The sequence below is a fragment of the Calliphora vicina genome, chromosome 2 (genome assembly GCF_958450345.1).
Source record: "Calliphora vicina chromosome 2, idCalVici1.1, whole genome shotgun sequence".
NCBI lineage: Eukaryota > Metazoa > Arthropoda > Insecta > Diptera > Calliphoridae > Calliphora > Calliphora vicina.
In genome coordinates, this window is record NC_088781.1 from 139,886,429 (window position 1) to 139,958,517 (window position 72,089).

The 72,089-nt window shown below is 27.5% G+C and overlaps 1 protein-coding gene across 1 annotated transcript; it reads right to left on the reverse strand.

The window, feature by feature from the left end:
- Positions 1–14,878: 14,878 nt before the first annotated feature.
- numb (NUMB endocytic adaptor protein) lies at positions 14,879–49,450 on the reverse strand. The gene is made up of 4 exons (XM_065502233.1): positions 48,708–49,450; positions 21,602–22,456; positions 21,177–21,425; positions 14,879–17,512 (listed from the first exon to the last, which is right to left on the reverse strand). Exons 2-4 carry the CDS (start codon positions 21,680–21,682, stop codon positions 16,118–16,120), a joined length of 1,725 nt encoding a protein of 574 aa, XP_065358305.1. The 5' UTR covers positions 21,683–22,456; positions 48,708–49,450; the 3' UTR covers positions 14,879–16,117.
- Positions 49,451–72,089: the final 22,639 nt, after the last annotated feature.

Genomic DNA, 72,089 nt, shown 5'->3' on the forward strand with positions numbered 1-72,089 from the left:
TGTGGACCGATTTTCAAGATTTTAAATAGCAAACTTCTCGAAAGCATGTCTGACAGAATTATTGAAGATTTGGATCCCGAAGATATCAGGGGTCTTCAGAAAATTGATTTCAACAGAAAGACGGACAGACAGACAGACAGACGGACATGGCTTAATCGACTCCGCTATTTATAAGGATCCAGAATATATATACTTTATAGGGTCGCAAATGAAAAATGTAAAAATTACAAACGGAATGAAAAAGTACATTTTTAAAAAAGTACATTTTTAAAAAAAGTACCGTTTTAAAAAATAAATATCTTTTAAAAAAAGTACCTTTTTAAAAAAAAGTACATTTTTAAAAAAAATACCTATTAAAAAAAAGTACCTTCTTAAAAAAAGTACCTTTTTAAAAAAAGTACCTTTTAAAAAAGTACCCTTCAAAAAAAAGTAACTTTTAAAAAAAAGTACCTTTTTAAAAAACAGTACTTTTTAAAAAAAATTTACTTTTTTAAAAAAAAGTACCTTTTTAAAAAAAAGTATCTTTTTAAAAAAGTACCTTTTCAAAAAAAGTACCTTTTTAAAAAAAAGTACCTTTTCAAAACAAGTACCTTTTTAAAAAAAGTACCTTTTAAAAAAAAGTACCCTTTTAAAAAAGTACTCTTTTAAAAAAAGTACCTTTTTAAAAAAAGTACCTTTTTAAAAAAAGTACCTTTTTAAAAAAAGTACCTTTTTAAAAAAAGTACCTTTTTAAAAAAAGTACCTTTTAAAAAAGTACCTTTTAAAAAAAGTACCTTTTTAAAAAAGTACTCTTTTAAAAAAAGTACCTTTTAAAAAAAGTACCCTTTTAAAAAATGTACCTATTTAAAAAAAGTACCTTTTTAAAAAAGTACCCTTTTAAAAAAAGTACATTTTCAAAAAAAGTACCTTTTTAAAAAAAGTACATTTTCAAAAAAAGTAACTTTTTGAACAAAAGTACCTTAATAAAAATTATTTTTATATTGGGTGTATGCTTTACAAAATTCTGATTTTTTTCAAATTGTTTGCAATTTAAATTTATTGGCCAGTGTTACCTATGACCTATTCCCATCTTACTGGCAACATATGGATTCTGAGGCAAAAGAACTGCTCATGTTTTGAGGCCAAGAACGAATCAAGCCAATATCGGATACTCTGTGTCAAAGTGAAGCATATTCCAGAGAGAGATTTCTGAATCGATCGAAACAAATAGTAGTCGGATGGGCCATAGACTGGATTATAAAGCGGGTGAGGCAAAACTTCCCAACCACTTCTTTCTAAATAGTTTTTAACAGCTATTGCAACACATGACCTAGCGTTGTCATGATGGAATATTACGGTTTCATGTCTGGCCGGAAATTCTGGATGTTTTTCGGCCAATGCTCGCCAATATTCTAAATAAAAAGTAAATTTTTAAAGAAAATTGCATTTAAATAAATTTCTTACCTATTTCATCATTTCTTTTTATTAATATTAAGCCGGTCTATTGTATTTCCGGCGCAATTTATACAAACAAGATTTAATAATTTTTGTTTGTACATTTTACAAGTTAACACAAGTTTATATTGTCTTAATAACAACCAAGGAAAAAAACACTAAAAGTTAAACAAATAATATAAAAAAAACTGAAGCAAAAATTGCAATTACAAAAAAACATTAAAGTAAATATTTATAAAATTCCTTAGAGTAACCTCTACAACAACCGGCAAATGATTGTCAATAAAAATTCAAAATCATAACTAACTCTTTATTTAAGCCAGAGTTCACAGGAAGGTTTGACAATAAAAATATACGTATATGTGAGTGAGTGACTGAGTGATTATTGTAACAATTTGTAGAGAGGAAATTACAGGCCAAACAGGGCCAGCAAACAGCACAGTTGGCTAAAAGCCAAATCCCTCCCCCCTCCACACAGTCCAACTAAATACATTTAGAGTCAGTTTTTTTTCACAACCCTATAAAATAGAGAAAAGGTAAACTGAAAAGTAAGTATGTCTTGGGGAATTATAACAATTGTTGGGTAAATTTCCGTTGGCAGCAGCATCAACAACATCATACTCTTTATACTCAGTTTGCAAGCAGTTATAGTCATCACATCACTGGGAACACAACCTACTACAACCTACAAGGCATCACATCACATGTCGTTTACTAATTTAATACAATTCATAGTGTCTGCTGCCTGCCAGCCCAGCCAAGTCCGCCTGGCTTGATGTGACAGCAATAATTTAACAAATAAATAAACGGAAATGAATTCAATCAGTGTTATGGCAGGCTCTAGGTTGGCCTCTTACCAAAATAAGGCAACCAGTAGAAAAGAAACAAGAACCATAAAAACTTTAACACACATAAACAGGGGCACCAGCTCATTTAAAGGCAGTTTTAAGAAAAAATACATCGAAATGTTTAACAATTTACTCCAGTTTAAGCAAACCCCCTAGCAAACTGTTTGACGTATGAGTGATTTTTATTATAATTATATCACTCATACATTATTAAGAAGTTGTAGTTATTTCTTTATAAATGTATTTATATTTCATATCATTTGTAATAAATCTAATTATTACCATTATTATTTATCTTGCTGACATCATTATTTAATATTCAAAATTCAAAACAATTTTGAATAGCAAACTTTTTGTTTAATCTCTCCAGCATTTAAGTTTGCAAACACCACAGCCACCACTAACTATTAGCTAAATGACCTTTTGCCAACAACACTTTCAAAGATATTTCATGATGATTTCTAATAACTTTGGCCAAGTTAAAAGTTTAAAATAAATGTCTAGTTTTTATTCTTAAGTGGAGATAAAACTGTAATAAAATATTTATTTTATGATGATAAGTATTTTATAAAGAAAATTAGATTTTATTTACAGTATCTTTTGTTGTTTGTTTGTCTTTAATTTAAGATGATTTAATTGTAGAAATTTAATAGTTTAAAGAGAATTATTAAGAAATTTTTAGTTTGATTTGATTTGATGGAGCATAATAAATGATAGTATTTATAAAACATTTAAACTAAAGGGTATTTCAAAATTTAAATTTTTCGTCATTTGTGTAGTAAAGTGTAAAGCCAACAAAAAAAAAAAAATTTTTGACAGCTGACACTTTATGATTAGTAAAAAAGTTCTGGGAGATTGGATCAATTCGTGATGCTAAACACACTGGAGGTCCATGTGTCTTCCAACCAATAGCCAATGACGGGACTAAGAGAGAGGAAGAAAAAGAGGAAAATCTTTCCAATCTCCTATTTCATAAACAAAATCAAACCCTTCACCAAATTATACTTTACAATAAAAATTTTAAATATTTTTAGTAAACAAAATTATTTTTTTTTTTTTAATTTTCCTGTCCTTATTTTTTCCTTATATCTCAGCCATTTCTAGGCCGATTTTCTCGATATAAAATAGCAATCGAACCAGGACTATAGCGGCTATATTGACGTATGAATCATTAGGGTGGCATTTAATAAACGAAAGTTGGATTTTGGCCATTCTCACCCCCCAGTTTGGTGAACATTAGTAAAAAAAATCGTCATGAAAAAATTTTAGGTAAATCGGTCTGATGTTTTGAGATGCATTTACAAGGGGAAAAAATGCATTTTTTTTTCCAGTTTTTGTAAAAATTTTGCCATTAAAAAATTACTTTAGCAATTTAATTTAAAAGAATACAAATGTGTACGTAATTGTCGTTCTAATGAGACATAAAAACAGAAATTGGTCAAAAAATGTTAAAGTTATTAAAAATTCGCCAGGCCATTAACGTGTCTCAGGCAACTAGAACAAGAAATGTAGGAATAAAATTAACATATTTTGATAAATATTAAAATAAAAACTCATTTTTACTTAAAAGATATCCATTTGTCTTCGTAGGATACCATTAACATATTCGCAGGTATGACCAAAAAAATAAAATTTGTTAAAGGCTTTTCCAAATCTCCATTTTCAAATTTTTAAAAATTTTGTTAAACAAATTTCAGAATTTTTTGATCATCACATGGGGATTTATTTACAACATAACAGGGAATAAAAATGTGAAAAAATTATGTGAATACCTCCTATAGTTTTTCCGTACCAGCGATATAAATTTTTCGATTTTCGAGAAAAACTAATTTTTTAGGCATTTTTCGGCAAATTAGCTCTATTTCCTTACTGTTATGAATTTTAAGTAAAACCTATTCAGAATATTATATTCCAGATAATTCTAAATATACTCTGAAAGTTTTACTAAAATTGGAAAACGTTAAACCTTAAATCGTGTAGGTCAAATGTCAAATTTTTCAATATTTGGAATTTCTAAATTAAAGATATAGAAATGTTATTTATTTTTGGGCCGATTTTGATGAAACTTAAGAAAAATATACCATAAGCTCTAGGGTTTTTAATACCAACACACGAATGGAAATTAACCCTGAATGGCACTTGGGGTTAAAATTACCATAAACTTTTAAAATCATAATTTTTTTATGGTTTTAGAATTTTGGTGTCTTTTTAACCCCAAGTGCTATATAGGGTTAATTTTAATGTGTCTGTTGTTTTTCTTTCTTTCGCTTATAATGCGAGTATTCACGTGAATTAAATATGGGGAACCGTAGAAGAATTTCATTGAAAGAAAAAGTAAAAAATTTAGATGAATGAATGAAATATGGAATTACAAAATTCTCAACATTTTGAAGAAAATAAAAACAAACATTTTATCGTTTCCTGTAAATAATCTTCACAGAAATTAAGTGGAATCTAGAATCTTCAAAATTTGTTTTTTTTTTAAAGTTTATCCCTGAGTTTAATTTTCTACAAGTTGAATCATTTTCAGAATCGAAATCCCTTACAATGAAGGCTTTATTAATCGTGGATAATGCACCAAGCCAGCCTCCAGAACAACAATTAGTAAAAAATACTAAAGATATACAAATTTGGACGATATTCATTCCTCCTAATGTCACACAGCTCGTCCAACCTAGGGATCAAAACGCCATACGTTTAGTTAAATTCCAATACAGAAAAAGTGGTCCAAAATTAAAAAAAAAAAAAATCTCGATATTACGAATTTTTGAGTTTAACGAATGGGCCTGACAACATATCGTTCGTTATACCGGGATTTGCCTGTACTAGGCTTTGTGTTATATTTTATCAAATTACTACTTTTTGGGGATTTCAGATAAACTATGTAAAATAATAATTAGAATATTTTGGAGATACTCGTTATAATGAGCCAAGTTAAATATGTGTTGTTTGGTCCACACCAATATTGTAAAGAAATATTATTTTTAAGAAAAATATTCAATAATAATTTTACACATTTTGGACAGCAGCTAAAAAAAAGGTCCACGAGAAAAATTAATTCATAAACTTCGAAAAAGACACTTCTTAGATGCAGTAGTATAAGGAAATAAACGAAGAAATTATTTCAACAAAACACACACAAAACCGCTTTCAAATGGGAACTCAGCAAACAAAAATCATGCATCTTATTTTGAAACAATAACCCATTTATTTTCCATTTCCTTAAATTATTTCACTTTTCTCAGAATCCTTTTTATATCCTCAAACACTTAAATACTGTTCTAAAAAAAGTCATGTTCAACAACCACTAAATTAGTTCTAAAAATTTAAAGGTTTATGTCTAAGCTAAACAAGTATTCCCATAAGAACAGTTGGATTCCATTTCGCGGGAATTTTCCAACAGCTTCCAATAAATTTCCATAAATTGGAATATTCCAATTAGAAATTGTGTGGCTAAAGACTCAGACAACAAAGGCACATGTGTATGCCACATGTTGTTAATGCAGATTGCTTTAATTTCTACCAATAATTGTTTACATAATTTTCTAATAATTTTCATATTAAACTATAGGCAAAAAGCATGAAATCATATTTTGTTAATATTTAACAGATTTAGTTGCTTAATTTAATAAAGTAATAATAGTTCAATATTACAAATTTTGCACTTTTCTTTTAATTTAACACAACTTTATTTAACAATTTAAATCAGCAGTCGGTAATAATGTGTTCTCAAAAACTGCCTTAGCTAGATAACAAGGTTTGTGTACTCACTAACCAGTATTGCCAGTAGTAAAATATATGTGTTAAACAATATTGCCAGTAGAGAAAAATGTCGTTAACTTGAAACTAGTAATACCAAATGCATAAATTAGTTATGCATATATTTATGGTTTATATATGTACATATATTTGACAAAATATTGTAATAAATTATATTTAATGACATATTAAAGCCATTACTTAACAGATTTCTGATTTTTATTCAGAATATATTGAAAACTTCTAAACATTTATCTGCAAAAATGATGAGAGAAATCAGAAAATGCTTAAAAAAGGTCAAGCTCACTACAATGCTGTGGAAAAAATATTACAAAACAATTAGATTCAGCTAATTTCCTGTAAATCCTGTATTATGTATCCCTTGATGGATTAACGAAAAAGAATTGGTAGTCATGAAAGTGCAGAAAATTGTGTCTACTTTTCAAACATTTTTAATGATTAAAAAAAATCATTGAATTCTAATCGAAATTGAATGAAAATGTTATTTCTTAATTTGATTGTGTTTTGTTATACCCTTCATCATGAGTGGCTAGGGTATATATAAGGTTGTCATTCCGTTTTTAATTTCTACATTTTTCATTTGCGACCCGAAATTTGTATATTCTGGATCGATATAGATAGCGGATTCGATATACGCATGTCCGTCTGTATGTTGAAATCAACTTTCCGTAGCCCCCAAATATTTAAATTTTTTTAAAAAATTTTGGGAAATTGATTTTTTCTGGAAGATTTCAACCCAAATATTATAAAAATACCAAAATATAAATTTGTAAAAAAATCGAAAAAGTACCCTTTATTCTGCGGCTCCTCATAACTTATATACAGGATTTGAAATCGTGGAAATCGGCCCACAAATGGTTGAGATATAAATTAAAAAACAGGACAATCTCAATTTTTTATCTAGTAATCCAGATACTAAGTCATTAATATAGGCAATATGAATATCCAATAATAGATATTTCGAAGAGCTTTCTAACGACTTATATAATGCGATTGTTGGACCTATAATGGGTCAAAATCGGGAAAAATATTTTTAACCCGAATTTTTTTCACCAAACAAATTTAAAAAAAAATTTTGTCCAATAAAATTGTTTTCAATAATAAATTAAAAACAAAATTTTAAAAATTAAAAAAAAATAAAATTTTTTTTACCTAAAAATATTTAAAATTTTTGTAAGTATCATTTGGTGAAGGGTATGTAATATTAGGCACATCCGATTATAGCTCTGCTCTCTCTGACTTTATTGTTTCTAATCTAAGCCTGTTTAAATTAAAGACAAATTGAATTTTTCAAAATTGATTCGAATTTAGAATTCTCAAAGGAATGAATTCAATACGATACGAACAACAATTTAATTTGGTTTTCAAATTTAATTAAATTTAATTTTTTATGAAAAAAACGCTCAAAACTTATTTGTTTCAAATAGGTGAAGTACAATCAAACCACTTTTTATTTTCAAAATGGTATTGAATTTATATTTTCGTGTTTTTATCAAACTTTAAATAAATTTCTTTATCAAAAATAAAGAAATTATGAAAAACATTGGCAAAATAAAACCGAATTTACAAATTTAAACTGAATCTGAAGAATATGAATCATTGGCATTTAATAAATTAATTAAAAAATATCATTACGAAAACTAGATTTTTGTTTTAAACAAATTTAAGGGAATTTTAAGAAAATAAAATAAAAACCATCGGAATACTAACTATGGAATTGAACCCATTCCAAATGGGTGACTGGAATGTACGTTTCAATTTCTGTACGTTTCAAAATGTAACTGGCCAAAGTACATTTTTTGAACGCTGTTCCGAATATGGAGAAAGTCCTTTTTAGTGCATTTCTGATCAGGATAATAATTTGGTCATAAAATAAAACAACTTTTATTTATAATTTCAATTTAAATAAATTAATTTATTTATTTTTCTTTAATATATTTTATTTAATTAGATTAGTTTTCATTAAATATTTCTTGTTTTTATATATAATTATAGTTTTTAACTCATAATTTCAATTATAGACAATAGAAAATCATTGCAATGATTTTTCTGATAGTCTGAGGAAACAAACCTTCGTTTTTTTTTATTTTCATTTGAAATAAAATTTATTTAAAATACATAAAATATGTTTGTTTGTTGAAAATATGAAATGATATATTGTTGTTTTTGTTTTTGTTTGCATTTAATTATTTATTAAATGTTTGTTATATTTCTTTACTAATCACAGAATTTTATTAACTAATACATAAGCACAGATCAATGTTGTTTAAATGTGTAGGTGAGTGAATGAGTAAATGTATGTAGGTATTCATTATATTGATGTATAATTTAAATTGATTGATGTAGACTTGTTTTGATTCATTTATATAATATAATATAATTAAAAGTTAATTTAATTAGTTTATTTCTTTTTTTGGTTTATAACTATAAATAATATATGTAAGTGTTTATTTGTATGAATATGAATATATGTATGGCCATATAAGTAACAGTTTTATTAATTTTAAATTTTTTCATTAAACTGTTATTTTTATTTGCTTTTCTTTGTTGTTGGTTGTTGTTTTAAGTAATTTGTTGTTTAAATTTCAATAAGTTTAATTAATTAATTTCTTAGATTGTACATTGTGCATTTATATATTAATTAATGTAAGTATTTATGTATATTTATATATGTATATTTCTTTTCTTTTTTCTTTTATTTAATAAAACATTTATCCAGTGCATTGTATAAGTAGAATAATTTAATATTTGTTTTTTTAATTTTTAATATTTAATATTTATATCATAAAAATTGTTTTCCAAAAAAAAAGTTATTTAATATATATAATTTGTTTTCATAAATTTTATATTTTATAAAGTAGTGAATACAGTTTTAGTAAAGTTATTTTGTTGTTCAGTGTAAATATTTATTATGTTGATGTAAATAGTTTATAAAATGTTTATTAATCGATTAATATGTATGTATTGCAATTTCAAGTAAACGAAACCATGAATATCAAAAAATCATAACAAAATTCATTGATTTAATGTTAAAATATATAGATAATTCACAAGATATTGTAATTCAAAATAATTTTTTCTGTAAGTTATGAAATCGAATGGATTTTATTGTATAAAATGATTCTATTTAAATGAATATTGAATGATTTTTATAAAATCAGTTGTGATTATAATAATGGCCTTTTTTTATAGTAATAAAACGACAAAAGTTTGCAACTGATTGTCCAGAAAACTAGTATTATTCATACAGAATTATTATATTTCAAAACGTTTCGTTTTATATAATGAGCCCATAAGTTGCTATGAATTTAAATGGAAGCAATTTATCTTTAGTTTAGAAAGACATACAAAATTAAATCTGAACATAAATGCGCAAAAGAAATCCTTATATTGGATTACTAACGATTAAAGTCCCTGGCCTAACAATACTTCAATAATCTATAATAATAATCTACTGCTACAATAGAAATATTAGATAGAGGATCTTTGTAACCTAAAAGTATACAACTGTTTTTTATATAACTTTTTCGTTTGCTATATTGTCTTACAGTCGCAAAGCAGATATGGGTTGATTAGTAATTGTCGCGTCATTGTCAATATTTCTCAAGGGCAATCAGGATATTTTTTATACCCTTCACCTTCGTGAGAAGGGTATATATAAGTTTGTCATTCCGTTTGTAATTTCTACATTTTTCATTTCCGACCCTATAAAGTATATATATTCTGGATCCTTATAGATAGCGGAGTCGATTAAGCCATGTCCGTCTGTCTGTCTGTTGAAATCAATTTTCTGAAGACCCCAAATATCTTCGGGATCCAAATCTACAATAATTCTGTCAGACATGCTTTCGAGAAGAATAACGGAGATATGAGCAAAAAACCGGGACAACCTCGATTTTTGACCTATTTTTGATCTATATCTGGATTACTAAGTCATTAATATAGACAATATGGATATCTAATGATAGATATTTCAAAGTCCATTGCAACGATGTAGATACGATCGGCTATAGTAAGTTGGACCTACAATGGGTCAAAATCGGGAAAAATATTTTTTAACCCGAATTTTTTTTTTCTTCAAAAAATTTTATTTGTCATACATTTTTTTTCAAAAAAAAAAATTAAAAAATAATTAAAAAAAAATTTTTTAAAAAATTTGGAAAAAGCTTTTTTTAAAAAAAAATTTTGAAAAACAATTACAAAAAAAATTAAATTTTGTTTACCTAAAAATATTTAAAAAAATTTATTTTAAAGTATAATTTTGGTGAAGGGTATATAAGATTCGGCACAGCCGAATATAGCTCTCTTACTTGTTTTCATTATTTTTTTGCCGTCGAAAATTTTGCATAACGTAATTGGGAGATCATTAAAAGGCATTGATACTGGATGAGTACCATTTATTAAGAGCTTCAGCTTCCTATATGAATCTACGTGGGATAACATGGTAATTTGTGAGTCATTATACCAATGAACTTTAAGTACCTGGAGCCATATGTTCTCAAGTCTGGAAACAAATAGTAATCGATAAATGCCAAAAACTTAAAACTATTTAAATAAGACAATATTTAATATAAGACAATAATATACTGAATGTCATCAGTTGTCCCACTTAACTTTCAATCGTTCTCAGTTCTCTCACGATATAAGTATACAGTTAACGGAATTTGTATTTTTCCTAGAAAACAACGGGCTTGCTGCCACACCGATCAATGAAATGTGATGGGCTAGATCTTCTTTAAACACAAACTGCGAAGAATCACAGAATCATAGACGGGAATCGAACCCGCAGTATTCTGACTGATTGTCCAGAAAACTATCATCAGCACATCGATAGACTAGACGATTCACTAAGCTATTGAAAAGAGTTCTAGATCCAACATACTTATGACAGTTGTTATTATTGTTTTCATAGCATAAGCCTTATAATTTTCTAATCCGGGGATTATGCATCGTGCTATTACTATTAAGTTACTACATAAATCAATTAGACGAAGTTAAGTAAGGCTGACTGGATAGTTGATAGGAAGTCATGAGTAATCAGGGTACTCATGACACGCTTTCAACTGCTTTCAAGCTTTGCATATATTGGGGAATACACGGTCGGTACGGGAATAGTAGCCATCGCTCCATAGCGATCTCAGTTGCACCACAGCTACTTTTGTTTTCCGCTACAGTATTCTCTGTGTCTTTTATAGGCGGTGGAATACATTCATATGACATATAATGGCATTCAGGCGGTCTCATGCCTTATAAATGGCGGTCGATACCTCAGATTTATCTTTCAGCATATCGCTACCTTAATATAGAAACCTAACTCAATTTTTTCCAAAATTTGGTTTTTGCATACTTCGATAGATAATCCTGTAATACTACATCATTAATAAAATAAAATGTCACAACATTAAATTGGTTGAAGACCTTCATAAAAACCAGTGATAAAAAAAATCGAAACTACAGAACTTTAAGTTTTATTACGTTGTTTCTTTCTCCTGTAAAGTAAGGACAATGTTAGTTAGGGCCTTTCTATATTAAGGAAGCGATATGTTCCTTCAGAAATATATGTCTTAAAAAAATTGAAACTGCATGTTAATTTCTGCGGTACCGGCATTTGCGAAAGTATGTTTTGAAATAAATAGTGCACAAAGATTTAGCTTTTTATGGTCCCTAACGGTATTGCGACAGATACTGCTCATGAGACATTGAATGACCAACTTGTCTACAACAATTTTTTGTTTTGCATATAGATTCTAGAAATCCAAATCCCATTAACAGCCAATTTGAAATTAAATGGTAGCAATTTAACAACTACTCTATAGAAAACACACATGAATGATTTGAAACTACTGAGTTATAATTATTGGGTGTATGACTTAAAAATGCGGAATTTTTTAAAATTTTTAGCTTTTATTTTGAACCATTTGTACGCTATAAATTTATTCAAAGTATTTGCCACTGTTTGGATTCTGAGCCAAAAGAGCTGCTCATATTCTGAGTCCAAGATCGAATCAAGTCAATATTGGATACTTAATTTCAAAGTGAAGCGTATCCCAGAGATAGCCTTCTGCATCGATCGAAACAAAGAGTACTCGGAGGTATTGCAACATGTGACCCAACGTTATCATGATGGAATGTTACGGTTTCATGTCTAGTCGCATATTCTTTTTTTTTTCGTCCAAAGCTCGCTTCAAACGAATCAATTGCATTCGATACAGGTTGCTTGTGATGGGCTGGCCAAATTTCAGCAGCTCATATAGATGGGACCCTTTTACTCTCACCAAATACAGAGCATCACCTTATCGCCATGGATATTTGACTTTGCCGTCTGTTCGGCTGATAGACCGGGCTTCACACACGATCTCTTACGCTTCTGTTTATCGGAATGGATCCATTTTTCATCGTAATCATAATTATTCGGTGCATAACTGATTTTTTTTTATAGTGTTCAAGCATAATTTCAGACATGCAAAATCAAGGTCTCTCTTTAATTCGTATGGTATCCATTTTCACTGCTTTTGGATGAATTTTGCTGCTCGCAAACGTTTTGAAATTGCTGCGTGATTAACTTCATGAAATAATGCCGCCAATTTTTGGTCTTCAAACTTTTTTTGCTGGCCTGGCCGATCTTTGTCTTCCGTGTCAAAATCAAGACTTCTGAACCTACCACTCGCACGTTGAAAACGATGGAACACAATCACCATAAGCTTCGGTGGGCTTCAGTGGCACTTTTTTGAAATTAAAGAAGTAAAGCAAAACTTCTAGCATATGATGATTTTTTGGCACAAAACTCTATAATTTAGAGGCCAAAAAAATCTTTGTTGTTTACAATATAATGTTCAATAACTAAGTAAGAATAATTGATAGATATGTACCCTTCAAAACGACTTATAAGTTATTAAAACCCAAAGACCATATTCAAACGATACACCATCTATTGTAAATACCGAATTTTTAAGCCATACATCCAATATATACAACTTTAGCTTTCTCTTAATAATCTATTTATATATATAAAAATTAAATGGTCCATGTATGTAATGGCATCATTGGCTGATTTTTTTTTTATTCGATTCGAAATTTTCAGGAAATGGTTTGTAAAGAAAAAAAAATCAAAAATTCCGGGTAAAACTCTGATTTTTTTGAGTCCAGTCAACTGTAATAAATAAGCTCCCTAAAGTATGCAATACAAATTAAGATATTTTATTTGCAATGAAATAAGAACAGTCAGGTGTATGTGGGTTGGAGAAACTTGAAAAACTAACATTAGTAAATGCTACCGGGAGAAGCTGGGACGGTAAACTAGTGTTATATAAATATTAAGAACAAATACTGAACTGAATTTATAAAACTTAAGTGAAGTCATCAAAATATGTTGATTCATAAATAATAATAAGTGTTACTGCCATAGATAAGTACACATAGGTCGGAAAGTCTTCTGTCAAATACCTAACTCTGTTGTCATAAACCTAAATAAAGGGAATGTGTTAATTAAAAAAAAAAACGCTGGAATAACAAAAACAATACTCGTATGTGTGATGAATTTGAGTAATTTTTTTGTTTGAGTAGAGCTTATATAAATACACGTAGATGTGATACTCTCCTGTCAAAGACCTAACTCTGTTGTGAAAAACCTAAGTGGTTGGAATTTGTTAGTACTAGAAACTATCCCAGCAGTTAAGCAAGTAGTCAATGTATCCCTTAAAGACAGTAATTGTCACAAATGTCTTATCACTTGGCTGACTCCAATTTATATATTTTGATTATTTGACAATTGGTTACTTTATACATCCCAAGTAATCTAGCGTGAAGACAATTGGCACTTAAGTGTCTCTAAGTAATCTGAAGTGTTGTCACTTTAAACGTTTGGTGAGTAATTCGTACAAACTGGTTTTTTACAAATTGTGTTAATATAATTCTCATACAGTTTATTTTTATTTTTGCTTAAGTATACTGATATTGCATGTAACATAGCATGAAGTCAATAGTCACTTTAGTGTCTCTTAGTAACCTATGGTGAAGTCACTTCAAACTTTTTTTTGTACTGCAGTTTATTTTACCCACCAGAAGCGTTGACTACCTTCGATCAGCTATCCGATAGTCACATTTTAATCAAAAGGGTCAATTGACCCCCTGCTTAGGACATGCACGTGTTAAAATAACTAGTCAAGTAGCTGATCAAGTAACCAGTTACAAAGCTAGCAAGGTAACTGACGCTATGTAACCAGTTTGTGAATCCAATGCGTTGCCTACTTTGGACCAGCTATTAGACAGTCCCATTGTAATCAAAAAGATACAATTGACCCCCTGCCTAGGACATCTTTCTTGACTAGTCACGTGGCTATTGAAGAAACTAGCTCCCACCCTAAATGATGGGTAAAATCACTAGGTACTGTCTCCTATAACTCCTATAAAAATTTTGACAAGATGAAAGTTGTAAGCAAACTCGTTTGAGTTTTTTTATAGTTTCGCTCTAAATAAAATATTTTCAAATAACACCCAAATTCATCAAGATAATCTAATTCATAAAGGTAAACTACATTCACTAGATCTAAAATCAAATAAAAATTTTGAATTTTCAAAACGATTTAAGGAGTAGAAAAAATTCAATTTGTTTTAAAATAAAATCAATAAAATTTGGTTTTAAATTTTTATAATATTTTTAATAAATTTTCATAACTTTATAACCTATATATTCAAAAAGCAACTTTCGAAACATAAAAAAGCCTTAATTTTAATAGTGCACTGAGTTCAAATCTTCTTCAGGTGATTTAAAAAATCAAAATCGTTAAATTAAAATAAAATCACTGTACCCAATTAAGTTTCTTTATCAATAATTTGTTTTATTTTATTTATTTATTTTATAATATAATAATAAATTTCTTAAATTTCATTTGTTTGTTTTTTTGCAATGTAATTAATTTAACATAATAAAAGTCTAAATAAAAAAAAAAACAAAAAAAAAATATATAGATGTATAAGTAATTAAAAGTAAATAATTAAATTTATAAAATTAATTTAATATAATACATTTTGTACAAATTAATCAATTGATAGATTGTTAAATACAGACACAATTATTTATTTTATTTTATTTAATTTAATTTATTTAATTATTAAGTTAAAAATTAAAGAAGGCGTTTGTTTGTTGGCTAAATTTGAAATTAATCAAGACTTGAGAGATTGAGAGTTCAATTGAGTGTTTTAAAACTATAATTATTTTATATGTTTTAATGAATTAAGCAATTAATACATATAGATATGAATGAATGTTGAATATATAGATAAAAACACATAGATCGGTAACTCTGCTGTTAAAGACCTAACTCAATTGTCAAAAATCTAAGTGGATTTAGTAAGAGATGATTCTGAGTAATTTTTTTTGTTTGAGTTTTTTTCTAGCTTCCACTCTATGTGTATTTCTCTATGGTTGTATACATTTAATAATAATTCTTGCTGTTGCTGCTTAGCTTAAGTGGGGTCTGTTCTAAAACAAATTTCTTATAGAAATTTGCATGTCTTTCCTTTACGATCAAATCTCTTTTTAATTTCTAACAAATTTAGGATTTTAGTTGAATTTTATTTGAGTTTTTTTTTATATTTTAAATATTTTTATTAAAGATTAATTTAAAAATTAAATAATAGATATTTAAAAGAAAATGTAAAAGTAAAACAGTTTCTTTTATGTATTTGTTTGTAATTGTAAATGTATATGTAGAAATGTTTTTTCTTTTTTGTTGTTTTTTAAATGTGTATATGTAAGTAACATCAATTTAGCGATTAATTAAGTAACAAGATTGCCAGCCATTATTGTAATGTTGTTATCGTTTCTTTAAGCGGCTTTTCAGTTTTTTTTTTTTGTTTTTTAGTATAACAACTCCCACAACTTTTGCAAGGTGGTGGTGGCAGTTATAATTTTTCAATTCTTTCAACGCTTAACAAAAATTTAGTTTTTAAAGTGGCCGTGTCCAACACTTCACTTCACTTCCCCCATCAGCATGCTTCCCATTAGTCTAGTCTACTTTAGTGTCTAATTAAATATTTTGTGTGCGCGCTCCTTCTTAGAGCTGCACTTGGAATGATTGCGCTGGGGCTTTAGGTGGCGATATAAAGGGATTAGTACTGTGTAGCGGTGCTGTTGTGTTGCCTACGGCTGCCGTTGGAGTGGTAACACCAGCCACTGCAGCTCCTGTTGGCACTGGCAACTCGGGTGACAAGGGTTTCGTGACACCAGCCACCCATTCGGCATCGAAGGGATCATTGGTGCCGGGCACAGAGCTCATCGATTGTGTGCGTCCAGAGTTGACCAGTTGAGGAGCTCGCTTGAGGGCCGCCGGTGAGGTGCTTTTCACCACCTGACCCAACCATTGATCGGCTTTCGGCAGTGTGGCTTCCTTGAGTGTTAGCTTTTCGTTACTCGTTGGAAGTGTTGGTGTATTACTAGGTGTCTGAGGAGGTGTTTTGAGTATTGCCGGCGACACAGTGGCAATACGTGGCGTGACTTGGGCCGTGGGTGTCACCACACCATAACTACTGATGCTGGTGGGTGAGGAGATTACTTTCTGATAGTGCTTTTCCGCAGCTATAATATTCTGATTAATGCTCAAGTTATTATTGAAATTGAGATCATCGGTGGCACCATTTTCAGAGGCCGCCAGCATTGCATCGGTTTGCGACAGCAAGGTCAGGCCCTGACTGAGCTCTTGACACAGCTGACTGACAGTTTCGGCCGTGGCCAAGCCACCATTCTCCATCTCCATGCCAGCTCTAGCGGGCGACACTTCGGGTATGGGTGACACACTGCGATTGGGTGTGTTCAAAGCCAAAGCATTGCCGGAGGCAGCGGCCATGAAGGCCTTTTGACGCTCAGCATTGGACGGAAGATCATTAATGCGCAACGACATCTGGCGCTTAAAAGGTGACTGACTACCAATTGTGCTAAAGGCCCGGAAGGAGCCCTGGCGCTCCAGCATGGAAGCTGTAGCATGAGGCCGTTCAATGGCGAAGGGGTTAAAGGGTTTCGGCTGGGGCGTAATGGCAGCCGAGGGCGTATCAATGCCCCGCTCGTTGTTGGCAAAACGTTCGGTCATTGTCTGCTGGCGGAAGGAGCCCGTGCGTGTGAATGTATTATTCTTGGTATCGAAAGTCATAGTCACACCGCACTCCTTGTCACGCCTTTGTTTGCGCTCCAAACACACCGCAAAGGCACAACCCACCGCATGCGACAAACGCTCTCCCGAATCTTTGCAAGCCAAAAATCCATGACACATCCAGCGACGTGTAGTGCCATCGCGACAAATGTAACTAAAACCACGTTCATGATTACGATCTGGCGCACAGAAGCTGACCTTTTCTATGGTCTGATCCACAATCAGGCCCTTAGTCTCATCATCTACCACGCGTAAACCATCACCGCTAACATGTAGCAGACCACGCACCGGACGACGACGAGAGTTCTACAAAGAGAAAACAAAAAAAGAATAAATTATAAGAATTACATAAAATAGTTTTAAATAAAAAAAAAGAAATTATTAAAATGGTTGTTGTTGCTTGAACTCAAGGTTAAAATTCTTAATGAGTGAGTGTTTAATTGAACCACAGCATAGTAGTTTTCTGTTTAATAAATATAATTAATTAAGAATCTCTTACAAATTAATAACCAGTTGCAAATTTCTGTTGATTTTCAACAATTAATAAAACTTAGGGAACACAACAAGCAGCCAGAAGAAATGATAAATAATACAGTAACACACAAAAGAATGTTTTTGGAATGAAAACCAAATAAAAACTAAAGCAATATTTTCGTAGTAGTGTAGTGAGGATCACTACAGCAAAGACACAAACCAATCGGCCCAAAAACCGTCTGACGCTAAGCCAGCGTTCCACTGTAAGTTTACAATAGCGGAGTTCAGTATTAAGTGCGAATGGTCTAGCATCATTGCAAATGCAAAATTGTAAAGGTTTTTGTGTGTATTTTGTTATTGGATTACGGTAAAATTTTGCATTTGCAATGATGCTAGACCATTCGCACTTAATACTGAACTCCGCTAATATAAAAAAACAACTGTATTTGAATAAACATGAGGCATATTTATATATTTATATTTATTTATGAAATTTTTAAAACATTTTTTCTTGTTCAACTCACTGTTCTCGACCATATGTGTAAAAAAACAATTATTAAAGTTCCATTAGCACAAAAATAATCTACAAATACTCGTATTACGATAATATTTTTTTTTTAAGATGCTGAGACAACGCCCCCAATTTCATACATTGTATTTGAAATGGCCTTTTTGGTGTCAGTAAATAATTAGTACTTTGGTACTTAATTTACATACAAAAAAAGTCTAGGCGTTTGCAAAACATCAAATGTAAAGTAAATCTAAAAAAAATTAAGCAGATTTTAGCAGATTATTTGATATTAAATTATGAAAGCAGACATGTTAATTCGAAATTGAAATACAATCAATAACTTTTCAGTTTTAATAATAAGAGAATAGCAATAATCAATTACACTGTGCTACAAATTGCAGTCTGATTCAATGAACGATCAAAGGAAGTTATAAAGTTGATTTCAATTAAATCTTTGTGGTCTTTTATAGCTTTATGGTTGAGTAAGAAGCTTTTATGAAACATTTTATTTTTGCACATTTTTTAAGTTGTTTTATTAAAAAATGCTTTTGGTATGTTTTTTAATGAAAGTTTTATTAATAAGTAAATTAAAATAGGGCAACGTTTTAACCTTTTCAAAACGTTGGTTTATTTCCTTTAAATAAACCGGATACTTTTGATTGCAAATAAAAGCCGTTTAGTAGTTTGAAAATTGTAACAACTCTTTATTTATTTAAAATGTATAACAACAGAATTAAATAGTTACTCAATGTTTTTTATACACGTTTATAAATTCCCAGAAATACAGACACACTTTATAATGTACACGAATTCACTTGAAAAACACAGCACTCTTTAAGGCACTCAGTTGATGTTTATTCAAATAACGTCTCTGATAAACTCACTAACAACTGCAACCATCTGCATTCTAGATTGCTCTTTAACTGTCTAGAGCTTTCTAATACATACGCCATCTGTGGTGTACTTTCTACAATGTTCTTTAACTGAATATTCGAATTCGAATATACGGTCGCAGCAAACAGCGTTGCCAACTTACGATCAATGGTCAACTGAAAGCTTTTATTCAATGTTAATAATGCCCACAGATATGTTACAGTTTGCTATTACAGCACTGATATTTGAAAGCATTCTGCTACTTTTAAATCAGCCGTTAAAATCGTTACATTTGAATTCAAGTACAATTTCGTAACAATATTTTTTCTTTGAAAAACGTTTTTTTTGATGAAAACTTTTTGAAAAAAAATTAAGTGGACATTTACTGAGGACAAAAAATTAGTTTGTCAAATATTTTTTCAGGAACTTCTAATAAAAGCTTTTTGTAAAATATCTTCAAATTAAATGTTTTTGGGGAAAAGATTTTTTACAAAAATTTTATTTAAAATTTTTTTTTTCCAAAATAAACTTTTTATGAAAAATAAGGTTCTTTGAAAAAACACTTCTTTAAACAAAGTTACACAAAAGTTATATCTGTGAAAAAAGCTTTTTTAAAGAAGTCTCTTAAATTTATTTTTTGGACCAAAAATGGGTTTTTTCATTAAAAGCTATTTTTTTGTAACGATTCAGTTTTATAGTAAAGATTTAAAAAGTAATTTTTTATAAGAAAAAATTATTTTTGAAAAATAAAAATTTTTGTTAAAAAAAATTTTATATACAAATTTTCTGTTGGAATAGAATCTTTTTCTCATTTTTATAAAAAAGTTAGAAATAAGTTGTGTTGGTGAAAATTTTTTGGAGAAAAGCTTTTTAGAAATTATTTGTTAAAAAAGCATTTTTGATGTAAAAAGCATAGGGAAACAATTCAAGAAGCTGCCTTAAAAAAATGTTATTTCTCGAAAAAAGCTTTTTATATAAGAAATTTTGAACAAATATGTTAAAAGCTTTTATAAGAAATTAAAAAAAAGCTTTTTATACAAAGTTTTTATAAATCTTCATGGGCGAAAAGCTTTCATAGAAAATATTTGTTAAAATATCGTTTTTGCTGTAAAATGCTTTAGCAAATAAACTGTTTCTTTAATGATGAAAAATGCATGAAACTGTTTCTATAAAAAAAGCTTTTTAGAAAGAAGTTTATAAAAAATATTTTAAAAGAATAATAAAAAAAAGCTTTTTATATGATGTTTTTATAAATCTTTATGGGGAAAAGCTTTTTTTAGAAAATATTTATTAAACGAAAATTTTTAATGGAAAAACCTGTAAAAAAGCTTTTTATATAAGAAGTTTTAAAAAAAAGCTTTTTATATCAGATGTTTAAAAAAAGCTTTTTATATAATAAGTTTTAAAAAAAAGCTTTTTATATAAGAAGTTTTTAAAAAAAACGTTTTTTAAACGGAGTTTTTGTAAATCTTTATGGGGGAAAAGCAAATATTTCTTAAAAACCATTTTTAAGGTAAAAAGCTTTGAGAAATAAACTCCTGAACAAAGTTATTTCTGTAAAAAGCTTTATATGTATATATGTATTTGGTTTTGGTGGCAAAGCTTTTATAGAAAATATTTGTTAAAAAAAAATGTTTAATTCAAAAAGCTTTGAGAAAAAAACTTTTTTTTAAAGAATAAAAAATTTTGGAAGAATATAAACTTGATTTTAATAAGTTTTTAAAAAAAATCTTTTTATGCTTCCTGGGGCAAAAGCTTTTATAGAAAATAATTGTTAAATGGGCAATTTTGATGTAATAAGCTTTTTTGAATTGAATTTTTTTTTAAATATTTTGTTTTATAAAAAATTTCTATAAAAAATGCTAATCAGAAAAAAAGCTTTCTATTGGAAATATAAGCTTTTAGTAAAAAAATAATTTTTATGAAAAATCTTTATCTTTTATGTTGAAATACAATTGATTTTTTATAAACAAAAAACTTTGTGAAAAGTTTTTTAAAAAAGTGGTTTTAATTTGAAATAAGCTGTTGTATCAAAAATTTTTTTTTTGTAATTAACCCTTCAGACAAAACAAACAACAAATTTTATAAGTACTGCACATTTATCAAACTTACCCGCAAAACTTTGAGGGCCTCCTCGCAAACTTGCATACCACGCGATTCGAAAACCTCGACGCAACCTAAATACTTAACCCCAAACGAACATGTAGCGGTGCGTACAGCCTCTTCATCTGCCTGCCATTGATGAGGTTTCGATGATTCGGGTACACGATCCTTTCGGCGTCTAAACGAATCACGAAAGGATCGTCGCAAACGATCCATTTTCTTGGGAGACTTTTTACTAAAACGGAATGAAGCGGATTTCTAAAGAAGAACATTTAAGAGAGAAAATAATAAAGGATTAATAAGGGATTTTTATTATAAATGGATTTATTAAATAAAAGAGTTTATTTTTTGGTTTAAAGAGAAACAAGTGTTATATTGCGTTTTAAATATAATTGTAAACAAATAATCAAACAAAGACAAAGAATAAAACCTACCCCATTTTTAACATCACCAAATTTTCCTCGTGTGAAGCCCCTTTCCAAAGGTTCATGCGTGTGTGACGATGTGTTTCCCATTATTTACTAACTAATAGCTGTTGTTTGAGTATAAATAATTCTTTGATCTGGTTGGTTTGATGAAATGTTCTCTACTCGTTTATGATCGAAACTATTATTTGTTTTGCTCTCGTTATAGTTTAAACGGTGGATGTGTAAATGTGTAAGTATTTCCGTGGTTATTTTTAAGGGTTTTTTGTCTGGTTACCTTTTAACAAAGGTACTTTACTCGTCGTGAGAGAATTGTTTTAAGCAACCGTTACAATTTAAATTAAATTGAATTTAAAACAAAACAAAATTTGCAATCATCCGTATAAAAACATATGGCTTGAATTTGTTTCAAAATTTAAGCTGTTTTATGGGCCTTGATGTGTATTATTAAACTATCTATTACTACTTAGTGTAATATTGTATTTTTATTTGTTTATTATTTTTATTATTACTATTTAATATCACAATTTGCTTGTAGTTTAATTGATTTATTGTTAAATTTGCATTGATTTTGTTTTATCGTATTTTATATTGTGTGTAATTAACAATTTAGACAACAGTTTGATTGATTTTTATTGCTTGATTTGATAGTAATTCCATTAACAAACCAAATGTACATTATTAGTATTTCAGCAATCTATATAAACGTCTTTTAAATGATTGTTGACAAAATATTTCAAAGTTCTGCGATACTCATTTCAGATCACTCATCCAATGACGTTGTACTTGTGTTTGTCAAGAAAAAAAAATACTTGAAATACTTTAGTGTTTTGCTATTTGTAATATGTAGTTGGTGGTTGTAAGCTGTAAAAATTTCAAAATTTTTTTTAAATTAAAAACAGTTATTTGTTTAATATGTTTGTGTATCTTATTCTTTGCACAAATGAATGTATTTAAACCAGCACGATTTACCAGTATCGTAATTAAATTAGTATATTTTTATTAAATCTACAAGAAAAACAAAACAAAATGACTCATATTTCTAACACCTTAGAATCGTTATACAGATTTTCAGTGATTTTTGCTTTTGTTTTATACAAAATACTTTGTTAATTTTATGCATTATTTATGTTTGAAATGTGACTCATTGTGGTCACGTTCAAAACCTCAAAACAATAATTTCTTGTGAAAAAAATCTATATTTGTGGGAGCGTTTAATTGATAGTCAGCCTATTTTTGTTTCCCTGTGTTTACAAATCTATTGGTTTTTTTGCTTCTAATTCTATTGCAATTGTTGTTTTTGCATTTAGTAATAATAAGCTTACTTGCTTTTTATTTGAGTTCAATTGTGTTTTTGCTTTTGTTAAATTCATAGTCATCGATCATTTAGTTTTTTTTTTTTAAATTTTCTTGCAGAAATGCCGCAATCTTTATTTACAAATATTCCTCAATATTGTAGTTGTTTTTTAATAAACATATCAGCAATTATTTAAATCAATAAAAGACAATATTTGTTCATATAATTTATTAGAGTTTTGTCAAAAAAAAATAATAAAATAGAAACTGGTAAGCAAAAGGGGGAATATAAAGACACTAAATTCTTTTAAAGTGTGAAAAAAGCTTTTTAGAAACTTTTCAAACAATAAAGCTTTTTCATCAGAACATAATTTGTACACAAATTTTTAAAAGCTTGTTATAAAAATAAATAGATTTTTTCACAGAAAATCCATTTTTTGGAAAAAAGCTTTTTTCACAAAAAATATTTCTTCTCAATGAAGCTTTTTATTACCAAATGCTTTATTTTTTAACAATTATATTTTATTAAAAAAAATTTTTATTAGAAAATTACTACCTCAAAATATTAAAAGATATTTATAAAAAGAAATTGCTTTTTTCTGACCAAAGCCAAGCTTTTTAAAACCAAAACCATATCTTCATAACAAAGCATTTTATCACAAAAAAAAATACTTTTTCAACTCAAAACTTTCAAATAGTAAAAAATCACAATAAAGTTTTTAGTACCAAAAAAATATTTTTTTTTACTAAAAAAGCATTTCCAAAAAATAATATCAAAGCAAATCAGAAAAGTACAAAATAAAAAAAAAATATTTTAAAAGCTTTTTTTACCAGAAAATAATTTTTACACAAAATTTTAAAAACTATTTATTTATATTAAGAAAGCAAATTTTTCTGAAAAAAAGCTTTTTATTATGAAAAATAATTCTTTCCAAAAATAAGCTTTTATAACAAATAATTTTAATATTCAAAATCACTTTCCAAAAACTTATAAAAATAACATCAAGAAAAGCAATTTTCAGAACATGAAGATTTGTGCACAAAAAAAGCTTTTACGAAAAAAATCTTTGAAAAGCTTTTTTACCAGAAAATAATTTTTGCAAAAAATGTTAAAAACTTAATTTTTAGTTATATAAAGAACTAAAATTTTTCAAAAAATTAAAAATTTTAATAAAAAAGCATTTTATTATAAAAAATGTTCATAAAAAAAGCTTTTTATTATTAAAATATTTTATTCAGAAAAAATTTAATTTTACAACAAATAAAAGTTTTCTTAAAAAAGCTTTTTATGCATTCTAAAAAATATTTTTTTAATAAAAAAGCTTTTTGTTTTTAAAAAAAGCTTTTTATTTAAAAAAAAGCTTCTTGTACAGAAAATTATAAAAATAATATCAAAAAAGCCATCTAAAACTTACAAAAGCTTTTACATCTGAAACTAATTTTCAGATGAAGTAACATTTTTCAGAAAAAATTTAAGTTTTCATAAAAAAGCTTTTTTATAAAAAATATTTCTTCACAAAAAAATCCTTTAAAATACCTTTCCACAAACCTAATAGAAAAAATATTTTCAGAAAAATTGAGATTTTTGTACAAATAATTTATAATCACAAAAAAGCTTTTTCCAAAAAATCTCACAAAAGCTTTTCATCTGCAATGTAAAATTAAATTAATTTTCTTAGAAAAAATACAATTTTATAAAAACAAGTATTTCAACTAAAAAAGCTTTCTATCACAAAATAATTTTCTGCAAGATTTTCAGAGAAAATCAATTTAGGAAAAACAAGTTTTTAAAAATGTCCAACTATTTTAAAGCTTTTGCCACAAAAACTGAATCTAAGTTCACAAAAAATGCTTTTAAAGGAGAAAAGTAGTAAATATTTTTATGAAAATATTGATTTTTATCAATAAAAACTGCTTTTGTCTAAGCTCTTCCAATTCATGATCTCACTTTTGAGGTTTGCCTGCATATTGGTCACCAAATGATTATAATACCAATTATGCTTAAAGAAATGTATGTCATTCAAAATTTATATAAAAATAATCACGTTTTTTAAAAAGAAAAAATTAAAGGGGACTTTTGCCGAAATATTTGTATAGATTTCAACAAAAAATAGCTATGAATCATACTTTACATAATTTTGTTGAAAAATACAAAACGTATCTAAAATATTTTGTAATTCTAGCAAGCTGCTGTTAAGTAATACTCAAGTTTAACTGAGCATTAAATCATTAACATGCCAGTTTAAAAAACAAGTTTAATTTGAAAGCTAGACACAAAATCTGAGAAACTGTAACTGAACTGAACTGAGCAGGTATTTGCTCTGCCTCATGTGAGTTAAACAAATAATGACAATTGAGCCATTTTAAAATTCTCAATAAATAATAAATAATACTTCATAATTATTAACAAAACAAAGTTGATAATTTTAAAAGTAAACATAGAAATGCATGACATATATGTATACTGACATAAATCACAAATATTTATAATTGTGTTATAGAAAAAAAAGAAAGAAAAAAATTATATGATAAACATCTATACCACAAACTTAGTATTAACAAATTCTGGGAATTTAAACCACAAAATAAAAAAAAAGTAATAAGTAAATAAGTGCTCAATTTCAAATACATACAGATTATTATAAGTAAGTTATTTAAAAAAGAAAAGGAAAAACCGAATTATTATGAAAATATCTAAACTTATTAAAATCTATAAGTTATTTGTGAAATTTTTATTTAAACATTTTTTTAAATTCTCTTTATTTTTATACAATCTTGTATAGATTTAATTAGCAACAATTTTTGTTTTTTTTTATTTAATACTGCATAAAGCATGTGATGTTAGCCTTTAAACATGTCACTCACTCACTTGTATTTATTTATTTATTTTAATTTTTTTTTGTATTTTTTATCTAAATAAAAGTAATCACTGACTGATAAGTAAGTTTAACTAAAATAAATATATAAATTATTTTCTTTTATACTTATATAAATAAGTTTATACATCATATATTAAAAAAATAATATGTAACTTTGCTTTTATATAATTAAAACAATAACAAAATTTCTAGCACTTAAAGAAATATTTTTAGTTTTAAGGGAAAATAAACTTTTTTCTCAACAATAGGGGAAATAAATTTAATTAGAAAAAGTACTTCTAAAGCTTTTGCTTTTCATAGTTTGTTGACCTTATTTGATCCTATAAAACTTTAGCTATTCGTCAATGTTTAGGAGAATTAAACTGAATTAAATTGGTACTTTTTAGTTCAGTAATATTTATTGAAAAATTTTGCTAGATTTTTTATTTAATATTAAGATTATAGAACTTATGCTGTTACTAGTTTTGGTACTTTTTTATATTCATTCAAAAAAACGGTATTTAATTGAGTTTTTGAAACATTTACTTTTATTTTTTAAAATGGTACCTTTTTTTGGTACTTTTTTCATAATCCTAAAAGAACTTTAAAACTATTTCAGAAATTTAAAATTTTTTTTGATTAATTGGTACTTTTATACTGGGATTTTCAAAGTACTTTTGTGACTTTTTTAAAAGGGGAATTTTTATGTACTTTTAAAAACTAATTTTAATATATTTATAAGGTTTTCAACACGTTCTACTTTTTTAATGTACTTTTTAAAACAAATTTTAATATATTGTGAGATTTAAAAGGTTTTCAACACGTTTCGTTTCAGTGGTATATTTTACGACATTTTTAAAAATAGTACCAAGAAGATACCCAAACACAATTTTGCTGCCAAATTTAGAAATATGAAATAATATTTCTTAATTTGGGTTATTTAATAAGATGTGCCTGTAAATAGTCCGAATTTCTTAATTTACTGTACTTTCGGTACTTTTTTAAAAATGTTTAAATGGTTTTTTAATAATTATAATAAGAATTACTAATACAAATTTCTAAAACAAATTAAAAATTTCTGTATTTACAAAGTACTTTTCACTTTGGTACCAGGATTTAGAAAGTAGTTTAGTACATTTTTACTTAATGTTATTAGGTAACTTTTTTAAAAAATGTTGTTTAGTTATATTATCGCCCCGGCTTCGCTCGGTAGCATTTACTAATGTTAGTTCTTTAAGATTCTCCAACCCACGCACACCAGCCTGTTCTTATTTATTTGCAAATAAAATATATAAATTTGTACTGCATACTTTAGGGCGCTTTTTTATTACAGTTGACTGGACTCACAATAAGAAATTTCCGAGTTTTACCCGGAATTTTGGAATTTTTTTCTTTACAAATCGAATCGAATAAAAAAAAATCAGCCAAATCGCTCCAGCCGTTCTCACGTTATGACATTACATACGTGGACTATTTCATTTTTATATATATAGAAGATTTGAAATTGATATTTGAATAGAAACTGCCACATTCTAGATTTCCTATTGACATGGTACTTTTTTACTTTGGCCCTAAATTGTTAAAGTACTTTAATTTGGTACTTATTTAAAAGTGTTTAAAAATTATTTTATAGTATTTTTAATAAGAACTACTACCAGCAACTCTTAAAAAAATCAAACATTTATTTAAAGGGTACTTTTTACTTTGGTACCAGGATTTTGTAAGTAATTTAGTACTTTATTACAAAATGTTTTTTTTTTGTAAACAACTTTGTCAAGAAAACTTTAAGAATTATCTATTAAAAACATTCTAGGCTTCCTATTTACATGGTACTTTTTCAGTTTGGCAAAAAAATTGTTAAAGTACTTTTTTGGTACTTTTTTTAAAAATGTTTAAGATGTGGTATTTTAACCAAATATTGTATTGTTTATAAAAATACGACTAAAATTTATTTTGTAAAAAGTACCATTAATAACTTCTAATTTGGTACAATTATTTTTAAGTAACATTTTTAGTACTTTTTTGAAAAATATTGTCAAGTAATTAAAAATGTATATTTTAATAGCAAACAAATGTTTTCTACTTTAAATGGTTTAAATTTTAAAGTACTTTTTAAAAAAATGTTTAGGATCAAATCAAATATTGTTTTATTTATAAAAAAAATATGACTAAAAGATATTAAAATTAATTTTGTAAAAAGTACCACTAATAATTTCATCTTTGGTACTATTATTTTTAAGTACCATTTTTAGTACTTTTTTAAAAATGTTGTTTAGTTATTAAAAATTTATCTTTTAATAGAAAATATATTTTCTTTTTACTTTAAATATTGAAAGTAGTTTTTTTGGTACTTTTTTAAAAAATATTTTTTTGGTAATAAAAAAATAATTTTATAAAAAAGGCAATACTAATAGTTGTTAAAAACCTTCGAAGGTTCACTATTTACAAGGTTTTTTTTACTATTGTATGGTGATTTTTATGTACCTTTTTGCGTACTTTTTAAAGATAATTAAAAATATCACTAATAATTGTCAATAAAACTTAAAGTAAAGAAATACTTTATTAAGTACTTTAATGCCAGAAAAAGTACTTTTGGTATTAAAAATCTCAATTTGCCCTACCTGTAATTGTCATTTACACTTTGCTAACTGTAAAAACAGTAGCAGCAGCAGTTAAAACAATAACAAAACGAATGTAATAAAGCAAATTTTAAAACAGAATTAAAATTGAAAAGTTTTAATAAACGCCAGACAAGATAGACTGTGATTTAAGACACATTCTCTTAAACACACACATTCTCTCTCACAAACACAAACACTCACTCACTCATTATTGTAAACAAAACAAAATGAAACCTGTTTCCGCCAGCTTTTTCTACACGTGCATGTGATTGTATATCTGTGTCTGTATTAAAATTAAATTTAAGGTGAATTCAAGGAAAATACCTTTTATAGAAACGTTATGGAATGTAACTGAGATTTAAATACAGACACTTCAATAAAAAAGGGCGTGGGCTTTTTAAAGTGCCAAGATTGTGTCCACTATTCTAAAATTTTCTCAACACTTTCTTTATTTTCTAAACGTTAAACTTTAACCACCTTTTTAATAACAATTATTTGCTTAAATCTTATGATTTAACTTTAATGGTGAATGAAGACAGTAAAAATATTTTTGATTGTTTGTAATAAAACTTAACGTAAATTACAGCTTTAGCTTTGATTACATTGTTTTATATTTACATACATATAACGACATTTAAATTACTAACTCTTCTACAGTAGATTTAATTGTATTTGAATTCAATTCATGGTTTGCTAGAGTGGACAGTTTGACAATTTGATTTTGAGCGAGTGTTTGATTACATTTTATGGGTTTTTCTTACAAAACTCAAACTCACCCCGGGTCATTCAACCCAATAGCCAACAGAAAGAGTTAAAATTATTCTGTAAATAAATAAAGAATAACTAATAATGAAATATATTACATTTTCAAAAGGTACTGGTCAGTTTTAATTTCATTATTGTTTTAAAATTAAATCATTTTAAATTTATTTCCTGGATTTATTTATTTTCTCACACTATCTGCATGTATTGTAACTGAATTACTTTACACAATTTGTTAGTTTCATTTGTGTGATTTGTTCACAATAAACGAAAAACCTATAGAAAAATCATTAATTGCCTACACGAATGTTGATAATAAATAAACTATGAGTAGAACAGTAAATAAAACTCACTATTCAATTAACCCTCATAATTTGTTTGTAGATACAATGAAATTTAGAAATTCACGCCTGTTGTAATTAAAGTTGGATTGTCGCTGTTACTGATGATGATGATGATGATCGACAACATCATGATGACAGTGGGAAATATTATCAAACATTAAATGAAGCATTGAAAATGTGTTAGCTAATGATTATTGGAAAAAAATATTGAACTAAAAATTCTTCTTACAGAAATTGAGGGGGAAAATTAAATTTAGAAATGACAAAAAAAAACAGACATAAAGAAATGATCTTTATGATACAAATTTGTTAGAATTTTATATCAGAAAAAGGAGCTTAATTCAAAAAAAGTTTATATCTACTTTTGTGGGTCTATAACTAATATTTCGATGAGTTACAAAAAGACAGAATTTTTTTTGATAGAAATATTATTCTCAGTAAAATAATTCTAATATTTTATTATGAAAATTAATTGAAAAAATATGAGATGAGTATTTTATTAGTGAAAAAACTGAGAGGTGAACTATTTCCTTAGTGAAAAATGTAAGGTGAATATTTTTTATTGAAAACAAATGAAAGATGAAAGCCAGCAAATGCAAAAATGTGAGATAAATTTTTTTTTTGTAAAAAAAATCTGAGGTGAATATTTTCTCGGTATAAAAAGTGTGAGGTGAATATAAGCTTAGTGGAAAAATTAAGATTCGAATATTTTTTACAATAAACAATGTGAGGTGAATATTTTCATGGCGAAAAAACTATGAGATGAATAATTTCTCACCGAAATAAAAGTGTGGTGAATATGGTCTTAGTAAAAAATTTCAATATTTTCTTAATTTTTTGGATTTTAATATATTTTTGGTAAAAAGTGAATTAGGTGAAAATTTTTAAGTGAAAAAAATTTGAGGTGAATATTTTCCCAGTGAAAAAAGTGTGAGGTGAATATTTGCTTAATGAAAAAAATAAGATTCGAATATTTTTTTACAATAAAAAATATGAAGTGAATAACTTCTCATTGAAATAAAATTGTGGTGAATATTTATTATGTGAATTAAAGGCGTGGTGAATATGTTCTTAGTAAAAAAATTAAATATGTTCTCAATTTTCTTGATTTTAATATTAATTTTTTGCAAAAAGAGGTTAATATATTATAAGTGAAGTAAAGGTATGGTGAATATTTTCTCAATGTAATAAAATTATGGTGAATATTTTCTCAGTGCAAAAAACAATGCGAGGTGAACATTTTCTCACTGAAATAAAATTGTGGTGAATATTTAATATGTGAAATAATGGGGTGAAATATGGTCTTATTTTTTTATTTCTTATTTCAATATTTTCTTAAATTTCTTTATTTTAATATTTTTTGTAAAAACTGAATATTTTCTTACTGAAATAAAAATGTGGTGAATATTTTCCTAGTGAAATAAAGGCGTAGTGGATATTTTCTCAGTGAAAAAAAAGTGTGGTAAAAATCTTCTTAGTTAAAAAAATATGTGAGATGAGTCATTTTTTACTCAATGAAATAAAGGCGTGTTGAATATTTTCCTAGCAAAAAAAGGAGATGGTGAAATAATGATGTGGAGAATATTTTAACATTGAAATAAATCTGTGATGCATAATAATTGTGGTGAATAGTTTTCAGTGAAATAAATATGTGGTGAATATTTTATAAGTGAAATAAAGGTTTGGTGAATATTTTCTCAGTCTAATAAAATTGTGGTGAATATTTTCTCACGCAAATATAGGTGTAGTGAATATTTTCTAAGTGAAATAAATAACTCTGTGAATCTTTTCCTAATGAAAAAATGTGTGGTGAATATTTTTAAGTGAAATAAATATGTGGTGAATACTTTCTCACGCAAATAAACGTGTGGTGAATATCTTCTAAGAGAAATAAGGGTGAGGTGAATATGTTCTCAGTAAAATAAAGGTGTGGTGAAAATGTTTTATGTCAAAATTAGGGTGATGTGAATTAAATTATTAAAATAGCTTTCAAACTTCAACTTTCATTTTAAAATTAACGTTATTTTTATAAGCAAGATTTAAAAATCCAAAACTAAAAAATTAAACAAGAATTAAAAAATTCTCACGTTTCTTTACAAGCCTTGACAGTTTGTTCAAAACTCCCCCCAACATGTTCAAAACCAAGTAACAAAAAAAACATGAACAAACGACATTTAAACAAACCACCACTATTTAAAAAATTAAAAGAAAAAGAAATTATATTCATATATAGAAATAAAAAACTTATAAATTTAAAACGCTTATGAAGGATAATGAATAATTTCAAACACAGACAAACCTCACACACACTCATATAAAACAGTTTGGTTCACACACCTATAAGTTCAGTTTTGTAGTGGTCGGTTTGAAAAGTTTGAAAGTAATTTTTTTTATTGAAATATTAAAATACTGTGGTGGTGTTGGTAGTTTAGTTTGTAGTTGTTAAGGATGTAAAGGAATTTTTAATTTGCCTGGTAGTTATAAAGTATTAAATGTTTGAATTTAGCAGCTACAACATTATGAACCCACAAACGAAAAAAAAAGTGTGGGAATAAAACTAAAACTTGACATCCTGTAAGGTAAGGTTTTTTTGTTTTGTTTATGAATTATTTCTATAGTGGGAATTATAACTTATTTAGCAGCTAAAGCCAAGTATAGAAAGTAAAATGACTAAAAAAGCAGGTAATTTATGGATTAAAATATAAAAAAAACTTATAAATAAAACTTGTAAATTATTAAGTAAAATATAAGGGACAATTAAAAATGTAGTTCTTTGCAAACTAATTCTTGATATTATTTTGATATTTTCCTTTTTTTGCAAAATCTTTTGCAAAAATTGTTAAGGGTTAGTTTTACTCATTTATTTATTTCATAATACTCTCATCTTTATAAAAGAAAATCTTCTTTTCTAAATCCTTTTTTTTATTCTCATCATAGAAATCTTTGCAATGTTTAAGATTTCTTAAAGAATCCTTTTTATTATTAAATAACAGTAGCAGCAGTAAATAAGTTAGGTAAGTTTTTATAAAATAATTCACACGCTTTTTTTCCTAGCACAGCAGCAGCAGCATTCATAAAGAAGAGCACCCTAAGAATTTGCTTTCCGTGCTGCAACACCTTTTGAATACTAATTGTTGTTACTATGAATATGTGTGTTTGGATTCTATTGTCATAGACCAGGGTGCATTTTTCATGTCCTTGTGCTTGCATTCTGTTGGTATTTAGGGTGTTATTTGAATTATTTGTGCATAATTTTAATTATGGGGTTTCTTTCATTCATTCATTCATTCATTCTAAGCTGTTGGAATTTATAATTATTAGCTTTAGCTTAGAATCCTAGTTAAGGCGACAGAGTGCAAGAGAAATTTTTCACATTTTATGGGAATTTTGCAAATGATGATGCTGTTACTAGGACATCAGCTTGAATATTTATTAGAGGGCAGCTGTTGATAAGAAATCAAATAACTTTAATGATATGTGTCTTAAAGAAAATGTATGGGAAAGCAAAGAAACTAGGTCAATATTAAAATTGTTATTCTTACATCATGTTTAAAAATATGGTGACAAGGATGAACACAAATTGTATACTTTTGTAAGTAATTTTCAAAGTATTTGCTTATGACTTAAGATGGTTTCTCATTATCTATATGTCGTTTGAAATAGCTATTTAACTTTAAGATTATATTAAATATATCAAAAAAATACAATAAAAGGAAATAAATAAATCTGAAAAACTTCTATGGAAAGTTCAAATTTCATAATTTTCAATAATTCCTATTTTTCCTAATATTATAGTGAAATATTTTGTATTATAACAAAATAAGTAAATTTTAACTTTTGACCAAAATTGGAAAAAATTTTATGAAAAGGTCAAAGTTCAAAATTTTCAATATTTGATATTTTATATAGTGTTACATTTTTTATTATAACAAAATAAATAAATTCCTAACTTTTAACCAAAATCGCACAAATTTGTATGGAAAGGTCAAAGTTCAAAATTTTCAATATTTGCAATTTTTTACCATATTATATTGAAATATTTTTTATTACAATAAAATAAATAAATTCCTAACTTTTGACCAAAATCGCACAAATTTTTATCCAAAGGTCAAAGTTCAAAATTTTCAATATTTTATATATTTCCCAAAATAATTGTGAAATATTTTATATTTTTCCCGAAATTATAGTGAACTATTCTATATTATAACATAATAAATTCCTAACTTTTGGCCAAAATTGGACAAATTTTTATCCAAAGGTCAAAGTTGAAAATTTTCAATATTTTATATTTTTCCAGAAATTATAGTTAAATATTTTGTATTATACCAAAATAAATAAATTCCTACCTTTTCATCAAAATCGGTTAAATTTCTATGAAAGGTCAAAGTTCAAAATTTTAAATATTTGAAATTTTCCCGAAATTATACTAAAATATTTTTTTATTATGACAATATAAATAATCCTACCTTCTGATCAAAATTGGACGAATTTCTATGGAAAGGCCAAGTTCAAAATTTTCAATATTTGAGATTTTGCCCAAAATTATAGTGAAATAATTTGTATTATAAAAAAATAAGTAAATTCTAACTATGGATCAAAATTGGACAAGTTTTTATGAATAGGTCAAAGTTCGAAATTTCCAATATTTGTCATTTTTTTACTATAATAAAATAAGTAAATACTAACTTTTGACCAAAATCGAAAAAATTTTTAAGGAAAGGTCAAAGGTAGAATTTTTTAATATTTTTTAGTTTTTCCTGAAATTATAGTTAAATATTTTGTATTATACCAAAATAAATAAATTCCTACCTTTTCATTAAATCGATTAAATTTTTATGGAAAGGTCAAAGTTCAAAAATTTTCAATATTTGATATTTTTTCCGAAATTATATTGAACTATTCTATATTATAACATAATAAATAAATTCCTAACTTTAGGCCAAAATCGGACAAATTTTTATCCAAAGGTCAAAGTTCAAAATTTTCAATATTTTATATTTTTCCAAAATAATCGTGAAATATTTTTTATTAGAACAAAATAAATGAATTCTTATCTTTTGACCAAAATCGGTTAAATTTCTATGGAAAGGTCAAAGTTCAAAATTTTAAATTTTTTATATTTTTCCAGAAATTATAGTTAAATATTTTGTATTATACCAAAATAAATAAATTCCTACATTTTCATCAAAATCAGTTAATATTCTATTTAAAGGTCAAAGTTGAAAATTTTCAATATTTGCAATTTTTCCCGAAATTATACCAAAATATTTTTAATTATGACAAAATAAATAATCCTACCTTCTGACCAAAATCGAAAAAAAATTTAAGGAAAGGTCAAAGGTAGAATTGTTTAATATTTTTTAGTTTTTCCCGAAATTATAGTGAAATATTTTGTATTATAACAAAATAAATAAATTCTAACACTTGAATATAAAAGGTTAAAGTTCAAAATTTTCAGTATTTAAAATTTTTCCTGAAAATATAATGAAAATATTTTATATTGCAATGAAATTTCAAATCAAATTTTAAAGTATTTTAAATTTTTTCCCAAAGAATATTGAAATATTTTCTTTATAAAAAATAAATAAATACTGAACTTTTAACCAAAATATGCCAAATTTTGCAGCAAAAGTCTTAAAAATTAAAAAAATATTTTGAGAATTTAATTAAAAATCGGACAAATTTCTATGGAATATATTTAAAATTTGAGTTTATTCTGAAAATAAATTCTGACAACTTTTTCTGTTTCAAGAAAATTTTGCAAAATAGTTGTTATTAATTAAATCACAATAAATAAATACTGACCTTTCTATCAAAATCTGAACAATTTTACAGAAGAGGAGTGAAAAATTTTCAATATTTAAAATTTTTGGTGAAATATTTTTTAATAATACTAAATAAATAACTTTAGAACTATTGACTAAAATCTAACAAATTCTTGAACAAAGATAATGGATAATTTTGTCAATATTTTGATTTTTTTCAGAAAATATACCGAAATTTGACAGCAGAGGTCGAAGATAAAATTTTGAAATATTTCAATAAACTTTAGCAAAATATCTGATATTAAAATCGAATAAATAACTAAAATCTGTCCTTTGACCAAAATCTGAAAATTTTTGCAGCTAATTTTTTAACAAATTTTGGGTTAGCAAGAAAATATCTCTTTTTATGGATTTCGTTAAAAAAAAAATACAATATTTAGGGAGTTTTGATAAAAATATTCTTAATAAAAGTAAAGTTACGTTTACATTGTTGAAATATTTAAGAAAAAAAGCGTAACTACTAAACAAAAATTATATTTAAGGCCATCAGTGCAAAAGTGGTGTAACTCACAATTTTTTTTGGTTGCTGTTCTGGTGTTATATACAGTTGCAAATGGTATTATTCAAATGTAAATGGAGCTGAAATAATTTTTGCACAGAGAATAATACAACAAAGTAATGAAGCAAAAGTGGATTAAGTTGTTTATACCACTAAATAAATAGTTTGGGGTTACACCACTTTTGCACTGATAGCCTCATTTATATTTTATTAGAACAAATATTTATTTATATAAACCAGCTTCAATTTGGAAATATCACAATATAATATCAGTATTATATTACTATTTGTTGTTTGATCTTATAAAAGTGACGAAAATAGTGGTTAGTTATGTTCTTTTTAGTCAAATATTTTTTTTAAAGTTTTAAAGCAGGTTCTTTAGACATTTTTTAGAGTCCTTTAATTTTTATCACTTGAAAAAGTTAGAGTTAGGTGTTTTCTTTAAGACTTTATTAACTTACTCACTTATATTTGCATTATTTAAACCACAAATTTATCATGTTAATTTATATTTTTTATCAGTGTATATTTGAATCGTTGTCTACTACGTACTTATTGCAGTTTGGTATTGTCATGTTTGTTACTCGCCTAAACTAGAGACATCTGCTAAATTAATGAAATGAATTTCTTCTTTTTTCGAAACCATATGCATTTATAACACGTACCATAGAAATAGTTTTAGTTTATCTACCATCTCTTTTGCTCTTCGGCCTTTTTTTACTCATTTTTTTTTGTCTCTTTGCATAACTGCATTATGTTCATATCCTGTCAGTTCAGGTAGATTTTTTTTTGTTGTGTTTTGTGCAGGCTCATAAGGAAGAAACACTTTAAAAAGAGAAAGAGAGCAGTAGCAGTAAAAGGAAATGCTAGTTAAAGCAAAAAATGAAACGCAATAATAAAAACAAAGAATTGTTTTGTTTTTTTTCTGCTTTTCTTTAAAATTTCTTATGTTTTCGTTTAAAGGAAACATCTGTCATTAAATGAAGAAAAGAACAAATGTCGAAATGATTGGTTTTACATGAAGCTAAAGCACATGCCTTAAATTCTTTAGATTTAGAATCTAAACATCAGCTGAGTTTTGATTTTTTGGTTTTAATTCATTGTTTTCATTTTTGTTTATTATACAATAAAAGACAACATAAATATTTATGTTAGAGTAATAAAGTTTTAGATATTGACTCATAGTAGAATCATTTGAGAATTTATGTTAGTGAAAGCCTGTTTTAAATATTTATTTAAATTATTTTTAACTATAAATTTTATTTATTTATTGTTTTCTTTCTCAAACTTTTTTTCATATTTGTCTTACATAAGTAAATAGCTAGAATATTGATTTTGTGTTATTCTAAGCTGGTTGGTGTGTCTGTCAGAAAAGTGTGTGTTAATCTTTAATGAAATTATGTATGCATACCGCAAAAACCCATTAAATAGCAACAGGTTTTTACTTCAATAGTTTGTAGCAGTTTCTAGCTTTAAGCCAAGAAATCAATAATTAACATACAAATTAAAAAAAAGAAAAAAACAAGAATGTTGAAGTTGAAATATTACACAAAACACTAACGCCTAATATTAAATAAAAATAAACACCTAAACAACAGTGTAACGAAATGCTGAGATTTAAGGGAACAATTTGTTTATATATTCTAAAGTTAAATAAAAGCAAATTTAGTTATTTTGTTTGAAAGGAAAATATTTCTTTATGAAACTGTTTTAAACCATATAACCTACAGCAGTGGTCGACATTCAAACTCATCGGGGGCTGAACATGATCAGTTATTTACCTATAAACAACACGAATGTCAACCAAGTTCATAAAAAAAATCAAACATTAGAAAACAATAAGGAAATATATTCAATAACATGTTTTTATAACCCAAATTCAATATTCTTTTTATGCCGACCACTAACCTACTCATACAAACAAAATAAAAACCTTGTAAACTAAAGTTTTTATCAGATTTCTCCTGAATATATTAAGGGATTAATAATTCTAACTCATTGCTTATACATTATAATCCACATTCAATATTCTCTTTATGCCTACCACTGACAACATAAAAAAACCTTTTAAACTAAAGTTTTTATCAGATTTCTTCTGAATATATTAAGGGATTAATTACTTTAACTCTTTATTTCTAAAGCTTTTAATTTTCTAGGCTGGTTAAACACCAAAATCTTGCAAATGTCACGTATACTAAGAGAAACCCTGTCCTCTCCCCCTGTACCAAAAGAATGAAAACTCAAAACTTGAAATGAAAATATTTACCTTTCTAATCAGTTTAATATTAAATAACAAATCTTTTTTTTTTGCAGCTAGTGTTTTTTTTATTTACTTTTATTAAACAAAACAAAACAATATTATCTAAAAATTTAGCAAAAATGTCAGTGGCTGACATTTTAGCAAATAAGCGCAAAATATATCGTTTTTTTTTAAACAGATTTCATAACAAATTTATTTTGCACACAAAACAAATTGTGACATTTTTATCTGGTTATCTGGTTAATTAAAGTTATTAAAACAAAGTTGTTAATAATAAAAGATAAGTGTGGCTTTATTTGTAAAGCATATTTCAAAATTTATAAAAGAAAAAAGTTATTAAAGGATTTTTGAAAAATCTAATTTATGATTTCTGTCTTAATTAAATAAATTAAATTTAATTTAGTTAAATTTGTTTAAAATTTATACCATTAAACATTTCACTGAAGCATGCAGCTGCAAACGACATCATGCTCTAATTGTCTAATTCTTTTTTATGAAATTACAAAAAAAAAAACATAAAATAGAAAACATAATTTTAATATTAATTTATATTATTACTGTAAACTCAAATTAAATGTGAAAATCTACATTTTCAATCAAAATCATTTAATACAGTAAAAAATTAACAATTATTCCAACTAAGTTTAATTAAAAAGGGTTTAGGAAAGCTTTTTTATAAATCAACTAACCTTGTCTTTTGTTTAAACTAAGTTTAAACCATTTAGCCAGTTTGAAGGACCATATTTAAGAAATAAAATTAAAAGCTTTTTAGTCTTATAAACCAATAACTTAAAGTCTTTAGATATATTCCGAAAAGCTTTTGAACAAACTGTGGCCATATTTTTAATCATATGCCAGACTTTACTGTTAGTTTAAACTAAGTTTAATGTTAGAACATTTCCTTTAAGCAGTAAATATATGTTAAAGGCCTTGAAAATTTTAGTTTTGTTAAAAACAGAGAAGCAATTTAACATTTTTGGAACAGAGTTTAATTAAGCGAGTTTAAAATAGTTTTAAAAAGCTTGGTTATTTTTTTTAGAAGGTACCTGACTTTGTTGTTGAATTTAAACTAAGTTTAACCCATCCCAAAGCATCATTTAAGAAATAAGATTCGAAAGTTTCTAATCTGATAATAACAATATTTTAAAGTCTTTACATTTATTTTGAAAAACTTTTGAACAAACTGTGTTTTATTTTTTAAACTTTGTTTTCAGTTTAAACTAAGTTTAAAGACAGTGCGAAGGACCATATTTAAGAAATAAAATTAAAAGCTTTTTAGTCTTATAAAACAACATCTTAAAGTCTTTAGATATATTCAGAAAAGCTTTTGAACAAACTGTGGCCATATTTTTAATCATATACCAGACTTTATTTTTAATTTAAAGTAAATATATTACAGGCCTCAAAATTTTATTTTCGTTAAAAAATCATTTAATAGAAAATAAATTTAAACCAGCCGGAAGGACCATTTAAGAAACAAGTTTCCAACGTTTCAAATCTGATAATAACAATATTTTAAAGTCTGTAGATTTATTTTGTAAAGCTTTTGAACAAACTGTGTTTTTATTTTCTATAAGTTACTAAACTTTGTTTTCAGTTTAAACTAAGTTCAAACCATGATACAACAATATAACGTACACTCAGTAGAAAATAAATTCTCAATTATACAATTCTTGTAACGTCAAACAAGAGAAAATATGAAATAAAATCTAAATCAAAGTTTGACGTTATGGGGCTAAATATTGAAAACTCTCCCTAGTGATTCTACCTTCTACAATTATTGTATTATGGTTCAAATATAAACTCTAGCATTTTATGCAGTGCGAAGGACCATTTATTTCTATATTAACTCTAAATTTATTTTGAAAAGCTTCTAAACAAAGTGTGTTTATATTAGCTAGAAGTTATTTCACTTTGTTTTTAGTTTAAATTAAGTTTAAACTTAATATTTAGAATTTTTGCCAGTTCGAAGGACCATTTTTTTACCCTGATTTGTAATTTTAAATTCTCTGATATTAAAAACTTAATATTCAGATTTTTAGCCAGTGCGAAGGACCATTTTTTTACCCTGATTTTTAATTTTAAATTATTAAATGATTAATCATCTATCTGTGAGTAGCCCTATTACTCCTTTCTCTATATAACTAATTCTTATAACTTTCATTTATTTCCCTTAAATACATATTTTATTATAAATTGAAAGCTCAATTTATATTTCTTTCATATAGTTATTTCCTTAAGCCAACAAGTATTTATTTCAATTACAGTTAAGCACGTTTTTCCTACCATTCAATCCATTGCCAACAAAAATACCGCAAACTTTAAGTTTTTCCCAAACATACAACCAACTTTTGTTTATTAATATTTTATATTTACTTTTTCCTAAAATTGTAAACAGATTTGTATGTAGTTTTTACAACAATGCAAAAATAAATTTTAAACCAAAATTGAGGTTAAGACCACAAGATTGTGAGCTCTTGTGTGTGCTTTTTTGTTACAACAACTAACCTTTTGGCTTGTGCTTGGGCCAGTTGATTACATAGTATATTTTATTTGCCACAAAAAAAGCTACTATAGATTAAAAGAAAATCAACAAGTTTTTTCATGATTATGAATCCAAATAAAGATAGAGGAAAATAAAAGTATTTTTTTGGCCCAACTCTTAGATTATATAATGTAAACATTGCCATGTAAACAAGTTATGGCAAGTCAAAGCATCAAGTGCGAAGGACCATTTAAACAATTAATTCTCAAAAGCATATTCAAACATTTAACTAGGAAACCCAGACTTTTTTGAGGCCAATAATAAGGTAATATTTGGAGTTTCGATATAAATATAAAATAATTGTCATTGTAAAATATTAAATATCCAGTGCGAAGGACCATTTAAACATTTAATTTTCAAAATCCTATTCAAACGGTTAACTAGAAAATCAAGACTCTTTCGAGACCAATAATAAGGTAATATTTGGAGTTTCGATATAAATATAAAATAATTGTGATTATAAAATATTAAATATCCAGTGTGAAGGACCATTTATGGATCAGTGTTAACAGAGTTTTATTGCGTACCAAACACACCAAACTTTAAAAAAAAAAAAAAAACAATAAAAACATTCAAATATTTACCTAGAAACTCAAGAAGCAATACTTTGAAAAGCTATTCTAATATTGTACAAAGTCAAATATATAGCGCGAAGAACCATTTGGGGTTTTTTAAAATATGAACTTTAAAGAAGATTTTATTCAAAACAATCATTATCTTCCTTTTTTTATTTCAAGGAAACTAAGGCCATTCTTGAAACCAAATCGAATATCTTTAAAAATAAACAATTTTCTCAATTACCAGCTACATCAACCATCAATAACAAAGTTCATAATGATAATGATCTGGCTGGCTGGCTGATAAACGCAAATAACGATTGTACAATTTTATAGCACTTGCACTTGTACATGAAACTGGAACTAATGTCTACCATGAGCTGGACTTAAACAAAGGCGAATCCAAAGCAAAATGTTACAAAAAAAACTTGACTTTTTAAAACAAAACGCCACAGAAAATGGCAAATGTACTGGGTGCTGGTTGCACATTAAACAAATTAAGAAAACATTCAAACAAACGAGGAGGCAAATAAAGAGTAAGAAAACTACCAGCTCATTGGCGTCATTTATTGTAAAAAGGAAACAAAAAAACATTGTCTTCTTAAACACCCATACTGTATTTTGTATATAAAATAGCTGGACCATTTGGAGCCAATCAACTGAACAAAGAATAAACTAACATTTAATACATAGGAAAAAAATAGAAATTCTTTTTTTTTTCTTTTCTTTATAGCATTTTGTAATTCTCATGTTAGCAGCAAAGTTAAGGGTTTTTAACTGCAAGTTGAAGTTTGAATTTAAAGTTTAATTTATAAAAAAAAAAGTCAACAGACTTTGTAAAAATTGTTTTGTTGTATGTATTTTCTTTACTCTCTTAATAACTGGCTGTCTAAATGGAAAAAACAGGTTTTGTTTTTGTTTGGTTTGTTTCTTTATTTTTATAACGATGAATTTAACAAAATATTTCTATATATCTGATTACTGTGAGATACATACAACTTGCAGCAGGGTTGGGCAAATGCTAAACCTAAACAAAAACAAAACAAGAATTTATTTCAAATTCCTAAAATATAATTGAAAATCATACTTGGTTCATAACACAATGAAGAAGAAAGAAGCCAATAAATAAAATTATTTTAAATCTAATAAATCAAAATTTTAAAAATTGCAAAAAAATTACTAAAAGGTAAATATTTAAATTTAAAGTTTAAAAAATTAATAAAACTACAATCAACTTTAAAATTATGATTTTTAAAATTATGCAAAAGTACCAAATTTGGCTCAAAAAGTACCTAATTAAATTTGAGTTCAATAAATTACACAAAAAGAAAATTTTTAAAATTATAAAAAAGTACCAAATTTTAGTAGTCAAAACGTACTTAATTAACTTTTATAGAAAATTGTTTTCAATGGCATTTCAATTGTGGAAATTAGAAAAAAAAAATAATTTGAAATCAATAACATTGAAAATTACAAAAAAGTACCAAAATGTTGGTAATTTAAAAAACAAAATGGTTTAAAGAACTTTATGAAAATTACAAAAAAAAGTGCCAAAATTAAATTTTATAAAAAAAAGTAACCAAAGTTTCGTACTTTTAAAATGGCAATTTAAAACCGCATTTCTTAATTTAATTTTGAATTAAAAAACATTTTCAAAATTAGAAAAAGTACCAAAATTTTGATACTTAAAATGTACCATATTATATTTTATAAAAAAGTACCGAAATTCAATAAAATAATTATAAAAAGTACTAAATTTATAAAAGTACCTAATTGAATTTTATAAAAAAAAGTAAAAAAAATCAATGAATTAAAAAAAAATTCAAAATTAGAAAAAGTACCAAAAAGTACCATTTAGAATTTTATATACCGAAATGCTAATAATTTTAAACTACTTTCAAATTCAACAAATTAAATAAAACACTTGAATTTCAATAAATTACAAAAAGAAACTTTTGAAAAATGTTGATACAAAAAAACGTACCTAATAATATTTTATAAAAAAAAGTACCAAAATTTTGGTATTTCTAAAATACTCAAATGCATTCAAAAATCAATGAATTAAAAAAAAAAATTTCTAAATTAGAAAAAGTACCAAGATGTTGATACTTAAAAAGTACCATATTATATTTTATAAAAAAGTACCGAAATTCAATAAAATAATAAAAACACTTAAGAGCTTTATGATAATTATAAAAAGTACTAAATTTATAAAAGTACCTAATTGAATTTTATAAAAAAGTACCAACATTTTAGCATTTTAAAATCAATGAATTAAAAAAAAAATTTAAAAATTAGAAAAAGTACCAAAATGTTGATACTTAAAAAGTACCATTTTGCATTTTATATACCGAAATGCTAATAATTTTAAACTACTTTCAAATTCAACAAATTAAATAAAACACTTGGATTTCAATAAATTACAAACAGAAACTTTTGAAAAATGTTGATACTAAAAAAAGTACCTAATTGTATTTTATAAAAAAAAGTACCAAAATTTTGGTATTTCTAAAATACTCTAATGCATTCAAAAATCAATGAATTAAAAAAAAACCTTTTCAAAATTAGAAAAAGTACTAAAATGTTGATATTTCAAAAGTACCATATTACATTTTATAAAAATATGTTGCTACTTTTAAAATACTACTTCATTTATTGAAAATAAAACACATGAAATTCAATAAATTACAAAAAAAAACAAAATTAAATGTTGATACAAAAAAAGTACCTATTTAATCTTGGCAATAAAAAGTACCAAATTGCTTTTCAACTTCAATAAATTACAAAGAAGCATTTTGAAAATTATAAAAATTTTGGTACCAAAAAAGTACCCAATTAAATAAGTTAAATAAAATACAAAAAAATATATTTTGAAAATTCGAAAAAGTACCAAATATTGTACCTATCTGAATTTTACAAAAAAAGTGCCAAAATGTTGATAATTTTGCATTTAATGTTTAATAAATTACAAAATAAAAATATTAGAAAAAGTATAAAAATTTTGATATTTAAATAGTACTTAGTTGCTCTTTGTAAAATAGTACCCACATTTTAGTACTTTAAATATTCTCTGAAAAAGTACCAAAATTATTAAAAAAAACAAATATTTTACTTTTGAAATGCAAAATATACAAATTTTAATATTTTAAAAGTACCAAACTGAATTTTAGTACTTAAAAATTTCCAAATCATTAAATTACAAAATATGTGAAAATTATTGTAGAAAAAGTGCCAATTAAATTTTTGTGCTAAAAATTTTTACCATAATTTTGGAATTTCTAAAATACTCATGAAAAAATCTTTTTGAAAATTACAAAACGGACCAAAATTTGGTACTAAAAAGTAAATAAATAATTAACTCATAAATTCCAAAAAATATTTTGCCACAAAAAAAATTTTTTTAACAAAAATTAAATATTTGCATTTTTTTAAAATGTTGGTATTTTTCTATAATTTTCATATGTTTTTTAATATTTGGTTTAATTTAGAAAAATTTATTTTTTTTTAAGTGTCAAAATTTGATACTTTTTTATAATTTTTGTTTCAGTAAATTTCAGTGAAATGGACAAAATGATCGTACTTTTTTATAAAATTTCATTCAGTACTTTTTTAATGTAAAATTTTTGGTACCTTTTATAGAAAACGTTGAGATTTTTTGAGCCAATATTTTGGTTTTTTCGTTTTCATAATTTTCAAAATTTTAGTTTTTTAATAAATATATGCATGAGTATTTTAAAACTACCAAATTTATAAAAATAATAATAGGTAGTTATAAAATTTAATTAGGTAGTTTTTTGGTACCAATATTTTGTGTCTCTTCTTATATATATAAAAATGAAATGATCCATGTATGTAATGGCATCACGTGAGAACGGTTGGAGCGATTTGGCTGATTTTTATTTATTCGATTCGAAAGTTTGAGGAGGTGGTTTGTAAAGAAAACAAATCTAAAAATTCCGGTTAAAACTCGGAAATTTTTTTTGACTCCAGTCAACTGTAATAAAACAAAGCTCCCTAAAGTATGCAGTACAAATTTAGATATTTTATTTGCAAATAAATAGGAACAGGCAGGTGTATGTGGGTAGGAGAAACTTGAAGAAGCCCGGTCAACTAGTATTTAATAATATTTAAAGAACTTCAATGACATTTGTGTTATTTACAGGTATTTTGTACTTATTAGTGTTTGATAAAGATTCATTAGAACATTTTAAATTTATAGGCTACTAAACTTTACATCTCTGACTTAGGCATTTTTATATTGAATTTCAGTTTCAATACGTTTAGTTGCTGCAGCATGCAGCTGTATTTGTTAGTTCTGGCCACCATACAATAGATTTGAAAAACAATAAATGTTATTTATTTTCATCTTCTTCTTTAACTGATTCTTTTCAACTCTTTGTATTTAATAAAAAAAACTGCATTTAAATTTCAAAAAAATAAAAAAGGTGACCATTATTGTTTAAACCATTATTGTACTAAACCTCTGACGTTATTGGAAAAGAAAAAGTTTTAAATTAACTAAAAAAAAATCACTTGTATACGAATTCTAATAAAACAAGTTTATGGGTTTGTGTATTGAGCAGTCTATAGAAAATCTCAGGTAAATATTGGGTTAAACATGGTTATAATAAATGACTAATGCCAAGAGAGCGAAAACCCTAGATTAAATACAGCTTAAAAGATACGTCAGCAATAAAACTCGTAATTATGCACTTGGTGTAGTTAACAGATACAAAAGAGAAACACGGACGGACGGACGGACAGCCAGATAGATATTCAGTCAGTTAAATAGTTAGTCAATATTACTAACAATAAAACATGACATGTTTGTTAGTGTGTAAATGTAAATGTATTTGAAAATGTATATGTGTATTTGTAAGCTAAAGCCATCTGTGTTAATGAGAACTTTGACTTGAAATTGCAAGGTTTCAATACCCAGTTGTTTTTATATTTTGTACTCTTTTTTTTTGCAATTTTTTTGTATAAATAAGTATTTGTTATTGTGTATATATTGTTTTTTGTTACGTGTTGTAATTAATTGTTATACAACAACAACATAACAACATAATGTATATTAACAACAAAGAACTAAAGAGAATTACCAAGAGTTAAAATTCTAACTTTGTATTTGAATTTAATTAAACTCAATTCTTTTTTATAAATGGTTAACTAAATATTTTTAAGCTAAAACAAATGCAAAAAAACTAGTAAACATTTTGTTGTAAATTCTTTAAAAAAAAACAAAACGATGACTCAAACTTTGAAATGTGTGTGACCTAAAATCGTTAAAATTAATGCTTTTTCTTTAAAGCCTTTTTGGAATTTACTAATTTAAACTTTACAGCAACAACCGCTTAGCTTTCATTTTCCTTCTTAACAAAACAGAAATGGAAATAAATAACTTAAACAACAAATATCAGGTAAAAAAAGAAAAAATTTAAAAAGCTTTAGCTACTTTTTGTAGCAAAAGACAGAAAATTTAAGCCGCAGCAGCAGCCACACCAGCCACCAGCATTAATAATGCATTTTTTATTTAAGACCAAGTCTGAGTTTTGAAAAAAATAGTGGTTAAGGTAAACAGTAATTTCCTAAGGAAATACACGATCTACATTTCTTTAGAAAAGTTGATCGCACTGCGATCTACATTTCTTTACAAAAGTTGCTCGAACTGGGATCTACATTTCTTTAGAAAAATTGCTCGCACTGCGTATTAGTTTTCTTTACAAAAGTTGCCTGCACTGCGATCTACATTTGTTTAAAAATGTTGCTCGCACTGCGATCTACATTTCTTTACAAAAGTTGCTCGCACTGAAATCTACATTTCTTTACAATAGTTGATCGCACTGCGATCTAGTTTTTCTTTTAGAAAAGTTGATCGCACTACGATCTAGTTTTTCTTTTAGAAAAGTTGATCGCACTGCGATCTAGTTTTTCTTTAGAAAAGTTGATCGCACTGCGAACTAGTTTTTTCTTTACAAAAGTTGATCGCACTGCGAACTAGTTTTTTCTTTAGAAAAGTTGATCGCACTGCGAACTAGTTTTTTCTTTACAAAAGTTGATCGCACTGCGAACTAGTTTTTTCTTTAGAAAAGTTGATCGCACTGCGAACTAGTTTTTTCTTTACAAAATTTGATCGCACTGCGAACTAGTTTTTTCTTTAGAAAAGTTGATCGCACTGCGAACTAGTTTTTTCTTTACAAAAGTTGATCGCACTGCGAACTAGTTTTTTCTTTACAAAAGTTGATCGCACTGCGAACTAGTTTTTTCTTTAGAAAAGTTGATCGCACTGCGAACTAGTTTTTCTTTTAGAAAAGTTGATCGCACTGCGATCTAGTTTTTCGATCTATATTTCTTTAGAAAAGTTGATCGCACTGCGATCTAGTTTTTCTTTTAGAAAAGTTGATCGCACTGCGATCTAGTTTTTCTTTAGAAAAGTTGATCGCACTGCGATCTAGTTTTTCTTTAGAAAAGTTGATCGCACTGCGATCTAGTTTTTCTTTAGAAAAGTTGATCGCACTGCGATCTAGTTTTTCTTTAGAAAAGTTGATCGCACTGCGATCTATTTGTTCTTTAGAAAAGTTGATCGCACTGCGATCTATTTGTTCTTTAGAAAAGTTGATCGCACTGCGATCTATTTGTTCTTTAGAAAAGTTGATCGCGCTGCGATCTATTTGTTCTTTAGAAAAGTTGATCGCACTGCGATCTATTTGTTCTTTAGAAAAGTTGATCGCACTGCGATCTATTTGTTCTTTAGAAAAGTTGATCGCACTGCGATCTATTTGTTCTTTAGAAAAGTTGATCGCACTGCGATCTATTTGTTCTTTAGAAAAGTTGATCGCACTGCGATCTATTTGTTCTTTAGAAAAGTTGATCACACTGCGATCTAGTTTTTTCTTTAGAAAAGTTGATCGCACTGCGATCTATTTGTTCTTTAGAAACGTTGATCGCACTGCGATCTAGTTTTTCTTTAGAAACGTTGATCGCACTGCAATCTAGTTTCTTTATGAAAGTTACTCGCACTGCGTTCAAGTTTTCCTTAGTTTCTTTAGATATTCTATTAAATTCCTGTTGTAATCCTTAGTTCACCTGGATGACTATCCCAGAAATCTCTAGTACCCTGCACCAATTTCTTATTTTAAACCAGAAAAAATTTAAAAATTCCAATGAATTCAAAACTTGTTTTATAATTTTTCAACAAAAATAAATACAAGAAAGAAGCAAAAACAAACTGAGTTTTTTGTATATAGACAAACTTTGAATACTCGCTTAGTTTACTTTTTTATGTAGCTTTTTTTTGTTTTGTATCGTATAAATATTTATCTGGGAGTATGAGTATTTCAAAAAAAACTAAATAAAGATAAAATGGTATAAAATACATCGATGAAAAACGCGTACAAATTGTAGTCTTTCTATACATTATGGGTTTTAAATTTATTGTGAATTTACGTTTTGTTAAATACATTCGTTTGTACAATTTATTTTTATTTTGTAGAATAATTTTTTATTTATTTTATTATGGTTGCAGTTGTATTTTGTATTTTAATTTACCATTTAAATCCAAATTTAAGGTTGGTTGGTTGGTTGACTGGCTGTTTGGTTGGTTTATTTGTTGATTGTGTGGTTGATTGCTCAGTTAATTATTTGTATCTAATTAATAATTATTTCTATTATTGTTGTAGTGATTTTATTTATTATTTTGTTTTGTTTTTATTTTTTTGTTAATAATTTATTAAAATTAATGAATTTGTTCTATGAGTGAGTAATCCACAATATTTTTTTGCTTTTGTTTTATGTTTTTTTCGTAATCCGTGTTTAATATTGTTTATGTATTTGCTGCTTGAATTCAGTTTATATTTTTGCACTTCAGTTTACACTTTTGTTTTTACCCACACTATTGTAAAACCGTCAGACGTTATAAAATTTAATTAAAAAATAATCGATACGTTAACGCGTTTAAACAAAAATATTCTAATCTAAACCGCTAGCTATTTCCTCAATACAAAACAAAAAAAAACAAAAACCTAAATTGATCATTAAACTGTGAGTACTAAAAAAGGTAGTACGGTACGAACTTTAACTGTAGATAAACCCTAAGAATACACGGCGGTATGACAAGCGATAGCGAGTTGAAACCCTCTCGGTTAATACGTGCTCACGTTCTTTACGTTTCAGCGTCTGAAATAACTCTACTGTACTGGCGTTGGCAAAAGTGGACGGTTACATTGAAATATCTTTATAACAAATAAAAGCCATACAGACAGCTGTTGTTGGGTTTAAAGGAAAACAATACAAAAAACTCATAGATACAAATAAAACTCACACTGCAATAGCTTAAGATACAAACACCACCGTACAACAACAACAACAATTACCTTAACTTACTACCTAACCATGCTCAAATACTCTCTTAACTACTCTCTTAAATTTCATAAAAAACACCCATTTACAAACAATCACGCACACAGTGACTTCAATACCTATGGCCAGAGAGTAAGAGGCCATTAATAAAGTATCTAGAATCTAGATAGTTTGTTTAACAATAAAACATAATAATCTGACGGGCTATTATTAAACGTGTGCAGTTCTAAATATGAGATAAAATAGAAGTTGTTTAAGAGGTAACAAAGATTTATTGTATTTAACTTTACAAATCTTAATAAAATTTTATAAATTAAAAAAAAAAAAAATAAAACCTCTAGCCTTAGAAATTTCCGAATTATATATAGATGTTTTTCCCCATTTCCAAATAAGGACCACAAGGTCGGTAATATAACTCTTTTTTTGTAGACAGTAGTATGACAGTTAAATATTCATAGCACACTCTTTGTCAAACAGCGTAGCTAATTTAGTGCTTTTCGTGCAAGATTTAGTGATTTTCAATAACCCAAAAGTCTAGGTTTTGTCTAAATTTTCAAATACTTTTAATTTAATTTTGTTGTGCTGACAAACTGACAAAACATTTTTTATAAATTCATTCGAAAATTTTATAGAAAAAGTCATTGTACACAAAACTTTCTATATAAAGAAAATACTGTTATACACAAATTTTCCATAAAAAAAACAGTTATACACAAAATTTCCTGTAGAAAATAAACTGTTATACGGTAAACTTTCCATAGAAAAAGCTGTTAAAAAAATTTTCTATTCAAAAAACTAATACACACAAAATGTTCAATTAATCAATCAGTTATAAACAAAATGTTCGATAGAAAAAACTGTTATACACAAATGTTCTTTAAAACAGCAAATCTTATATACCCTTCACTAAATTATACTTTGAAATAAAAATTTTAAATATTTTAACATAAACAAATTTTCTTTTTTCAAATTTTTTTTGGAATTTTTTTTGAAAATTTTTTTTTATAATTTTTTAGTGAAAAAAATGTTTTTGGTGTAAAAAAAAATCGGGTTAAAAATAATTTTTCCCGATTTTGACCCATTGTAGGTCCAACATAATATAGTCTTAAATACGTCGTTGCAATTGACTTTGAAATATCTATCATTAGATATCCATATTACCTATATTAATGACTTAGTAATCCACATATAGATCAAGAATAGGCCAGGTTGTCCTGGTTTTTTCCTTATATCTCAGCCATCTTTCGGCCGATTTTCTCGATTTTAATAGCAACCGCACCGGGTCTATAGCGGATATATTGATGTATGTATCATGTATGCAAGTTATTTAAGGGCTACGGAAGGTTGATTTCAACATACAGACGACAGACGGACATGGCTATATCGACTCCGCTATCTATAACGATCCAGAATATATACATATACTTTTTGTGATCGCAAATGAAATATGTAGAAATTACAAACGGAATGACAAACGTAGAAGTTATAAAAATACTGTTATACACAAATTTTCTATAAATAAAACTGTTATACAGAAAATTGTCGAAAGAAAAATCAGTTATACACAAAATTGTATGTAGAAACATTTTTATACACAAAACAAAATGTTCGATAGAAAAAATTGTTATGCAAAAAATTATCTGTAGAAAAACTGTTATACGCAAAACTTTCCATAGAAAAAACTAAAAAAATTTTCTATTGAAAATTCTGTTATAAACTAAATGTTCGATAGAAAAAACTGTTATACACAAATTTTCTTTAAAAAAAATAAGGCTTTACACAAAAATTGTACAACAATTTATGCTGAGTCCATAAGAATTTGAAATTTGTTTGAGAGGGTGTTGCGCAGTACTTTTCAACGTGAAATATTATTAAAAAAATTAAGATCGTATCAACATTAACATAGCTGATGTCTTTTTTTAGGACAGTCAAGGTTGTGATTAGTTCCCATATACTCGAAACTACACAGACAAAACAGATTCGTAGTAGCAACCGAATTTGTTACCAATCGAATGATTCTGCCTTAGTGACCGAATTTTACAGTTGTGGCTACAAAATTTTAGAAGTGGTAACAAAAGTTTGGTTGCTTCAACGGAATTTCTTCTTTATCCACTGATATTCTGTTGCTATAAACGAAAAATTCAATGTGAGCAACCGAATCATTCGATTGGCAACGAATTCGGTTGATATTACGAATCTGTTTTCTCTGTGTACAATGAAATAGATTGGAAGCTATCAAATCAGGAGAACTTTCGTATAAATGCAAATTATCAAAACTAGGTAGCTAATTCTAACATTTCTATAAGAGCGAGTTACGAATATGAGAATATAATGACGAATGGCCCAGAAAATGCTGTTTTTAATTTGTTTTCCAAATGTTTTCGTTAATACAAACAAGTAAGAGAGCTATATTCGGCTGTGCCAAATCTTATATACCAAATTATACTTCAAAATAAAAATTTTAAATATTTTTAGGTGAACAAAATTTATTTTTTTTTGCAGATTTTTCATTTTTTGGAAAAAAAAATTTCGAATTGTTTTTTTTCAATTTTTTAAATATTTTTTTTTTTTAAATTTAAAATTTTTTTTTTAAATTTTAAAAAATTTTTTTTTGTTTTTTAAATTTTTTTTTTGGTGAAAAAAAAATTCGGGTTAGAAAATATTTTTTCCGATTTTGACGCATTGTAGGTCCAACTTACTATGGTCTTATATACGTCGTTGCAAAGGTCTTTGAAATATCTATCATTAGATATTAATATTGTCTATATTAATGACTTAGTAATCCAGATATAGGTCAAAAATCGAGTTTGTCCTGGTTTTTTCCTTATATATCAGCCATTTGTGGACCGATTTTGCTGATTTTAAATAGCAAACTTATCGAAAGCATGTCTGACAGAATTATTGAAGATTTGGATGCCGAAGATATCAGGGGTCTTCAGAATATTGATTTCAACAGACAGACATACAGTCGGACATGGCTTAATCGACTTCGCTATCTATAGGTATCCAGAATATATATACTTTATACGGTCGGAAATGAAAAATGTAGAAATTACAAACGTAATGACAAACTTATATATACCCTTCTCACGAAGGCATATAACAAATATAATTTAAAACCAATTTTCACAATTTTTAGCGCTTTTTAGAGAGTAAAGAGTTGCTGCTCGGTTCGATTCCCATCACTGCTAACGTAGCAACATCTTATTGTTGAATGCTAAATATTTTAATCAATAAAATGTGTGTAAATTGTTTTTAACGCGTAATGTGTAAAAAAAGATAATTTGTCCAATTATATGTCAAAAAGTTGACAATTAATCAATTGTTTGACAATTAACAAGTTTTATTTAAAGTCTTACGGCTAAGTAAAAAAATAAATAGAAAATCCATAGCTTAAAATATGAATGAAAGTAAGATAAGATTGTTTTAAATGTGCCCTTTTGTAAATTAGCTCTATTTTAGTCCATTATCCCTACTAGTTCACAAAATTGTGAAATAAAAGTGTGTCATTTCCAAAAATTTAACTAAAGACTAACAGTACAATCTAGCCCTTGTTTTTCTAAGAAATCATTAAATGACAAAAGCGGCTACTTTATGATTGTTAAATAGCGCTAAGTTGATTACACTGTATTAAACAAACATCGATTAAATTCTCTTAAAAATTAATTTTTGCTCTTTCTATCAGGTAGATAGATAGCACACAAAATTGTGTCTCCCTATAAATAATGTTGTTTTTATGTACAAAATAAATGACACTGCAAAATGTAATATGTTACTTTAAACTAGGTATTGATATTTTGTAAAAATTATTATCCAAATTTAAAAAGCATGTCTAAGAAGTTGTGCACATTCAGCTGCTCTACAACAATTTATAAAATATTGAAAGAGAGTCTTAAAGAAACAAACAAAACACTGCTTTTTGAATAAGAAAACCAACATTTATAGAATAACGCTCTTAAACTGAAATATTAATTTTGTATCCTTTAATATTTCCAGTTGTTTTCTTCTACTTTTAAGCAGGGACATAACTGTTATAACCAATATTGGAAAAAATCCTGAAATAATTGTTTATCAAGAATTTTTGAAAAATGGTCCCTGAATAACAGTTAAAAATAACCAATATTATTTTGGTCTTTGGTAACCATTATAAACGATTTTTATTTTATTTGGTCTTCAATAACCATTATGAACGATTTTTATTTTTTTAGGTCTTTAATAACCATTATAAAAGATTTTTATTTTTTTTGGTCTTCCGTAAACATTATGAGTACGAACAAAGTTTTTTGGTCGCATGGACCTGGTTTTCTTGTATTTTAAAATAGACAGAGAAAGATAAATTGGTTCAGAATTTCATAAGAATCAAAAATATGATTATAAAAAGTTTTCTTTTAAAATGTGCAATATGTGGGAGCTATGACTAATTATGGACCAATCGGCATACAATTAAGTGACATGTCTTCTGTATACATGAAAGTTATTTGTGCTAAATTTTATTTGAATACCAACTTTTTTAAGAAATCTATACTCGTTAAAATTCTTTTCGGAAGTGGGCCTTGTATGGGAACTATGACTAATTATGGACCAATCGTCACAAAATTTAGTAGTGAGAGTTCGGCTTATATAAAACTTATTTGTGCTGAATTTGGTTTGGATATCTATATAACTAAGATATTTATGAGGGATCATCTATTTTCAGATAGGACAATCGTTTGGGGGATAGGAGAAATAATAGACCGATTTTAACCAAATTCAATAGACTTCTACTTGGGGCACTATACGGTATATCACTATGGTGGTGTAGGGTATAAATATTTGTAATGGCTGTAGTCTATCAAAGACCAAAAAAATAAAATTTTTTTATAATGGTTATTGAAGACCAAAAAAAATAAAAATCTTTCATAATGGTTAACAGAGACCGAAATAAATAAAAATCTTTCATTATGATTATTAAAGACCAAAAAAATAGAAATCTTTCATAATGGTTATCAAAGACCTAAAAAAATTTAAATTTTTCTTAATGGTTATCATAGACTAAAATTATTTTGAGTTATTTATAATTGTTATTACGGGACCTATTTTTTTGCAGTTATTTTTCCTATAACCAATTGTTTATTTAAAAAAAAAATAACAGTTATTTCGGGTCCCTGCTTTTAAGAATTTGAAATATTTTTAAAATTAAGAAATATATTTAATTGTTTAGCCAATTTTATTTAAATTTTAAAAATCATTATTTAGTTATGTGCTATTTCTTTCATCACCGCTGTCTGCATGTACAATACAATTGCTATTGTTTAACCGTGTGTCATATGGAGACAGTTTGATTTTAGTAAACAAGCATATAGATAAGATATTTAACCGCAGATAAAACTAAACTAAGAGAATTTGAACAAACAATAAAGAGAACCCTTTAACGAAGAGAGTAATTAAGAGTTTCTCTTAACAGAAGAAGGTAACCTTTTGAAAATATTCCGCTTTATATTTTAAATATTTAAACTCACATTTTATTTAAATAAAAATCATGCAATTTGAAAGTGTTTCAATTTCAAGTGTTCAATTTCAAGTGTTGCTCAAAATATTGTTATTAAATCTCCTCTATATATCATTCAAGATACATACATTAAATACATTCACACTCCATACTTTCACATACATATTCATATTTTTAAATATAATCGGGAGCGTCTTAGAAATTTCACGAAAGTGAAAATAATCGTATGTTCCAATTCGTATCGTTTTTAGTTATGCTTCTTCAGTAAGCGTAAAAACGTTCTGCTACATAAACTTCACATACCTTAAGGCGCAACTTATAAAATGTTTTAAAGACAAGAAAGAAATATTTGTCACTCCTAAATGAAATAAAAATGTATATTATCGACTTTATTGTATTTAAATTACACTCCATGACTACCAATAAACTTACTTAGATGGATCTTAACCCCTTATTATTTTTGGCTTGTTTAAGAAACGTTTTCCAAACGTACGATATTTTGAGAGCTGCTTTCAGTTTGATTCTCTATGGATTTTTAGATCTTCTTCAAATTGATATTTTCATTTGGGATGGCTTTGCTCTAAGTAGTTTCAGAATTATCCTTCGTTTAATTTCAAGAATGATGTAATTTGCCTTATTTACGGTGGATTCGAGGTATGTAAATTCAACTACTACCTTGGTTGTTTTCTCAATATTCAGCTTTTATTCGTGAAGCTTTCTTTACAGTTGCAACTATTATTTTAGTCTTATCCTCGTTTATCACCAGGCAAATTCGTACCCCAAAGATTGACAACACAGCGACAACTTTGATAAATCAGTAGTTTTTCCCCACGGAAAAACTTTCCCGAGAGCAGAACTGTTGCAATGTCCACACCAACTTTAGCCGATGTCCACACCAAGTTTCTCATTAACAGCAGTTTATATCTTGTAAAGGGTGTCTCAGTAAGAATGCACTTTTTCATTTTAAAATAAAAACACGTATTTTTGAGATAGTTGTAATTTTTTAATTGGATTGTAAAGAAGACATGAAATGAAATATCCGTCAAATAGCCCCCACGGCTCTGATGACAGACTATTACATTTTTCATTATTTTTTCACAAAGATGTGGCTGTATCTCACCGATGACGCGTTGGATCTCGGATTTGAGCTCAGGAATTGTTTCTGGTTTATTCACATAAAGCCGAGATTTCAAAAATTGCGCGGCGTTAAATCGCATGATCTTGGTGGTCAGTTGACATCAGAATTTCTTGGGATAATTTGTTCTGGAAATCGTTATCACATGTCGTCCAGATCCATGCCGCCCAGTTGAGGCCACAAGAACTCCATTATCATGTTCCTGTAACGAATACCGTTCACAATCACTGCAATTTCGGCCTCATCTTCCAAAAAGTAAGGCCCAATCATGCCGCATGACCGATATCCGCACCAGACTGTTGCTCGTTTTCTGAGCCCCAAATTCGAAGAAGATGACTTTTTTCAAAAAATTTACATTGACTTCACTTTGCCACATTACCCCTTGAACGAATTGCCGACGCTTTCTATTGACTGAGGTATTTTGTCTAAATTCGCTGAAATTTGATTTTGTTGAGAACTTGCCGAATTGATGTTTTCGGCGACTCTCTTGTTTACAGCAGCAATGTTTTCTACAGACCGACCGGTATGTTGTCGCACATTTCTTTAAATTGTTTGATCACTCTTCGAAAGGTTGACACATTAGGTGCACTTTCTCGACTAAAAAATCTTGAAATTTTGCATGGGTTCCAAATTTGTGTAATAAGTTTTCACAATTCCAAAGTCGAAGCTTAATCTACGTTCTATTATGCATTTAATCCACAGCAAACATCTCGATCAATCAAAAATGTTCACGATATTATTGTAGTTTAGACAGTTAGTTCTGCAGCTGGAACTAAGAGATTATTACAGATTTCGAAATTTATATTTAACGAAATTTGTCAAAATAATACTTAAATAAACACATAATAACACTTGTTTCTCTTTAAATTAAAAAATAATAAAAAAAAATATTTAAAAACATTTTGCACTTACCTTAAATTACTGAAAATTTCCAACAGGGATCTGCAATTAGAACCAGATAAAAAGAGTACAAATTAACATAAATTATTTACACTTGGCAATGCTGTTTATAATATAAACTCTTTCTCTTTAACAATATTAAGAGTAACTGCATTCAGTTCTAAAACAAAGATAATAGGGTGGGAAATATCGGTAACATAAAATTAGCCATTATTCAAATAATGCACAGTGCCAACAATTGTCACATATTCATACTTTTGGTATAAAAAAAATGTTAGGCACTGAAAATTCCCACAGTCATTAACAATGGCCAAGGCTTTAGAAAACCAATTGAGTTTGAGTGTTGGTTGGTTATGGCTTAAGGTCTTTGGATAATGAAATTTACCTTTGAGATAAAAAGTTCACAATTAGCACTTTTGAAGATAAAATTGTTTCAATAAAAAAATAAAGGATATAAATTATTTAACCACAAACTAAGGATATAACAGGATGTTAAAGTAATTTTAGAACAGGATGATAAAATAAAATCCAACAACTAAACCTCAAAAAAACCTTGAATCAGAAATAAAACATAAAAAATGTTGTAATAGATATTGAAACTATAAAATGACATATTAATGACTAATAATTTGTAGAAATGTATGTATGCAGCTTATTATTATTACAATTAAACGTGATCTAATAAGGATTAAAATAAACAATTCACATGATACCATTGCCACCACCACATCAACCCAACCACTCAGCCAAACAATTCAAACGCCCTTATCATTGCTTTATAATCCGCTAAATTTGTATCATTTATTGTCGCATTAGGGATGATCGCATCATAAGTGTTTTGGAAAACAATACAAATTTAAGCGTTTTGTAGGCAATTTAAAAATAACATCAACAGTATTTAAGTGTTTTTTAATTGCATTGTTGTTTTTATTTATAAAAAACGCGAAAAAAAAAAACAAAAAAACGGCTGCTAAAAAAAGTTGGCTTAAGAAAATATTTACTTTATTGTGGCAGTGTATTTTGTGGGAAAATGTAGCGAAAATTCTAAAGTTATCAAACGACAGACGACAGCCTGCTGAAGTTGTTTCCTAGCTTTAGTAAAAATCAGTTTCTACATAACCATTCCTATGTAACCATTTGAATAATGTTACATAACCATATTATGGTTCAGCTGGAACCATAATATAGTTAGTTCGAACATGTAATGGTTATGCTGCAACCATAATATAATTACATATAATCATATTATAATTATCATTAAACCAATACAATACAATTTTAGCTATTTTCAAATTGTGAAAGAAAAGATCATGTTGAAAGCTAAAAATGCCTATAATTTAATATGAATGATGGGTAATTAGCTGACTCCTGTTATTGTGATGAAGTATTGTAGCTCGTCTAAAGGTTCGATACATATAAGGTGGCATATTCTTGCAATTTATTTGGTCTGTTTACAATGTTTTAAGTAAGAACTGATTATTTGGCTTTTCTCTTCCACTGATCCTCTTTGTTTAGGTAATACAACAGGACCTACTGTGCTTCAATTTTACATTGTGATCTTGCAATTTCATCAAAAAACATCCTGGATCAATCGACGACCAGGACAAAATAAGGAAATATTTTAACTGGATAATGCTTCATAGCGAAATGAGGTGATCATAAACTGTGGAACTGAAATGTTCTTTTTGCCGCAATAACAGTTTTTATAAGATTCTCAAAAAAATACTTGTTTTCAAACTTTTCCTTAAAAATGTTTTTTTTTTATAAAATAATTTATTTATTTAAAAAAAAAATTTGTTCCATTAAAACGTTTTTTTCTTCAGCTTTTTCTAGTTTCTCTTCTTAAAAAGCTGTTTACAAGTTTTTCTTTAAGCTTTTTTCAAATTAATGTGAAGAAACATTATTGCCAAAAAAAAGTTGCTGATAAAAAAAAATGTTTCACTTTAAAGCTTTTTCACTCATTCAGCAAAAAATTTCATTTAATTTTTGTTCATAATAAGCTTGCTTTAAGTATTTCTTATTTTCCTTTTAAATTTCCATTAAAAAAAATTTTCAACAAAAAAGCATTTTTTTAAAAAAAAAAAAATATTTTACAGAATTTTTTCACCAAAAAACGTTTTTCTACAAAAAAAAACTTTTTTTACTAAAAAGCTTTTTTAAATTTTTTTTACAAAAACATGTTTATTTCACAAAAAAATCTTTGTAGACAAAATATTTCACTATTTTTTGTTTTACATTAAAATTTTTATTTTACCAAATAAAAACAAGTTTTACACTAACAAGTAAGAGAGATATATTCGGATTTATAGAATATTATATACCCACCACAAAATTATACTTTATATTTAATTTTAATTTCAAAATTTAAAAAAAAAACAAGTAAGAGAGCTATATTCGGGTGTGCCGAATCTTCACCAAATTATACTTTAAAATATTTTTTTTTAAATATTTTTAGGTAAACAAATTTAATTTTTTTTAATTGTTTTTCAAAATTTTTTTTTTTTAAATTGTTTTTTAATTTTTTTTAAAAACAGTTTTTTCCAAATTTTTTTAAAATTTTTGATTTTTTTTAGTTTTTAAATTTTTTTTTTTTAGAAAAAAAATGTATGACAAAAAATATTTTTGATGAAAAAAAAATTCGGATTAAAAAATATTTTTCCCGATTTTGACCCATTTTAGGTCCAACTTACTATAGCCTTATCTACATCGTTGCAATGGACTTTGAAATATCTATCATTACATATCCAAATTGTCTATATTAATGACTTAGTAATCCAGATATAGATCAAAAATAGGTCAAAAATCGAGGTTGTCCCGGTTTTTTGCTCATATCCCCGTTATTTATGGACCGATTTTGCTGATTTTAAACAGCAAACTTCTCGAAAGCATGTCTGATAGAATTATTGAAGATTTGGATCCCGAAGATATCTGGGGTCTTCAGAAAATTGATTTCAACAGACAGACGGACAGACAGACAGACGGATATGGCTTAATCGACTCCGCTATCTATAAGGATCCAGAATATATATACTTTATAGGGTCGGAAATGAAAAATGTAGAAATTACAAACGGAATGACAAACTTATATATACCCTTCTCACGAAGGTGAAGGTTATAAAAAAATTTAGTGAAAAAAAATTTTGATCCAAAAAAAAAATAATCCAAAATTTTTTTTTTTAATTTGTTTTTTGGTTCGCTTTTCTCGATAGTTGATTTCAGCATACAGACGGACATGGCTATCGACTTTGCTATCTATAACGATCCAGAATATATATACTTTATGGGGTCCAAATAAAAAATGTGGAAATTACAAACGGAATGACAAACTTATACTATATACCATTGTCACACAAAAAACTTCAATAAAAAAGCTTTGTCGATAATATTTTTTATTTCTTTAAATAAAAAAATGAACATTAATTTCAAATCTTTTTTCACATAAAAATACTAAAAAAAGGCTTTTACCGAAAAACTCTTCTGAACCAAGGAAACTAAAAATAAAACTATTTTCATCATAAAGCTTTTTTCTAATTTAATTTCTTTCATAAACATGAGTTGTGCCCATTTAGAAATTAAAAATCAATTTCTTAATTAAGACATTTATTTACCATTATTATCGTTTAAAAATAAATATACAGAAAACGTTATTAATAAAATTCTAGAAAAAAAAAACTATTTTCATTCAACTTGATCGAAAATTGCATTTAATGTTCTTACGGTATGAAAGAATGAATGAATGAATAGTGAGTGAATTATGGTCATAAATGATCACCCAAGCGTTTCCATATTTCATTCATTCTTTCAAACTATTCTTCTAAAGTCAAATATTTGCTTTAAAAGACAGCAAAGCGAAAAGATTTAAACTCATATGTATCGCATATTATGACTAACTCTATCACAGAACAGAACATACAACATTTATGTTGTATAAAGCTTTAATATTTATGTTGCAACATATGTTATTCTTTTATTTACTTCCTCCTCCTCCTACTCTGCACAAGTTAATTGATCCAATAAGTCGGTCCCACTGTCACCCACGACGTTGCTCAACTCAACTCAAATTGTATTGTAACAAAACTGTAAGACAAACTCACGTACTCTTTGCTTGCTTACTTACGCCAGTCACACATGAGAACTTTTTCTAACAAGTTTTTGTTCTGTTCTGTAATTTTTGTTACAATGTGAGATTTTTGGTCTAGAATTGTGTTGTTGCTGGAATGAAAGCTCGTAGAAAATCTGTGAAAAGTGGTTGAAAATAATGACAATGTTCCCATGATCCCAGTTAGAGTTGTTGTTGTCTTATTGTGTCATATTATTATTTCAATATTCTAATCATACAAAGCAAATTTAAGCATACGGACGGGAAATGAACCAACACGTGTGTGTAGTATGACTGTATGCATGTAAGACAGATAAGGTTAAATATTGTTCATGGACAATAAAATTGGGCAAAATGATTTAACCCTTGGGTGGTGGGTGGTTGGCAATAATAATGTAGTAAAGTCTAAAAGTTATTGGTTTTTAATTTCATGTCGAAATAAAATCAGTCTATGTAAGAGAAATTCAAACAAAACCGAATATTTTCAAAATTCGAAATTTTTTTCAATTTTTTAGCTTTTATTTTGAAACATTTGTACAATATAAATTTATTCAAAGTATTGGCCATTGACATTTGCCCATCTTTCTGGCAACATATGGATTCTGCGACAAAATAACTGCTCATCTCTTGAGGCGAAGAACTAATCAAGCCAATTTCGGATACTCTGTTCTGAAGAGAAGTGTATCACAGAGAGAACGTTGCGCAACGGTCTGGACTACAAGACGGGTGTGGCAAAACTTCCCAACCACTTCATTCTAAATAGTATTTAACAGGTACTAGCGGATAGGCCGGGTATCCGCTGTAGTATTAATTATTCTACTACTTCTTTAAAAAAGTAGTATTTCTACTACTTTTTAAAAAAGTAGTTTTTCTACTACTATTTTAAAATAGTAGTATTTCTAAGACTTTTAAAAAAGTAGTATTTCTACTACTTTTTTTAAAAAAAGTAGTATTTCTACTACTTTTTAAAAAAGTAGTTTTTCTACTACTATTTTAAAATAGTAGTATTTCTAAGACTTTTTAAAATTAGTAGTATTTCTGCCACCTTTTAAAAAAAGTAGTATTTCTACTACTTTTTAAAAAAAAGTAGTACTTCTACTACTTTAAAAAAAATGTACTATTCTACTACTTTCTTTAAAAAGTAGTATTTCTACTACTTGTTTAAAATAGTATTATTTCTAGTAGTTCTTCTACTACTTTTTTTAAAATAGTAGTATTTCTACTACTTTTTTAAAACAAAGTAGTATTTCTACTATTTTTTAAAAATAGTAGTACTTGTTTAAAAAAGTATTATTTCTACTACTTTTTTTAACTACTACTACTTTTATAACTACTTTTTTAAAAAAGTAGTATTTCTACTACTTTTTTAAAATAGTATTTCTACAACATGTCTAAAAAGTTAGTATTTCTACTACTTCTTTAAACAAGTAGTATTTCTACTGCTTGTTTAAAAAAAAGTAATATATCTACTACTTTTTTAAAAAAAGTACTATTTCTACTACTTTTATAAAAAAGTAATAGAAATACTACTTTAAAAAATTAGTAGTATTTCTACTACTTTTTTAAAAAAGTTGTCTTTCTACTACTTTTTTTAAAAAAATACTATTTAAACTACTTTTATAAAAAAGTAGTAGAAATACTATTTTAAAAAGGTAGTAGAAATACTACTTTTTTAAACAAGTAGTTGAAGTACATACTACTATTTTTTAAAAATAATAGTACTTCCACTAGTTGTTCAAAAAAGTAGTATTTCTACTACTTTTTTAAAATAGTATTTCTACAACTTCTTCAAAAAGTTAGTATTTCTACTACTTCTTTAAAAAGTGTCATTTCTACTACTTGTTTAAAAAAAAGTAGTATTTCTACTACTTTTTTTAAAAAAAGTACTATTTATACTACTTTTATAACTATTTTTTTAAAAAAGTAGTATTTCTACTACCTTTTTAAAATAGTATTTCTACAAGTTGTTTAAAATGTTAGTATTTCTACAACTTCTTTAAAAAAAGTACTATTTATACTACTTTTATAAAAAAGTAGTAGAAATACTATTTTAAAAAATTAATAGTATTTCTACTAATTTTTAAAAAAAATTAGTCTTTCTACTACTTTTTTAAAAAAATACTATTTAAACAACTTTCATAAAAAAGTAGTAGGAATACTATTTTTAAAAGGTAGTAGAAATACTACTTTTTTAAACAAGAAGTTGAAGTACATACTACTATTTTTTAAAAAAAAAGTAGCATTTCTACGACTTCCACTACTTGTTTAAAAAAGTAGTATTTCTACTACTTTTTTCATCAAAACGGGGTCCCTTCGACTCTACTTGATTGTTCGTACGTAGTGAACTACCACGTAAACCAACTACTTTTTTAAAAAAGTATTTCTACAACTTGTTTAAAAAGTAAGTATTTCTACTACTTTTTTAACTACTTTTTTTTAAAAGTAGTATTTCTACAACTTTTTAAAAAAAGTCGAATTTCTACTCATTTTCTAAAATAGTAAAAATACTTAATAAAGTAGTAGAAATAGAAAAACGAAAAATTATATTTTTTTCTTATACTCTGTGTAGGGTATTATATGGTTGGGCTGAACCCATTATACTTTCTTGTTTGTTTTTATTAAATTTTACAATCTTTTGTTAAAATGTTTGTTTAAATTTCTTTTACAACTCTCTATAATAACCACAAAACCACAAAATTTCATAAACCCATTCATAAAAACACCACCAAAAAAAATGCACTTTTATTTTAAACTTCTCAAAAAACTTTTCCCAAAAAATAGACATAACTTCCCACACACACACACGTCCAAAAGTAATGTTCCCAAGTGAAAATCTAAAAACTCCCACGGGAATGCAGAGCATACAAGAAAAATCACAGAAAATATTGAACTTTTTTCCAAACCACATTATAACTTTAAGGACATGTCCAAAACAGCAAAATAATCAACTCACCAAACTCTATGGTGTGAAGGCGAAAAGCATAAACATTGAGGATAATGAGCTAAAACACCAGAGTGAGAATGGTAACACGCGCACAAAAGTGTGTCTACACACAACAAACAAAGACAAGACGTCAGACACATTAATACAACATATAGACAAACCAGCAGCCTAAACATACCCCCTTAGGCCAGAGCTTATGGAGAATTAAGACTTTAATTATTTACACAGAACATCAAATATGTTTTAAACATGCCTTTAACATATATTAGGAATATGTTCCTTTAGTGTCTGGAGTTTAGTGTATTTTCTAAAACCTATTTACAATGGTTGAGGCCATAGACCAGGCAACATTTCTTTAAACCCCAAAACGTGTCATAAAATAATAGGTATGTAAAATATTTGCACAAGCATAACTTGCATAAATGAAAGCAATTAAAAAGATAATAAAATAGTTTAGGAAATTAGAAAAAAATCTATGAATTTAATAGACATATTACAGCAAGAAGGTATGAAATTAATGAAACTAGTGCAGTTTAGGGAATAATGCAATCTCACTTGAAGATTCTTTATATAGAAAAAAATATTTCTTATTGTAGGACTCATATGTAGATAAATCCACATAGATGGGAAACTTTGCTGTCAAAGACCTAACTCAGTTGTCAAAAGCATAAGTGGTGTGATTTTTTTTGATTAATTTTTTTGTTTGAGTTTGATTCTAGTTTCCTATCTATGTTTATTTCTCTATGGTAGGACTATGTATAAAAAAAATAAATCAAAATAAGTAGTTAGATTGGGCAAAGATGGAACTCAACATGGTTTGGGACATATCTCGATACCACATGCCAAGCTAGAGATTCTTAACTTCTAGCCGATCTTCTAATAATGCCACAATATCATCATCATCATTCAACAATGATGATTCAAATATGCTCATTTGGTAACCGGAAAATAATAGAACTGCGTGGAAAGGAGTCATTGCAGAAGCACTTATTTTCAAGGAAACTTCTGGCTATGAGTTCAATTATGACAGACATTATTACGGAAATATATCTCCTCGTCAAAAAACTGATAATTTCGCTAGTCCCAGATCACGTGTGAAGTCTCTAACAGATACTGCAGTCTATCTTTTTTTAGGATTCTGGGTGATTTTACATACCATCCATATTAAGAACCCTACAGAGACGACTGAAATTGTGAATTCCAATGGAAATGAAGCGCAGAGTTCTTAACCATGATTAAATATGAGGAGCCGCATAACAACAGATACTTTTTTGAAAATTTAAAAATTTTGGGAAATTGATTTTTTCTAGAAGATTTTAACCCAAATATTATAAAAATACCAAAAAACCAAATTGGTAAAAATTCGAAAAAGTACCTTTTGTTCTGCGGCTCCTCATATAATCTCTTTGTTCTGTAAAGTCAGTGGTCTATATGGATCTTAGTCGAGTACAGTGCAGCAGATAACTCTCTCTCTCTCTGTCCATGTTACATATAACTCAGCTTGCTATATAAAATTATGTTCCTTTAACTTCTGTGTTACTGAAATTCACCAATAAACCAAATTGTGCTCCATGTCTTTATCATGGAACTCAGTGCTAGGTTCGTTAATTCCTTAGCTCCGGAACGAAGCGAGTCACACTTGTCCAAAAATTGTCCACTAAGCCGCAGCTATATTCAATGGAAGTTTTTTCCCATCGGAACAACTTTATATAAAACTGTTATAACAACAGCAGAAGAGGAGAGAGACAACACCCAAATCCTATTCTTTCCACCAATTGATACGAACTTTTTTTGCTAGAAGAGATAATTTCGTTTTATGGTATTAATTGGATACTGCTGCTATTATGTGAAGTCAAAATCCAGGAAGAGTTGATGTACATGCAATTGAGAGAGATTACTTTATTATAATAATACGGGCTTATGTAAAGCCGTTTTCGTGGAACCTCCTCAGTTGTCAAAATGTTGGTGTACAGACAAGAGTTCCGGGTTTGTCTCTTTTGGATTTATCATGGGATTATTAGTAGAGGAGAACAAGGAGACCGTTCAATTCTAAGGGTATCAATCCATCAATCAAACTTTTGTGTCCTTTGGGTTTATCATGGGATTAGTACCATGATGGGAGACCATTCAATTGCAAGGTTATCAATACATTGATAACAAGAGGTAATTTCGTATTAGCGTTTAGATTGAATATCGTCGTAAGTTATTTTATATAACCTCAATACCCAGAAGCTCACGTATGCTTAACCAGTGAAAGATATGTCTCTACCATACTCAGCTCATTTTGGAAGATCTCCCTCTGTTGTCTCCAGTTCCGGATCAATGATTATGCGTATACAGAAGAGTTGATGTACATGCAATTGAGAGAGATTCCTTTATTATAATACGGGCTTATGTAGAGCCATTTTTGTTGAACTTCCTCTGTTGTTCAACGTTGCAAACTTGTGTCTCTTTTGGATTTATCATGGGATTAGTAAGTACCAGAGGAGAACAGGGAGACCATTCAATTGCAAGGTTATTAATGCATTGATAAGAAGAAGTAATTTCGTATTAGCGTTTAGATTGAATATAGTCGTAAGTTATTTTATATAACATCAATACCCAGAAGGGCTCGTATGCTTAACCACTGAAAGATATGTCTCTACTATACTCAGCTCATTTTAGAAGAAATCCCTCTGTTGTTTACAGTTCCGGATCAATAATTATGCGTATAAGGAAGAGTTGATGTACATGCAATTGTGAGAGATAGCTCTATTATTTTACGGACTTATATAGAGCCATTTTCGTGGAACTTTCTCTGTTTTCAAGATGTTGGTTTTGCGAGGTTATCAATCCATTGATAAGAAGAAGTAATTTCGTATTAGCGTTTAGATTGGATATCGTCGTTAGTTATTTAATGTAACCTCAATATCCAGCAGCTCTCGTATACTCAGCTCATTTTGGATGATCTCCCTCTGTTGTCTGCAGTTCCGGATCAATGATTATGCGTATAAAAACTACAATGATTGATTGGAAAGTTCCACAGCAGAGGAGCATTTCATTATAATTGTATCTTTGCTCCAGATCTAATCTCTTTCAAATACAATTCCAAATCAAATAAAAAAATTGAGTAGTTAAACCTTCTAAATACTTTCGGATTTGTAGACGATACTTTTCCATCTTTTGTATTGACAAAAAAGGGAAACACCACCCACATTGGATACTCTGTTCACACCCATAATCTGTTGCAAATTTACGCAGTCTAGAATCCTTAAAATGGACTTTGTAATACCGACCATTACATAAGAGTTTTATTCCATTCTCAGTCGTATATAGACGATGTAGGAGAACGGATGAAGTGATGTATCTTTTGGAGGGAACGGATGAAACCAGGCCATCGAAGGCATCTTTCAATACGTGAAAAATTTAATCCCTTGCTCGTTTGTTTGAGTCGTATGAGAATTAAAATGCTCCCTATTTGAACAACACATTTGGACATTATTACAAGATCTTAAATAGCAATCATATTTTGTCTCATGAACTATTTTCGATGATCCCCCCATCTGTTTTCAAAATATCCGGGTCAATATTAGTACATAAATAAACCACAATACCTTTAGCAATGAATAAATTGGAAAGTTTCGTAGGAGATGAGCGTTTCACCAGATAATTGAATCTTCGCTTCTCAATGCCACGAGTCACAATCTCTTTCCTTCTTTCTTTCTTTCTTTCTTTATTTCGTTCTTTCATTCTTAAATAAATTGAGAAGGGCTGACTGGTTAACTCCTCTGAATTCTTTCATATTTTTAAAAGATATTGGCCCATAATCATAGTCAAACACTAAAGTCGGTTCTTTTTAAAAACAACTTTAAATTAAAAACCCGCTTTATATTATTTCCCAACTATAGTCAAAATTAAAGTATGTTTTAAATTGAACCGACTTTAACTGGGTGTCACCTCAAATGTAGAAAATGTTTTCATACAATATACAACGAAATACAGACAAGTGGCACCGCTGAACAGCTGACATAGAAAATTAAAACAAAAACCAAAAAAGGTAAACAGTAAAAGTAACCGGGACAACTAAAGAAAAAAAGTTTTTTGTGGTGGAAAAATGGAAAAGATAAGATTAATATCATATTTAGAATATTTTGGTACTAATTTTATTGATAACTGTTCAATAATTGCAAAATCTCTCCCAAATTCTAGTAACATATTTTTTTTTACTTTTTGCTGAACTTTTTTACATGGCGAAGAACAGCTGATGCTGTTGTTAAATGAGTTAATAACAGCTTCAGCTTGTTTTATATTTACAGTCGACTTTAACGTCAAAAATATACTTTAACTTGTCTATGGTAGACCTAAAGTCCACTCTTAAGTAAAGACGACTTTATTTCTATTAAAATATACTTTATTTCTGACTTGATTATGGGCCATTGTAAATAAAACCTTCGAAGTCAATTTCCCTATATGATTCCCAAGTTACGTGTATAATTTTGAGATATTCTCAGTATCCGAAAAATGTTTTTCCTAAACAGAAAGTAATTTTTGCTTTGTTGTTTTGCTTGTTTCTAACAGTTCAAAAATAAATGCTTTAATTTAAGCCCTAATTCCACTGATCCCAGTCCTTTACTAAAAGATTTTCCATTTTCAGTTTTCTCATTCGCATGCACCAGTACATTTGATTAATGATGTTGCAATTATTGTACTACTTGCCTCCAGTTAAAGAATCAATAAGAAAATAAAAAAGCACAAACTCAATTTGAAATGTTTTGGCTTGAAATCCAAACAAGCAACTAAATAGACAACCTACAAATAAAATGTATTTGTCAATTACTTGCGCACAGTGTGCGTGTGAGTGTATATATAGATATATTCGAATAACTATGTGGGTATAGTAAGATAATCCTACATATTGCAACATCAAACTGTTTTAACAATTTACAACATACACAATCTACTTTGAATTAAGCTCACAAATAAAACCAAACCAAAAATAAAAACCAAAAAAAAAAATAAATAAAATAAAAGAAGAAGCGACATAGTACTACAAACAACATTTATAAGACTTCTTCTTGATACGAACCAAACATAGATACAAACCATACATCCATCCATACATACAACAAAACAGGAAATTCATTGCCAACAAGGTGTGTCATCCATCTATTCAGAGTTTTGCACACATTCCCTCACAATCAACCACACATTTCTATGTATTTATGAAAACAAAAGCTGAATGTTGCATCATTGACTTCCGTTTTAAGAAGTTTGTAATTGTGTGTTGTATGTTGCAAAGTACTCCTCTCACATCAATCTTGTTTGTGCCACATACATTCATACAAGCGCCACTGGGTTATCGAATAATATTGCTTTTTTTTACTATATTCTTTCAATTTCTTGGAATGATAAATGTTTTGAACTTGGCAGCAGGCAATAGTTATAAAATCAGGATATTGATCGTTTAAAATTGTTTCCAATTATCATAGAAAATTAAGTAATAATGAATTTTGACAGGCTTCCCGGTTGGCAAATCATTTCAATTTGTTGAATAATTGTGTAAATTTGTTGAGGAACAACTAAAGGTACATACATTTTGTGATTTGCTACATCTTTCATGTTTAACTTTCACCTTTATAGTGATAGATTTAGATGTTAATAAGACAGAACTTTTTGTCATAAGTATGAGTACTTTTTTGCGTTCTTGAATAGAGCCTTGAATACATCATTCTCGGATAAAAAGTAAGCAAATAATTTGGATTAACTCAACGTAGAATATTAATGAAGAAGCGTCATTTTGAACCATCGTGATTTGTAGATCTTCAGCTTCAAAAATCACCGATCTATGAACACGATCCTGGAACTAAATATAATTCAACTGTGTGGTACTTTCAAAACGATAGGAACTTGCATAGTGTATCTTGGACAAAAAGTAATCAACTAATTTGGATTAACTCAACTTAAACTTTTGATAAGAAGCCCCATTTTGAAACACGGTGATTTGTAGATCTTCCATATTAAATAGCAAGCGTCAAGAGGCGTTTTAAAATTCACTGATCAAGGAAATGATCACGGAAGTAAATATAATTCACTGGAACTTTCAAGACGATTATGCCTTAATTAAAATATAAAATTTCTGAGTCTATCAAGATATTTTGTAGATTTATGGTGTCTTTGTCTTAGTTAAAATGTATGTAACACCACCTTTCCGTGAGTCCCCAGGCGATGTTACAAACTCCCCATTCAGAAGACAACAGTGATGTCTGAAGTTCAATCGCAGAGTTCGTAACCAACTCCTTCCAATCTAAATCCAAATACTAAAGTTAAAGTAATGTATATTGAGTTTATCCATTGGTAAGCTCTGTTGGAACAAACCAACTTTGTATGAGTCTTAAATAGAACCTCCTCCATTCTGTGAATTCAGTTGAATTTATTCTTTATAAGTGGCGGCATGGTGTAATGGTTAAAGTGCTTGGCTACAAAACCAAGCACCCCAGGATCGATCCCTGGCAGAGGAAGAATAATGCTCATCATGGTTTTCGAGCTTTTTTTCGAGCTGTAAACTATCCATCCAAGAAGCCCCCTGACCACCCCTCCATCTGGAAAAGAGGATAACATCATGACAAAGGTCAGGTAACCGTCAGCCCCTGGGAAAAAAGGTAGGAATCAAAGATTCCCCACCACTACACCAGGAAGCAAAGGTTGTTTCTAGACAACGTCATACATGTATCCTAGGGCCCGCTACAGCAGACCAAACATCTACTTAGCTGGAACAACAACCGATTAACGAAACTGTTACAAGGCAAAAATAACAATAGGCTGGATCTAATGGCAACAGCGTACATGGAGACGCACGATACTCCAATCTTACATGGGAAATACGCGAAAACAAACTGCAACAAATCGTATAAGATGGAGATGCTTTGTGGAATCCAAATTCCAAAAATTAATTTTTTTTCCTATAACTTAATTTCTATTTCGTGCTTTTCTATTTTTGTGCAGCACCTTGCCACTTGTATTTTACTCTGGTAATTAATTTATCGCCAAAAATACGATTAAATAAATAATCAATACTAAAGTAGCTGTAATTGTGTAAATATTTGACAACAACTTAATATTCATTTTACTTAAAATTGTCAACTCTGTAGAAGGAGGCAAATTGTTATTCGTTGATAAATATTTATTCAGGTCATTAAAGGTTAAATTCAATAAATTTAGAAAACTTAAATTAAGGAAGAAGACATTGTCTAAAATTAACTAAATAATAAGAAATGTATACGTGTCATAAAAGGTCAAAATTAATCGATGGGAAAAACGTAAATTCTGTTAAGCAAGAGTAACACTAATTTCAAATAGTAAAGTTCAAGTTTCGTTATTTGTGCAATATATTTGGGGTAGTGCTATTATTATATCTCATAAGCTGACACCACGTATCTAACAATTCTTTTCCATGTCAACGATACTCTGTTGCACATTCACCTTCTCCTGTATGAGGTCTAGAATTACATAAGAATTGTATACCATTTTCGGTAGGATATAGGGGTTAAAAGGAGATCAGAGTGAAAGATATCAGAAGTGAAGTATCTCGTGTACGGTTTTAAAAAGTCAAAGCTCTCGTAAACTTCTTTCAACACTTGAACAATTCTACCCGTCGCATGTCTGTAGGAGATTGTTCAAAATATACATTGAAGAACCGATCATTACATTAGATTTTTATGCCATTTCGAAGGCCTCTTAAGGCTTCTTTCAACACTTGTATGAATCTTTTTTATTTCTCCTTGGACCAGCACTCAGGGGTTGACCCCTACTCATGCAAAGCATTGTGTTGGAACTAGGAAAATAGGTTATGGGAGGGAGGAAATAGGGAGTAGTATTTGTGGACATTCGATTTGAACTTTCCGACGTTGAAAATTACAGGAAAGACTTGATCGGGAAGTTTGTTCCACATACGGACAGTACGGCTAAAGAACGAATTTTCCCTTTTTCTCATGGCTCTAATCTCCAACAGGCTTTGGCTATTATTGAAT

Coding starts and splice junctions, on each gene's coding strand:
- numb (XM_065502233.1), bottom strand. CDS start 21,682: ATGGGAAACACATCGTCACACACGCATGAACCTTTGGAAAGGGGCTTC. Junction 21,426..21,601: donor TTGGTGATGTTAAAAATGGG/GTAGGTTTTATT, acceptor GTTCTTCTTTAG/AAATCCGCTTCATTCCGTTT. Junction 17,513..21,176: donor AGGCCCTCAAAGTTTTGCGG/GTAAGTTTGATA, acceptor TTCTCTTTGTAG/AACTCTCGTCGTCGTCCGGT.